This window comes from Lonchura striata, chromosome 17 (genome assembly GCF_046129695.1).
Source record: "Lonchura striata isolate bLonStr1 chromosome 17, bLonStr1.mat, whole genome shotgun sequence".
In the NCBI taxonomy this organism is placed as follows: domain Eukaryota; kingdom Metazoa; phylum Chordata; class Aves; order Passeriformes; family Estrildidae; genus Lonchura; species Lonchura striata.
In genome coordinates, this window is record NC_134619.1 from 2,490,404 (window position 1) to 2,551,351 (window position 60,948).

The following is a 60,948-nucleotide window of genomic DNA, read 5'->3' on the forward strand; positions in this document are numbered from 1 at the left end:
ACAGATCTTCCCAGTCACACTCCAGAAATGTGCACAGAATTCAAAACCAGCATCTCAGCTTTGCTGAGAGAAAAAATTCATCTTTTAAGCCCTTTTTCTATAAAGAACAAGGCAGAGAAAAGGTTTTCAAGAGTTTTTGACTCACTGGTTTGGCTACTTGAAACTTCAGGACAACAATAATTCCCTGCTGCATGGGAGAAAATATCTGCTTATTATCCTCTAATTTCCTTTAAAATTTCCACTTTTGTCTGGCAGAAACTATTGTCAAAAAGAGTGAAAATAAGGGAAAGTGATACACATTTATCAGCTATTATCAACCTAGTCTCATGTCAAACATTAAACAAGATTTTTCATTCAACGACATCACAGGGGAATTTTCTTAGAAAATTCCATGATCCCCATTTAGTAGTAAATGCTACTTTCTCTTTACCTTTCTGTGAAGATTAAATAGTTTCACTAGTGAAGAAACAATAACAGCATTTTTAAAAAATCAGCCTTGTTTTTAACTGCTTTGTAAAGCATGGCAGATGTTTTTACCCAGGAAAATTGTTCATTTCTGCTGGTAGATAGAACAGCCAAACCTTTGCTTTGCCTTCATCACAGCCAATATTTCATTAACTGTGCTGACATCCTCTTATTTACAGCTTATTTTTCTTAGAAAGTGAGTTATTTTAGGAAAGAAGATGAATGAGAGTAATGTAAGAGGCACCACAATAAATCTGATTTCCACTTTTAACCCACTTCATCTCTGTGGGCTCGGGGTGGGTTGTCCTGACCTCTTTTTAAGGGCTGCTGGTGATTCTTTAAAGGATATATCTGTGATGGTTGAAGCACACAAAACTTGCATCAGAGATTCTTGGGCTAGACAAGAATTTCAGGTTTGGAAGCCTCAGGCAGTGAAGGGCAGCCCTGGCGTGGTCAATGAGCAGGGATGATGGCAGGGCTGGATCAGAGGCTGCTGCTGAAGGAAAGTCTGGCAGTGCAAAACTCTGACAAATCTGATAGTAAAAGGGGTTTAAAATCATGGGGATTTAGGGCTAAAAGGAAAATTAAGCTTAGTAGGCCCTGGAAAAATAACCACCCTAAGCACATGGAGAACTTGTACTTGCTAGAACTGCACCTGTGTAGCTAGTAGATGATAAATGATATAATTGTTAGATGTGATGATTGTTTAGTAATTAAATAAAATTACTGTTTAATCATAAAACTAATCATGAGAAACTGTGGTCAAGGGCCTAAGAAAGATCACGAGAAACTCATGTCAATGTATACGAGAGAACAATATAAGTTTAATAATTTATATGTACGTTATATAACGATAGAATATAAAATACATTCAGCTCGAAAGCCACGTTAGAGTCAGACTTGGGTTTGTACCCCTGATTCCCAGAGCTCTCAATTAAAGCACCTGCAGATAATGATATCCTGTGATTCTGTGTGCTCCTGAACGCTGACAAATCCAGCTCTGAGCTCAGGAACTCTCATCTTTTCTGGCCAAGAAAGGAACAGGAAAAATCCCTGGCAGGGGCACAGGTCAGTAGCCCCGAATCCAGAACAGCACAGAGGCATTTTCCTCTGAACACGCTCCAAAAGGATGGGGCTGCTGATAAATATTGTCAAATCTGGACCTGTTTTAACATCATTTTTATGGGGTTTAAAGCAATCATTATGGAAGCACAGGGGGGTGTTTTCCTCAGTGAAAACTGTCCTAGTTAGAGACCAGGTTTTAACTGCAGCAGCCCACCCAGGTGCTGGGGTTTGCACACAGAACCAGCACAGGTCTGATGAGCTCGAGGTGCATCCCAAAAGTTCCTGTTTCTCAGCTGAGTCAGAGCCTGACGCTCATCCCCAGAACCCACCTCCAGTAAATCACTCTGGAGGCTGAAAATCTCCTCTGCAGTCAGAATCAGTCTGGGGGTTGAGTAAAACAAGCATAAAAATCAGCCCTTGTCTCTATAAACTTCTGGGCGTGTGAAAACTTCTAAGAAATACTCAAAGAGGGTGATTCTGGCAGCCAAACCCACAGAGATTTCTTTCCCACCTATTTGATCACCAGAGCTATGAGAGACTGAGTCATGCCAGGTTTTTGAAATACACATTTCTTCTCCATCTGCAGGGAACAAAACAGGTCAGGGATTCCAGCCTGGAGGCTGAAAGAATGAAATGTGGGAAGGAGATTCAATATTCTCAATGGGGGAAACAGAGAGGGGATGGCAAACCAGCAGGTTTGGGTGCAGGGAGTGAGCAAGAACACAGCTGAAGGAGGACTCTGCTCCCTGGGTGTCAAACAAAGGTGCTGTCGGTGCCTGGAGAGTGTTTTTTTAAGCTAACAAACCTGCAACAGAAGCCCCAAACATTAATAGAGGTGACATTGCACTTGATTTCTGCAAAAACACAAGGTGGGAAGAGTTTAGATGCCAAGCAAGTGCTTTCGAAAAATCAAACTAGAGACAATTGCACCACAGAAATATAGAAGGAATGAAACACAGGGAAAATCTACTTTATGCTCGCCTGCTCATATGTGATAAATGAAAATCTCCTCAGTCCTGCAGAGCTTTAAATGGGTACAATCCCAGCTAAGACCAGTCCTGGTGCCCACTCAAAGATGCACGGAGGGTGCATGAGCATCCTGCCTGCCCCAAACCCTCCCAGGGCAGGAGCCGGCTGCCGGGAGCAGGCAGAAAGTTTTCCCGGATGAAAAGGCCGTTTTGCAGAGGATTTTGACGGGAAATCCGCGCTGCAGAGGGCGCCCGGCGGTTTGGGATGCGCCGGGATGCCGCTCCAGGTGCTGCGGCTGTCACTCACACAGCCGCTCGCTCTCCAGTGGCCAGCGCTCGGCTCGCGGGGCGAAGTAGGAGTTGGTTTTTCTTTCTTGCATCTATAAATCCCTTAGTCCTCGTCTCCTTTCTTCCCGCTGAAATAGCAACAGATGCTCGGCGGAGCTGCAGCATGCTGGCAGCCCAGCTGCCCCGGCAGACGGGGAAATTCCCGGCTTTTAATCGCCAGGAGAGCTGAGCCCAGCAATGTCCTGCTGCCGATTCTTCCCTGCAGAGAAAGCTGCTTGCTGCCTGCAGGCTTTGGAGCTCACTTTCTTCTGAAGGAAAGAGCAGCCTGACATAAAATTCACTATAGATGCAGATTGTTTGATGCTTGCACTTGTAAAAGTGACTAAAAGTCCTGCTTGACTGCACCCCATATGCACAGCAGCAGCTTGGAAGGACTTGTTTTCCCTTTTCTTGTTTTTTTTTTTTTTTTTCTCTTTTTAACCTGTGCTGTCTTAGGTCCACAGTCACTGGTGAGCTCAGCTGCTTTGCTGACAATGAACACCACACGCTTTGCATTCTCCTTGCAGCCCCTGCTGCTTAACGCCACCGAAGACTTCAACGACTCCGTCCCGACCAACCGCAGCGGCGACGGATTCTGCGAGCAGGTCTTCATCAAAGCCGAGGTCTTCCTGACTTTGGGGATCATCAGCCTGCTGGAGAACATCCTTGTCATCCTGGCAGTGCTGAAGAATGGGAACCTGCACTCTCCCATGTATTTCTTCCTCTGCAGCCTGGCTGTGGCAGATATGTTGGTGAGCATGTCGAACGCCCTGGAGACCGTCATGATCGCGATCCTCAGCAACGGCTACCTGATCATCGACGACCACTTCATCCAGCACATGGACAATGTTTTTGACTCAATGATCTGTATTTCTCTGGTAGCCTCCATTTGCAACCTCTTGGTCATAGCCATCGACAGGTACATCACTATTTTCTATGCCCTCCGTTACCACAGCATCATGACGGTGAAGAAAGCCCTGACCCTCATTGTGCTCATTTGGGTGGCTTGCATCATCTGCGGCATCATTTTCATCGCCTACTCGGAGAGCAAAACTGTCATTGTGTGTCTCATCACCATGTTCTTCACCATGCTGCTGCTGATGGCCTCGCTGTACGTGCACATGTTCCTCTTCGCCCGCCTGCACGTCAAGCGCATCGCGGCGCTGCCCGTCGAGGGCGCGCCCCCCCAGCGCACCTGCATGAAGGGCGCCGTCACCATCACCATCCTCCTGGGGGTCTTCATCGTCTGCTGGGCGCCTTTCTTCCTCCACCTCATCCTCATCATCTCCTGCCCCATGAACCCCCACTGCATCTGCTACACCGCGCACTTCAACGCCTACCTGGTGCTGATCATGTGCAACTCGGTCATTGACCCGCTCATCTACGCCTTCAGGAGCCTGGAGATGAGGAAGACTTTCAAAGAAATCGTGTGTTGCTGCTATGGCATGAGTGTGGGACAGTGCATGCTGTAAGCACCTGGTTTTGGGTGGAAAAAACACGCCATATGTGTATAAATATAAATATATTTATGTATACATTGAGATACATTTAAATGCAGTGCCTGAAGGAAGGGTGCAGGACAGACAAAAGCCTCCTACATGATGCCTTGTTTCCTACTTTTTAGAGTGAAAACCAGTTTCAACTGAATTATTTGAAGTTTTTTAAATAGTTATAATGGAAGGAAATCCAGAGTGGCTTACAAAACAGCTTCAAAACCTTGCTGGGGAAAATAAATCCTGAAAGGGAATGCCACCTTCCAGAGACTGAGATAAAATTCCCTCTAGCATTCGTTTGTGCCTGTTGCTTTATCTCCATGCCACTGCCAACAAGTCAGTGTTTTCCAAAAGATTTCATTAGTAACCTCTGTGGAAAGCTGTTTTTCCAAACACCAACAGGTAACAGCATTGTTCTACACCCACCTTTTAATGAAAGAATAGATTGACAGTTTTGCTGCTTGCCATAAAGCAGCCCAAGGAAAATTTTCAAAGGATGAAAGCAAACATTTCTCTTGCTCTGAAATCAGTTATCACCACAGTGTCAGTGACAGTGTGGCTGCAACAGCTGCCTGATAGAATAGACTCATGTGAAGGCTTTTGCATTATTTATTGTGATATAAGAGTATTATACCCTTGAATTTTTAATTATTTTTTTAAAGCTGGAATGCCCTGATCAATGTAGTAATTGCTATGTTTGTAAAAAATCACAGAAGCCTCCTTTTGATAAATCCTCACTAATGAGATCCATGGATCTGAACATCAGAAAAGAGCTAAAATGCAAAATACTTTGAATGCAGCTTTGTGTAAAAGCTGCAGGGAGTCCTTAGAAATATCCACCTCTAAGTTCAGCAGCTGGAAGAAATCAGATGTGTGTGGCAGATAGGAATTTATCCATTGAGAAATAAATCTCTTGGGGCAGGACAATAATAAATGTCCTTCCTTCAGCTCTGCCATCCTCTCCCAACCCCCTGGGTGCCAGTGGCATGCAAAGCAAGCACCTGCAGCTGCAGCAGTTCAGTCTTTGCCTCTGCTTTCTGCAGGAACAAACCCTGCAGGTGGCCCTCAGACAGTTATTGTTATGAAAACTCTCTCTTTTATTTCCCCACCTTCTTATTTTGGGTGCAGTTGCTGGGTTAAGGATATTATAATATAACTACTCTCTCTTTTATTCCCCCACCTTCTTATTTTGGATGCAGTTACTGGGTTTTTATTATTTATTTTTTTTTTCTGGGTCTCCCCTCTGCCAGGTGAGAATCTGTTCATGCCCCAGAGCTTCCCCAGCTCCTGTGTCCCCAGTTCTGCCCCACGCTGGTGCTGCTGTTTCAGTGCCAGTGGCTCCAGACCCAGCCCTGCTGCCTGTGGGGAGTCACATTTCACACCCTGCACCTCCTGGCCCGTGGTTGATCCTCAGCATCCCCCAGGGAACAGCCCCATTTCCCAATCTTACAGGCTGGAAAATCCTCCTGGGGCCAGGAACCACCTGTCCCCATACTCCAGCCACACTCTGGCCCACCACAAACCAACCTCACTTTCCTTATTTCTCTTATTTCCCTATTTCTCCTCTGATCACACCCTAAATTCCCTAATTGAGTTCTCACTTCCTCTCATAATCACATCCTCCAGACTTCCCCCTTTCCAACACTTCCTCTGTTCCAACACTTACCTAATCCTATAACCCTTCATTTTAGAATGAAGGGTTCTAAATTAAAAAAAAAAAAAAAAAAAAAAAATCAAAACCTCACTGGAGCAGAACAGGCACAAATTAAAATTCTCCCCTTTTCAAGAAGAGACCAAAGAAAATCCCAGTGACTGGCCAAGCCAGATGCTTTCAGCTTTGTGTGAGTGCCACAAAGCCCAGCTCAGCAGCACCAAGCTGGGCTCTGCCAGCCCAGCCTGTCCCACCTTGCAGCACACGGAGATGAAACCAGCATGGGGAGCCACAGAACTTCCGTGGTGTGCAAAGACTGTGCCTACCTGTTGTAAAAAATCTCTGCTTTTTCCCAGTGTTCTGTATCCCCACACTCTGGAGCATGGTTTGCCACCATATTCTGCCTCAGGTTGTTGTGTATTTGTTGCACCTGGTGTCCTACTTAATTCTCTGCTGTCCTACTCCTTTCTCTTTTCAAAGCAATTTTAGCAGGACTGATTCATACAATGCTTTGCCTTTTAGCAAAACATAGTCTGCTGAATAAAATCTGGAGAGATCACTGAGAATCGTGTTTGCTTCTGTCAGAGCACCACATCACATCAAACCAGTCTGGGGGCTCACAGAACTGAAAATAGAGTCTAACACTGGGCAAAAGCCTCTTAATTCAGAGAATCATGGAATGGTTTGGGTTGGAAGGGACTTTTGTCAGCCAGCTCCACCTCCCACTGTCCCAGGCTGCTCCTGGTCTGGAATTGTTCACTCTGCCCACAGAGCTCCACAAAAAGGAGGGGGAAAACCCAAATTTTCAGTGCCATGTGCAAATACAACAGAAAGAGAATCCATACAATCCCCCAGAGATCCCTCAGCCCTTCTGGCAGCTGGTTATCCAGGAGGTGGGGTGGGTTTGTCCAGCCCCAGGTCCACACCCTCGGCTCTGAGCCCTGATTTTGGAATTCTGAATTGGATCTGGGGCACGGATCCAGGGTCACAACAAGGCTGCTCCTCCCTTGAGGGAAGGGAAAGAGGGAATGTCCATGGGACTGACCCCAGGAACAGCAGCTAGAGAGGGAATGCTGACAGCTACAGAGCCAGGGGAAAGGGAAAGGGAAAGGGGAAAGGGAAAGGGAAAGGGAAAGGGAAAGGGAAAGGGAAAGGGAAAGGGAAAGGGAAAGGGAAAGGGAAAGGGAAAGGGAAAGGGAAAGGGAAAGGGAAAGGGAAAGGGAAAGGGAAAGGGAAAGAAAGGAAAAGGAAAAGGAAAAGGAAAAGGAAAAGGAAAAGGAAAAGGAAAAGGAAAAGGAAAAGGAAAAGGAAAAGGAAAAGGAAAAGGAAAAGGAAAAGGAAAAGGAAAAGGAAAAGGAAAAGGAAAAGGAAAAGGAAAAGGAAAAGGAAAAGGAAGAAAAGGGCTGCACTGCAGCCAGTGGGACAAATGCAAACATTCTGGTGAGAGGGCAGCCCTGGCAGTGGTGCTCAGCCACCCCAGGGACAGAAGTGCAGCAGGAGCCATCCAAGAGACACAAACCCACGGGCAGTGCCCACCCCATCCCACCCCAGCCCTGCACCCTGGGCTGGGCACACAGCAGCCAAACCCACCCAACAGGGCAGGGCAGGGCAGGGCAGGGCCCTGCTGGCAACCAGAGCAACATTTCCAGCTGGGACTCTGCCCCTGAGCAGGACTGCAGTGAAATGCCACCACTTGCAGAATTGTCACTTGGAAATCAATTTATAATCTGCTCATAATAAGAAATGCTTGTTCCTTGAGGAGAGTGCTGGGCTGGAGAAGGTATGGGCAGTTTTCCCCAGATGGCCTAAGAAATGGCAAGCTAAATGATATCTTTGGCATCTAAAGGTGTCATTATTATGGATTATTGAGTCAGTTTTTCTGCAGGAAAATCAAGACATCCACAGACACTGTGAATTACCACAAACACTGTAGGATTACCATTTGCTCAAAGACATGTTAGGAAATCCTCATATATTTAAGACAAATATTTGAATTGACAGGAGCATGAGTTATCCTGGTAAGTCAACTCAACACAGCATACTCTGCAAATTACAGACGGATGTGTTTCTTGCACATTAAATTCAGCACTGTGCAGGCAATTTCCTCATCAATGAGTGTCTAAATATTTTATAATTGACAGGATTTGTATTAATGAGCAAATAACCAAGTCAGGCACAGAACCCTGCAGTCAGACAAGGTCATTATTCAGGCCATTGGTACAAACATTACATTGCCACTGAAATAAGAAGTTTCTATTTGTTGAGGGCTAGGTGGGGACCAGGGTTTGCTGTTTGGTGGCTTCACCTAAACCACTGAGGTGATCTGGGAGGAACCCACAAATGGGGTGTCACAAGAGCCACTGGAAACCCCTTTGCTGTTTGCAGCCCAGGCTCAGCTCCAGACCCTGGGACAGCAGGAGGGACACCAGGGGAGCTGGGCACTGAGACCCAGCAGGGCGCAGCAGCACTTCCACAGCTCCTGGCCCCACATCCAAGTGCAAAATCCACTCCGAGGGGATGATTCAAGTCTTCAGACTGAAACAGAGGGGGTCAGATGGGACATTGGGAAGGAATTGTTCCCTGGGAGGGTGGGCAGGGGCTGGGATGGAATTCCCAGGGCAGCTGGGGCTGCTCCTGGATCCCTGGCAGTGCCCAAGGCCAGGGCTGGGAGCACCTGGGACAGGGGGAGGTGTCCCTGCCATGGCAGGGGTGGCACTGGGTGGGATTTGAGGTCCCTCCCAACCCAAACCATTCCATGATCCCATGGCCAGGGATGTTAACACACAACAAACTCATTCTGGCAGAGCAATTCAGCTTTTCCTCACTCCAGGTGAACATTTCTAAGGAAAGATCAGGTAAAAAAACAGAGGCAAGAGAAGGGTGGGTGGGGACAGAGTCTGACCAGGGGTGTAAAACAGCTCTGGGTGCACATGGTGATGTTTGAGGTGTGGGAGAGGGCCAGGCTTAAGGGTGAAAATATCTTTGGTGCCAATCAGGACACAAGTGTGAAATCAAGAGTCTGCAGCTAATTAGGACAGGCTCCATCCTCATTCCTGTCTGATCTCACAAAGCCTGCATGTTACTCCTGTCTTCAGCCTTCAGGACCAAAGTGCCTCTTCACAAAACTCTTGTCTCTCAAAGTGAGTCTGAGCTTATTCTTCACTTGGGCAAAACACCACACCTTGCACTGGCAGCCTTTTGCTGCCTCTACTTACAGTCAATTATGTGCTACTTATAAAGAAATTTGCCTTTAGTAATCTTAAAACTGTACAGCATGTACTTGGAAAGGTCTAAATCTAAACCAAGGACTCATAATTTCAGGTTTTGAAACGGTACAGGGACAGTAAATAAATGTCATCTTTCATTTCCAAATTTCTCTTCATGAAAGCAACTGAGGTGGGCTTGGGGAATCCAAAACTTTTGGCAAAACAAAACAGAAAGGAGGCAGGAGCAAATATGAGGCATGCAGCAAATTTAAGCAAGTGATGAATGTGTTTGCACAGCCAGCTTGGTGCACAACACTTAAACCAAACGCTTCACTGCTGTCATCACAAGGGAGCTGCATTGTCTTGGGTGTTCATGTAAGACACCATCCATTTCCTCTGAAGGACAGCTGTGTGTCTCAGGGAAGCAGGAGCTATTTAAAGGGAGAACACAAACCCCTGCATTATGCTCTGACCTGAACATTCAGCTCCAGGGGAAGGGAACAGCAAAAAGGGACAGAATGCCCATCAGTGAACACCACAGCAGGGTAAAACGGATCTTTTTTTTTAAGCAGAATCAGCTACAAGTGCCTAAAATCAATTTTCCTCTCAGGTTTGTTTAAGCTTACAGGGACACCAACAAAACAGGGCTGGAAGAGGCTGCTTTGGGTCTCTGGGTGCCACTCTGTGCCCCCTTGCCAGCCTAGAGCTCTGGGCATTCTCTCTGCTCTCACCCTTCTCCTCTGCACCCCTCTGTTGGCACTCAAATGAAACTCAACAGATAAATAATTCCCCCCATTCCCTATGTGAAAAACGCCCATCACTTGGTTTTTAAAATTTTAAAAGTTTAATAATAATAAAATGGTTATAAAAATAATAATACAATTAGAGTAATAAAGTTCAGAGTTAGGACAATTACAAGAGAATAAAAAGCAAAGAATTACAGAGTCTGGATGCTCTCAGACACTAAGTCATGGAAAGCATGACTTGTGAACAAAGGAATCACCCTTAAAACAATAAACTTGTTGCATATTCATTTATCCTTCATGGTTATGCACACATTCTATTTAAAACAAGAAACTCTGTCTGTTGTGTGTCAACTTTTTCCTTTAATCCCCTGGGGTCTTTGAGTCTGAGCAAGGCCTGAAGAAATCAGCTTCTTCTGGAAAGAACCCATAAATTCCTCTCCTTTGGAAGATTTAGTTGTTCTTTAAAGTGAGTATCTCATTCCTAAAAAAAAACTTCCCCCATATACACAATCTCTATTTTAACATTATGTTGGAACCTAAAACTACATTTAACACAATATATAAGATAATTAATACAGCACAACTTTCTAACACTGCACATATAATATTCATTGTAGCATTTGCGAAAAGCCAATCATAAAATATGCATTTTTCACACCTAGGTATTATTTGACAGTGCTTCCCTGTTTAATGTTGGGAAAAAAAAACACACAATAATCCATGTGTACACGTGACACAAACCTGCCATGCCATAAGTAAACCTAAAACTGTGTGGCTCCAGCTGCTGGGATGTCATTCCTGTTCCCAAAAAAAAAGCAGATGTGCGCCCAGGATGAGCTCTGAGCAACTTCTTCTTGGTAAATCCACTTTGGAGAGGCCAGAAGTAAGCATTTCAAATCAACTCAGGTAAATTCAATCAGCCAATATGACCCCACAGGGGATTCTTCATGAAATCAAAGAAGCTCCCTTCGATTAAAGTGAGAAGCAGCAGAAAAATGTGCACAGAGAATGTTAAATCAGGAATTGTGTGTATTTGTAGACAAAGGGACAGTTGCATCTTTTAGTGGTAAAAAGCTTTTACTAATGAGAAATCGTTCTCTTCTGCTATTTGCATTTAGATCAAAAAACACAGGGGTTTTGCTTTTAACTAAGCAAGAGGAGCTGAAACTGAAATTATTTCCAACTGAGAACGTGTACAAATGGACTTGTGGGTGTAATAACAGTGCAAGCATTGTTTCCATCACTGATTCGTGGAATTCAGCCTTACTGGGGATGATCTGAGATGGCATTTGGTAAGTCCTATTGTTATTGCCCAAAATCCATATATTCTTTTGTTCAGAACACAAGTCTCTTTAAAATAGGAACCAGACAATTCATAAATTCTGTTACAAAGGTAATAACTACTAAATACTAAGTTTTAAATGCTGGAAAATGGGAATGACATTGTAAAGAAGCAAATTATCATACAACAGTACATTTTTATCAAGAGATAAAGGAGTGTTCTTTCTTTTTCATAATTTCTATGAGTGGGTAATAAACAGGTACAAAATCTATTGAAATTAAAATCAGGCATACATGGAATCAAACAGGGTGCACATAAGTGACGAAATATTCTTCTTAAAAACCAATTCAGCAAGCAGAAAAAATGTGATGTTCTCCAAGTTTCAATTCATTGCTTTCTTTCCTCATATCATATTACTCTAACTTGGTCTGGGTTTGATTTCTGCCGTCTCTGGTTGTTTATTTAGCAGCTTCACCAGAAGCTGACATATCACTGTGAGTTCTCCTTGTAAAGGGTTTTTCTCTTGTATTAAAATACCTCCTTTGCTGGCTGACAGAAAAAGCTACAGCAGCTCAGCTCAGCTATTTCCAGAGGCAAACACAGAAATGGGGCAAGGGAACCTTTGCCTCCACCCTGTTCCCTTAGCAAGAAGATTTTATATTATTTTCTCTAGCCTCCAGCTGGTTTGGTGGGAATTAGTCCCAACCACTTCTCATTCCCAAAAGGAAAACCTCCAAAAGATTCCAGGAAATTTTGCCCTGTGGCATTGACCTTTCTAATTTAGTATTGTTAATTTGTACTAGCTAAAAACATATTGTACTTGTAAGGGTTAAATGACAAATAAGCCAAGAATCCTTTAAAACATAAAATACAGACATTTAAAGCACGCAAGACCAAATTACAAATTTCAATAACAAATTTTTTTTTTTCAAATACAAAAAAAAATATTCTAACAGATGTCTCAATTCTGTGTGATAGCACGAGCACAGTGAAAATCAATGTTCTCCTTCAAAATGGAACTCATTATCTCTCAGGCAGGGTGGATTTTAAATATCATCTTTTGACCTACGTGCAGCTCCTTACCAGAATCTACGAGCTGATAAATTACTGGCAGGCTGAAGGCAGGAGAAATATTCAAGCCCAGCTCAATTATCATGTGCAAAGCAATATGTGAAGAGGTGTTGGATTTCCCACTGGGCACCTCAGGTTTGCTTTTCTTTGGGAAAACTGCAGAAAGGGCTTTGCTTTCCTCTGGTTGATGCTTTGCTGACCAAAATGGGATTTAATGGTACCATGGACAGAAGCTTCTCTTGCATCCCTCCCTGCTGGTGCCCCCTGCTAAAGGAACAGGATTTCTTATTTAGCCACCAAAACCTGCTGCTCAGGAGCTCTCATCCTGGGAGGGGAGAGATCAGAGAATATGCAGGGGACCCCACGCCTTTATCAAAGTCAAATAATGAAACTAGAAAAGTTGGCAGGGAGGATATTTAGCCCAGGGAACAGAATTTTCAACAGACAGCTCAGGGAACAGGATTCCCTGGGAGAGCTGGAGCTATGTGACAGCTTTGTGCTTTGTTTTCTTAAATGCTGTCCCTTTGGAAGTTCTCCTTAATGAAAAATTATTCAGCTGCCCTGAAGTAATGCTTTCCTTTTAATGTGATAATTACTACCAATTTGTTGTCTAACTGCTGAGTAGAAAAGGCAAATAACTTCTGAGACATATGCACAAATATTGCTATTTGGAAAATTAAATCACTGCTGGACTGACTCCTTGCTTGCTTTGTTGGGAGCTGGAATGAGCAGGACATGCAACACAAGGTTGTTATTGAATACAAAATGAGTACACAGAATCTTGGTGAGTTCAAAAGAGAAAAAAACTCAGTTTTTTTCAAACATCTGGTATTTATAGAATTCTAAAGGTGACCGTGGATTGGAGGATGGAATTATCACCTCTCCAACCACACTGGTCCAAAGATCCATCAATCATTTCTCCCTCCTCACAGAGAAATACATAAACTATTTTATTTATACACAAAATTGTGTGGGAACTCTGACTCTCAAATATGTAAACGTTATCAGAAGACTAAAGAAGTTTTATGAGAACTTTAAAACTTTCAAAATAACTATAAAAGAAAACACTTTCAAAAATCAGGACAACACAAGGTTTAATATTACTTTTTCTGAAGAGATAAGCACATTGAGACAGCTCTGTAAATGGTGAGCAAGAGCCCTCCATGATCAAAACCACCACATCAAAGAACTTGGAGCAATCTGATATTCTAAATAAAAGGAAAGCTGGAATTAACTAAGAATACAGCTCCCACATTGAAGCAGCAATGAATACAAGGTCATTAAGCCATCTGCATAATCAGTGAGCATGTGTTAAAAGCAAGAAGTAATTTCTGTAAGGGAGAAAATTCTGGAAAAAGGCTTTTTCTGATTGAAAAGTTGCAATTGTTCCCAGAAAAAAAAAAAAAATTGCTTGGCACACTCACGTTAATGCTGTAATGAATAGATTTCAAACATCATTTTGTTTCCTTTGTGAATCCAACAGAGCCTTGTCCAGTGTGCTGGAAGCTGAGTAATCACACCCACTTTGGCTGGGTATTTATGGGGTCTAAGTAGCCAAAATGGGCATTTTCACATCCTGCAATTGGTAGCTCACAGTAAAAAAATAGCAGCTTGTTAAGAACCTTCCAGTCACCATGAGTTATAGATGCATTTACACACATTTATATTTATATATATATATCTATGCATTTATACCTGTGTATATTCAAGCCATGTTTCATTTTCCTTTTGAAGCCACACTTGGAATCAGTGGCTGACAATTCATAGAAGTTATCTTGGCTTTGCAATCACATTTGTTCCTTGCACATATGAAAGTTGGTTTTGCACATTTTGTTTTAATGAGAATTTAAGAACCTTCGGTTCTGCTTTCTTGCACCCAGCTAGTTTCAATTAAAATGTGGAAAACAAACGAGATCCACGCATTTACAAGAGTCATTTGAAGATAGACTGGCACAAAGCAATTTATAATTTACTTAGAAAGATGAACAAATGGTTCTCTTCTAGACATTCTATGAACTTAATCCAACCTTATGATTTTTATCTTATTTTGTGGAACTACTAAACACAGCTGGAGAACCTGGATGGAGAAATTCTAAAATGAAGGCGACTTTTTAAAAAATTTATTTTCTCCCTTTTAATTTCTCTCTGTGTATTTAAAGACATACTGGGGCCAAAATTCAAGCTAAGAAAACTGGGATAAGGCTAAAAGAATTGGAATTTTTCAGCCTGGGGAAGAAAAGCTTTGGGTGAGCTCAGTGTGGCCTCCCAGAGCCTGAAGGAGCTGCAGGGAAGATGGGGAGAGAGGATTTCCAAGGGATGCAGGGACAGGACACAGGGAATGGCTTCAAACTGCCAGAGAGGAGGTTTGGGTTGGATATTGAGGAGGAATTGTTCCCTGTGAGGGTGGGCAGCCCCTGGCACAGGTGCCCAGAGCAGCTGGGCTGCCCCTGGATCCCTGGCAGTGCCCAGGCCAGGCTGGAGCAGCCTGGGACAGTGGGAGGTGTCCCTGGCCATGGAATGGAATGAGAGGAGCTTTAAATTCCTCCCAACCCAAAGAATTCTGTGATTTTATTAAGTTTATTCAGAGAATGCGAACATTGAGTTCTGGAAGAGAGCAGGATCTTGACCACAAGCACCACCAACTGTGAAGTGCTGAGCACACCTCATGAAAATCCATCCAAAGCTGGACTCCAAATCTATCTCAGCAGGGCAGCACTCCCAAAATTTCCCAGCCAGATCCTCTTCTGGAGTAACAAATAAGTGAGAATCCCTTTGAGGAGCTCAGCACAGCTCCCCAGCAGAGCCCCAAACCTGCAGCTCAAATGAAACAAAGCACATTTTGGTGGCCAGAAGATGCTGGGGCTTGGAGACCTCACTCCAGCACAGGGTTTGCACATCTTGGCCAAAAATCACCACAGTGAGGCTGTTTGTGGCTGGAGGACAGTGTGGGCAGGAGGACAGTGTGGGCACTGCTCTGCCACCCCAGGAGCAGGAGAAGGAGCAGGAGCAGGAACAGAACCAAGAACAGGAAAAGAACCAGGAGAAGAACCACAACTAGAATCAGGACCAGGACCAGGACCCAGACCAGGAAAACAACCAGGACCAGAACCAGAACCAGGACTGAAACCAGGACTAGAACCAGAACCAGGACCAGGACCACAACCAGAACCAGAACTGAAACCAGGACCAGGACCAGAACCAGAACCAGGACCAGGACCAGAACCAGAACCAGGACCAGGACCAGAACCAGAACCAGAACCAGGACCAGGACCAGAACCAGAATCAAGACTGCAACAGGACCAGGACCAGAATCAGAACCAGGACCCTGACCAGGACCACAACCAGGACCAGGACCACAACCACACCCAGAACCAGGACCAGCACCAGCACCAGAACCAGAACCAGAATCAAGACTGCAAAGGCCAGCCAGAACCAGACCCAGAACCAGACCCAGAACCAGAACCAGAACCAGGACCAGGACCACAACCAGACCCAGAACCAGGACCATGACCAGGACCAGCACCAGAACCAGGACCAGGCACGCCACAAAAGCCCTGTCCTGCAGGAGGGCCTGGATTCAAGCAGCTCCACGCAGCAGGTCTGCCTTCTCCACCTGGCCACCAGTGTTCATGTTCTCAAGCAATGTGCCAGTGTTTCCCTGAGACTCATGCTGATCAATTCTGCAAGGAAATCAGCATTAAGAAGCAGAACAACAAATAATTGCCACAGACCAGTACTGCAAAACAGCCAATTTGGCTGTGATTCAAATGAAAAATTACTATTACTCGGCCTTCGTTTGCTATCTGTTGTATCAGAAGCTGTTATTAATCATATTCCAAGTTCAGACTCCAGAAATAATGCAGTTTAATACCCAGCAGGAAGTGACACATCGACATAATACCAGAGTGTACATATTTTGGCTGAATAATTGCTTTCTTTCGAGGGAGGAAGATTATGGCCCATCACAAATCTTGCTTTGACAAAAAACTTCCTTTTAAACAGACACCACGATGGGAAGAGTCACTCAAGTGGAAAAATATAAGTATTGGAAGGAACAGTGCACATTAAATGGCAATTAGAGCAATTCCTTATTAAAAGGCAAACCCAAACCAAACCACAAACCCAAGACAAATTACAAATCAATTACCTCTTACTGTCAAGCACATGATAATTAAAGCTCTCTTGATGCCACACTGTGAGAGACTGGCAGGGGTTTTCTAGGCTGAAAAATGCTGCAAGCTCTGACTTGTTACACTGGCCCACTTCAGTAACAAAAATTGTTGAGAATGTCCAAAAACTGCTCCCAAAATCTGTCAGAGGGCTCAGGGTGCTCAGGGAGAAAAACCACTGAGCAGTGGGACAGGGAGCAGCCACAATAAAAAAATAACAGCAATACAAGCAGCCCATTGGTCACTGTGTGGTGTGGCTGCTGAAATGCAAATATTTACAACTCCAAATTCTCCATTTGCATTCTCCAAATAAAATTAAACTCCCAGCAGCTGCTGACCATGGACATTGGAGTGTCCGTGGAAAATGAATGAGAGGAAAGACATTTCCAATGCATCATCACTTTATATATCAGTGATTCTTTTTATCAGTGATTTTATAGCAGTGATAATCACATCAGTGATGCTTTTCATGCTGCTGTTATTGCCTCGGATGGTGCCAGTGGCACCTTCCCTGTGCTCCCTCAGGAGGCAGATTTGTGCATTGGTTGTCCCCTGGCTGCTCTGGCTTGTGACACGCTGCCACAATTCCAGATCCGTGCCTCTCATCCTCCTGTTCCTGTTAGAAAATAGAGGACTTTTGGACAATAGATGTTTGTTCTCTCTCTGGGGGGCTCCTGCAAAGACAAAAGATCCAGCTGTGAGGTTGCAGTGGTGTTTCTGAACAGTGGGAAGAGATCATCCCAAAATCTCACTCTGATTTGTTCTGGCTGTGCCAACCTGATCACATTTTCACCTCAGCCATGCTGACACTTAAAAGTTTGCCATAATGCAGATTCCTTTTTTCTTCCTCCACATAACAAAAGGAAGGAAGACTGGAAAGATCCTGCTACATCTGCAATCAAAAGCAGACTTCGTGCACTTTCTAGCAAACTTCATTACACGTTTCAAATTGAACAACACAGGATTTTGTGATTACTGCTGCAAGAACTATGAGAACAGTGCTAAATAGTTAAAGGAGGCAGGCTTGTGCCACACATGGTAAATATTTTATGCTGAATTTATCTAAGAGACCTCTTTTCCTCAATGCCTTGCTCCAGCTGCCAGTTTTCCATACAGGTTTGAGGTAACTCACCTCAAGAGGGGCTGCAGAATTCCTGTTGGCAGAGCAAGTGGGGAGGCCCAAAGCAAGAGGCTTCTCCAGCCTCTTCAGAAACTGAAGAATCAAATATTTCCCTGCCCCTTCCCAAGGCTTTTGATTGTCTTTGATGTTTAGAGGTGGGCTTTGATTGTCTTTGATGTTTAGAGGCATCATTGGGTTCACAAGTAGACCCGATGAGCTTAAAGCACCCTGACCATTATTGGTCCAACCTCAGTGATTCCGTGGCTCTGCAAACTCCACCCTGGCAGCTTTTCCCATGGGCTCCATCCTCTTTGGAAAACACAGCTGTTCCCCATCCACCCCCATGGTGCAGCTCAAGCCAAAGACCAGCAGCTCCATGGCAGGACTGGGAAGAGCTGTAATACAGTTCCTGATTTAATGTATAGACTTAATTCTTCCCTCTCTTCTCACTCAGTTCCCTTCTCCTCCATAAAATTCATGTTTTATGAAGGTATTTTTGTGGTGCAGGAATAAGGGTGTAACTGCAGAGTAAAACAGGACACACCAAAACTTCAAAGAACCACAGACACTCAGTTCTATTCTTTCCTAGGACCTATTGACACAAAATTATGTTGTGGGTTTTTTTTTTTTTTTTTTCATCTTCTCACCTCTACTATCAATAGCAAAGATCTTCCTCACAGCAGTTTCAGCAGGAGGAGGTAACTGGAGGCCATAACACAGCACTGTTTTCAAGGGGAATTGTTTTCAGGTAGCTGCCAAGCACCACCAGTACATTAATCATGGTTGTGCAGACACAGCCAGGCAGGCACAGCCCTCCAGCAGAGTTCTGCTCACTGGCAGGAGCTGGGGCTGCTTTTATCATCCCTGAATATCTAAATCACGAGCTAATATTTCTGGTTTATCACAGAAAAACTTCTCAGTGTCCACCTGGTGTTGGTTACACAGTCTAAGACCAGCGTGCAGGAAACAGAACAAAGATAAATAATTCCTGTGGATTGTTTTTCATTATGGTGAAAATGGAAGCTTCAAACCAAGCACTGCTTGGATAATCACGGAAAAATTAAAGCTGGGGAAATCTTTGCAGCCGTTCATTCCTGCAGCCCAACACAAGAAATTCACCTCCCAAACAAGAAAACCAGGTGGTTCCTTGCAGTGCCAAGCGTGGGTAAAATGAGTTGCAGCCTGAGCAGTTGGGCAGGAGCTCAGTTCTGGTGGATTTTGGATATCTCTGGGGTATATCCAGGCCTTTGTGCAGGCTGGGTGATGGCAGCCCGTGAGTCAGCCCTCCCCAGGGAAAGCAGGGCTGGATCCGTGCCTCTGCCTGCCTGAAAATCCTCCAGCTCCTCTCAAGACAGGAACAGCTTGGTGGCCTTGCCACTGTTCCTGGAGAGGGAACAGAGAGTCCTTGTCCTTGTGTGCTACGGTGACAGGCACCCCAGCATGCAGGGACAGTGTGCTGGGACAATGGGCTGGGACAATGGCAGTGACAATGGCTGTGACAATGTGTAGTGACAATTGCAGTGACACTGTGCAGGGACAGTGTGCTGGGACAATGGCAGTGACAATGGCAGTGACACTGTGTAGTGACAATTGCAGTGACAATGTCAGTGACAATGTCAGTGACAATGTCAGTGACACTGTGTAGTGACAATTGCAGTGACAATGGCAGTGACAATGTCAGTGACAATGTCAGTGACACTGTGTAGTGACAATTGCAGTGACAATTGCAGTGACAATGGCAGTGATAATGGCAGTGACAATGTGTAGTGACAATTGCAGTGACAATGTCAGTGACAATGTCAGTGACACTGTGTAGTGACAATTGCAGTGACAATGGCAGTGACAATGTCAGTGACACTGTGTAGTGACAATTGCAGTGATAATTGCAGTGACAATGGCAGTGACAATGTGCTGTATCCCTTTTCTCTATGCAGACACGGTGCTTCAATATTAACCACCAAAACTGAGGAATTTCTGTTATCTTGCTCAGGCTTTTTCCTGTCGAATCTACAATCCTTAATTGTAAATTTACAGCTTTCAGAAACCTTCCAGAATCACAAATACGTGCTAGGAAAACTTTTGTTGTTGTTGTTTGATGCTATCTAAAGAAAAAAGAATTCTTCATGTAGAAGTCAAGTGTTAATCCTTCCCCATGGTTTGTAGGTGAACCTTATTCTATTTTGCAGTACCTAAAGGGGCTTCAAGAGAGCTGGAGAAGGACTTTTACAAGGACGAGGAGTGACAGGGGAATGGCTTTGAGCTGACAGAGGGCAGACTGTGATTAATTACAAGGAAAAAATTCTTTATTTACTCAGAGGGTGGGCAGGCCCTGGCACAGGGTCCCCTGGGTCCCTGGCAGTGCCCAGGGCCAGGCTGGACAGGGCTGGGAGCAGCCTGGGACAGTGGGAGGTGTCCCTGCCATGGCAGGGGGTGGAGATTTCTTTAAGCTCCCTCTCAAAACAAATCATCCTGTGAATGGAAATGTTCCAGACAAGAACATTTTCTGTTTCCTGTGCTGGTGACGTGGATGCTGTGGCACACTGCACTCCAAGCACTTGCAGCAACCATTTAATGCTTTCATTTTTTTCATTATATGTAATTTGGGACTTCTGGACAAGGAAGTGAGGAGTGCATGGACAACTAAAACAGCTAAAAGCTTTCAATTAGTTCAGTGCAATTAACATCAAAATGAGTTTGAATTTATAGTTTTTTTAAGCCAGCTTCTGAAACAGCTGCAGTGCGTAACTTTTAAAATAATTTCAGCAACACAACAATCTCAAAACTCCTGCTGCATTGAGGGAACTGAAGTAGGCACCTTTCCACTAAAATTAGTGCAATTATAGCTACCTTAATGATGCCCCAAGCAGAGTGGAGAGCATGTGGGCATTTTATTTTCTGCCCAAGAACAAGTTAGAGGCCATTTCTCCCTCTAAAAGCCTCAGGTAATCAGGAAGTTTTATGAGAGAAGTAAAGTAACAAAATGGAGACTTGTTCAATCTCTGACCCACCATCCTGTGCCACACACAGAGATAAAAGTCTCAAAAAGAAAATAAGTTAATCCATGCCAAGGGGGAAGAGATGCCCACATGTCTGGGCGCTCCCAGCCGAGCTGTCCTCAAGGCTGGCCCCACACTCAGGGTGCTGGACCCTGCTGGCAGGGCAGCAGAGCTTTTTGTAGAGCCTGGGGAAATTGGGTCCTCAAAAGAGACCTGGAGATTCTCCTGCAGGAGCCCTGCAGCTTCTAGACTGCATGACATGACCAGACCAAGCTTTTTCTCTCACTGAGAGCAACCAGTCCTGCTTCGAGCAACACAAGTTATCAGCAAAGCCTCTCAAAGCACTGCTACACGCTGTTTAAATATTTTATATTATTAATGAGGAAAAAAAAAGCACAGTTTCATTAAATGCCACTGCCCAGTTAGCAGGATGAAGCAGAACAAAGGCACAACACTTGTACTGCTTTTTTATAATGGGCTGGGTCCTAAATCTGAGCATAATGTGGGATCCCTGAGTTTATCCATAGTGCCTTTTTTCCAGCTGGATCTGTTATTCCTTTTGCAATATAACTGATCATTTAGCTGCTGAGGATGCTCTGCTTCTTTTGTGCTCTCATCTGGCTGCTGCAGACTCTGCTTTTCCCCCCAGAGTATCCTTAATTAAGTTACTCTGCATTGTAGCCAGCCTGCCAAGGGACACAGGAATAGTGCACAGCTTGCATTCGAGCTTGGAGAGAGGCAGAAACAAAGACAGGAATGGGAATGGGAATGGGAATGGGAATGGGAATGGGAATGGGAATGGGAATGGGAAGGGAACAGGGACGGGTGTTCCTGTGGGAGGAGACAGCCTGCAAACACAGAATGCCTGGCTACAGCTACTCAGGCAGCAGGACTGGGCTCAAGATATCCAAAACCCAAAAAACGCTTTGGTAATCTGAAGCTTCTTTTTTTTTTTTTCATCTAAAGAAGTGCAGTGTTTAATCCATTTATTGGTTTAATTAACAAGTTATTGTGGCTTGGTTCTTTGTGCTTATGGTTCACTGAGAATGGAGAAGTCAATGGCACAAATGGCAGGGTGTGGGGGGACAGTGTGGTCACCTTTCTGTGGCACTCTGGCCACTCTGGATGTCACAGCCAGGAAGAAGAGAGCTTGGCAAAGCTCAGCAATCTCAAGGTTGTTTATTTTTCCTTATCTAGAACATTCCTTTTCTGACCTGCTGAGCTTTGCCTAGCAAGTCCTCCATGGCAATCTGCCTGCCCTCTCAGGGAGTGTTTACATTTTATACTCAAAATTACCTGTGCTATGTTTACAATAACGTGCCAATATCTGTCATTTATGTTGGACAGTGTGTCTCTACCTTAAACCAACAGAAAAGTGTCACCAGCACAGCAAGACATGGAGGGCAAGAAGAAGAAGGTCAGGACAGCCCAAATCCCTCCATCTTGACCCCCTGAACCCCACTCTAAAAACCCCAAAATTCTACTTTTCCACCACCTTGTGTTAATTCAAATATCACACTACTCAAACCCTTGTGGTTTGTAATTCCTCATACAGAGTTGGCAGTTTTTCAAACAGGCTAAAATCAAAGCCAGAGATGTTTTAGACTTTGTGCCAGGGTCTCTGAGCCCCCTGCCAGGGTCTGAGCCAGCCAGGGCAGCCAGAGGGGTGTGCTGGGCTCCCACACAGCAATAGCTGAAGAATGTTGTTGTTGTTACAGAATCACAGAATCACTGAGGATGGAAAAAGACCTCCAAGAATCCAAACTGTGCCTGATCCCACCTTGTCACCCAGCCCAGAGCACGGAGTGCCATGTCCAGGTGTTCCTTGGACACCTGCAGGGGTGGGAAAAGCAGAGTGGCACCAACCCCACACACGTAAATCCACGGCCCTCAAGTGACCAAATGAGCTCCAGTGCTCTGACACAATCCTCTAATTCCCAATTTGTTCCTTAATTGCTCTGCTTCCATTTTATTTTATTTTTACATGGTAAAGCAAGCTAATGAGCCTTGTGAATGGATGAGGAAAGGAAAAGCTGTGTCACTTCTTTAGTGTGTGTTGGACTGGAGACTCTCCTGGCACTCAGCATCGTTCTTTGCTCCCTCCTGATTCCCTGGAGCTCCACTGACACAGCATGGAGAGAATAAGAGCAGGCAGGAGTGGTGTCAGCCTCACCACTGAGAGCTCTTGTTGATCATCAAAGGACTTGTACAATCTTTGCCATTATTTAGGAAATGGCCCCGTGAATGTGGCAGGTGCCTCCTTCAGGAGAGACAGCATTTTACAGACTGGCAGAGCAGCAGGCTCGGGAAATGGCACAGCAGTGGAAAACAAAGATCTTTGGGAAAGGATTTTTCACATGGAATGGAAAACAAAGATCCTTGGAAAAGGATTTTTCCAGACCTAGTAAGGGCATCCTGGAAAAAAAAGGAGCTGATCAGGGTGACTGTTAGCACAAGCAAGTTCAAATCTGCTGCTTCAATCAATTTATTGGGCTGTTTGGATGCAAAGCTGAGCTAATTTGCACTGATTTGTAATAACTTGCCCAAACTCACTCAGAAAATCCATATGATGACCTAATATATCCTTATGGATGGAGAATGTCCCATTGTCTTCCCCCTCCCAGTTTTCAATAACTCTGTCCTGGGAAGAACAAAACTGTCTTTCTTGAATTTCAGTGGGAGGCTTCTCAGACTGCAGCATCTGTGCAGATTTCAAAGGTTTCTGAATGAAAAGAATCAGGAGATAAATGAGAATGAACTAACTCATCAGCATAATCAAAATAATAGTTTAGTCACATTACAACTGAGATAGAAGCATCACCCCAAATGGGAAGCAGGATATCATTAGCCCTACTTTCAAGCAGTATTAATGAACCTAACAATCTGGTTAACATAACTGCTTAGTAATTGGTGCATGCAAATTTAATGTTGCTATTGCCATCAATGGCAAAGAGAAGTTTGAGAGGAGATGACAGAATATGTTTGCATTAATGCTCTGCAAGGGGAAAGGCAGAGCACCGAGTGCTGTTTTGGCAGCCTGGATCCCAGATTCATCCACTCCCACATCTCGGGGCAGCTGCAGGACCCTGCCTGACCTGGGCTTTGGATGAGGTTTGGCCCTCATTTCCACTGAGTGGAGTCTGAGCCACCTGGTAAAGGTTAAAGATTCTGCTGAATCCTCCACAGGGTCAGGATTTCACTTCCAACACCCCTTGCTGGTTCTTGGGAGAGATGGAATTAGATGTACAGAGTCTGATGTTTACAAAGAGTGCTCTGAAAAAGCAATAAAAGCAATCCTGTGTATTTTTTAAGAGCAGGGTTGAATAGGGAAGAAATTAATTCATCAGACCACAAATGAATTTGCCACACAGATAAAATAAACTTCACTATCTGATCATCACATAACATTCATCACAATGAAAAAAAAACAGCCAAAACCCAAGAATAATTAAACCAATGTGCATATCAGATTCTGAATTGAGCAAATTTGCTGCACTGAGCCTAGAATTTAAATGATCTTGTCTGTGGATGACTAAAGGTTACTCCTCTCACAGCTCAAATGGAAAAATGTGTTCATCAAAAACATATCTATTAACCTCACAATAGTAAGCACTCTGAATACAAAGAAGTTTCTTAGGAATAGGTAATGCTGGAGGCTTACCCAGAAACGAGGGAGCTGCCAATTTTCAGAAACAATTACTCAATTTGCCAGCAAACATATTTTCCTTCTGAGCTCTGGAAGGAGAGGCCTGGTTGTACTCACACACTAATGTCCATGTTTGATGTTTGCAGCTCTATATACTTCGGTATTTTTAATTTTCTGGTAACTTGTCTTGATATAATTTTAGAGATTCTATTAAATATTTTATAGAGCAGCCCATTGTAAATCAATCCCTGACATAATGTACCATTATTTCCCATAGATCTTTTTCTGCAGCTCAAAAGCATTTCAATAAAGCTCTAAAAGCCCTGGCAATGACAACACTCTGTGTTGTGCATCACCATGGCAATGCTTCAGAAAATAGCTTTGATTTGGGGTCGGAAAGATCAAATATTAGATTAGATTGAAAGTACAGAGTTCATCTCGATACAACCTGAAACTATCATGGCCTAACTGTCTGTTCTCAGCTGCTGAGAGTGGAGGCAAGACTGAGGCAAGAGGAATCCTGCTGGATGCTGAGGGCATTCCGAGCTCCAGCAGGACACACTCAGGGAGTCTCAGAGCAGGGCTGAGGTCCAGTTTCCCAGAGCCAGGGATTCAAAGTTTGAGCCAACTTATGTCAAAAGGCAAGATTTCAGAAGAATTATTAAGAATTCAAAAGAAGGAATCGTTCTGGATCATCTGTGGCTTTGTGTATCACTTAACCTTTCACTTAATCCTTTAATTATGACTGCTCTAAGGTGTGAAATGGTGATTTTGCCTTTGAAATGTTGTTGCTCAGTTGTCACCCCCCAGAGCCCTCTCTGGATAACCCCTGGCTGTGACAAGCAGCCCAGCTGTGGCCTGGGCACAGCTGGATGTGCTTTGGGTCCCTGAGTGCAGATTCCAGTCCCAGCTCTTCTGCAATTCATCCCTCCACACTCCCAAACCCACAGGGAGCAGCTCCATGGTAAATCAGCCCTAGAATGGCATAACAGCCAAGAAAGGAACTTTTTTTTTATTACAGGGGGGTGGTTGAGAGCTTTTTCATGCTGTTTTGTTGTGGGCTGTTTGTTTGGTTGTTGTTTGGGTTTTTTTAACCCCATTTTTTTCCACATGCTTTGAAAAAGTGTCTGTGGTGGGGTCAAGGTGGGTGGAAGAAACCCACAGATTGTTTCTTCCTTCTTTCCTCCTCCTCCTGTCTTAGGGTAACTTCACAACTTGATTCAAAGAAACAGCCACTCTTTCAAGTCGAGTGAAATTCCTTCCTGCCCTCTGGCATGGAATATTCTCTCTCCATGGGAAGGATCCCTCTTCAAAACCTCCTCTCACTCTCTCCTGCACATCCAGGGCACTCAGCCTCAGGTCCCAGCACTCAGAGGCTGCTGCTCTGTGCAGACAAAAAAATAATCAAGGACTCAGTGGCAGGAAATTCTCTTTAGTCACATAAAGGATTTTTAAGGACTCTTCCAGAAGTGGCAACTTGCAGAGGTCAGTTCTGTCAGCCCAGGGTACAAAACCACAGGAGCACAGAAAATGGAAGAAGAGAACAAAGAATGGATGTGGAGGAGGCAGGGAGTTATCACAGGGCAGTTCAATCCCAGCTCTGTGTGTGACACTGCTTAAATTAAAAAAATGTGGCAAAAATATGTGAAGGGAGAAAAATCTTGTGTTAGTTTGGAAGCTAACAGGGTTAGCCACCCTGGAGAGCTCGTGCAAGGTTTCATCACTGTGAGATGAAAATCAAACACAACAGACAAAGAAGCAAATGACCTATGAGTGATACAGGAGAGAATTAATCAGTAACAAACTTCAGACTGAGGGTGACTCAGAGCCAGGATATATAAAAGAGAGATATCAAGTCATGGAAAAACAAAACAAAATTTAAAATATTCACTGGTTGTTCCAAAAGCTTGTGCCATCCATGTACTCTTTTGTAAATACAAAAGGAACTAAAATTTAAGTATTCTACTGGACAGTAAAGCCATTTTTAAGGGCACTTTCCAGGCTCCATTCTCATCCAGGTACATAAAATAAGACATGGAACTGCTCAGCTTTGTAAAACCAAGAGATGACTTATTTACTGGTTAATACTCTCCAATTCTATGACTTCTCTATGGAAAAGCCAGGATTTAATATGAGCTTTGCTGTCAGCAATGTTGCAGGATGGGGCACTCAGCCAGTTCCCTCGCTCGGGATATTTCAGATGCACAGAATATCCATGTGTGGGCCTCTTCTTTGCCTTACCCAGAACCCCAGAATCCCAGAAAGCCACAGGAAATCACTTTTCCTTCAGCTTTGCTTCCACTGAGCAGGCCAAAGCAGCCAGACTTTTTCAATTTTGAAAGCATTCTGCTAGCTTCAAATTCTTCACTCATTTCTATGGGCAGTTCTGTGTTAAAGGAGATGAGATTTTTGTCTTCAGCTAAATTCAGATTACCTGATAATGGATGAATCACCTCTAGGTCATTAGCAACTGCACCTCCTGAAGCTGGCACTGAGCTCCAAGGGCAATTTTAAGGAATTGGATGTTTTTCTGCTTCACCTTCTGGGGTGGTGGTACCAGAGTGGGACTGAGCAGGAGCTCAGGAGATAAACCCAGTGTGACAGTGGCAGCCTGAAGGTGCAGCCAGGCTGCCGAGGCTCTGCCACATTCGTTAATTAGTCCTTCATTAAGGTTCAGGATCTGCATATTGGATGAATGCTCGGAAGCAGCTGGCCAGCAAGGAGCTGTCCCACACCCCCTGAGCAGCCAGCAGGTGACAAAGTCAGCAGCACACCAGCCCACAGTGCTCATTATAAAGCACATTATAAAAGGATTTATAACATTTCATGTCAATGAGGAAGCAGCTATGTTCAAACTTTTCTGCAACAGAGGACAAGCATTGTTTGGGTTTTTACGGCTTTAAAGTACTTGCTCAGCATCACAATTCTTTTTATCTTATGTGCTTCAAGAAATGTTCAAAACAGACACCAAATTCTCCTGAGGTACAATTAAACCTGAGCCCGAGAGCTCACAGTAGTCTTACACTGTGGTTTAAGAAAGAAAGTGAAGAAGAAATCAGAATTGTTTGCAAACCAGAGACAAATCTGTTAATCAGACTTTTTCCTGTGCTTATACACCCCAAGAAACCCTAAAAAAACCCAAGTAGAGGCAGTATTTATTACAGGTGATTCATCTGGGTTTGTTTTCTAGTTGCCAACCTTTGAGCATTCAAACGTGCAACCTTCAGGTCCTTTCCTATCAACAAAGATATGAGAATGGGAATGTCACAAACTCTGTAACCTTTATTAAATGTACAACTGCATGTTTAGAAGAAAACTGTATATTTAGGAGAGAAAATGTTGAGAGAGAGTTGGTAATGTTCCATGATCTTCAAAAAATGTCCAGAAAGTTGAATATTGAACATTCTTGACCTTTCTAATACACAAAAGCTCCGGCTACAGAAGAAAAATGTAAAGTTGGCCCCTGGTATTCTACAGCAGGAAATAAAAAGCTGGGTGAGGTGAGGTTTTTAAGTTAACATTAGGAATTTTTGTTTTTCTAAACATAAAGATCCCTCCATTCATTTGGAGCATTTGTAACAACTAAAATAAAAGCATGTAATATAGACCCTAATTTGTGAGCACCTATGGCTGCTGCCTCAGAAATTCAATTCAGATGTTGATTCCAACATGTTAAATATAATGTAGGTCCCCATGGAAATTATTCCAGATTTTATCTTCAGTCCACTCCATTTAAAGTTTGCAGGAAATTATTTTTAAGCATTTTTTGAAAGCTCCAGTGGCTTATTCAAGAACCCCTATTGTTAACCTAGATGGAAAACACTTTTCTAGCTGGCATTTTACATCATTTAAAAAAAAAAATAAATCTACTGCTGAGCATGAATATACAGCTTAAAATTTCAATTGGATTGGCATTGTCCACTGAAGTATTTCCAGTGAATTAATTATCTCTTCATTCCTTCAAGTAAAACTCTGAAAATTCCCCAGGTTTTTTAAGCATTTCTTGCTTACACCGTGGTCAGGCTGTGTTTGGTGCTGTGGGCAGAGGCAGATGTTGCCATGTGCTTCCAGGGTCACATTTTCTATCTGTTCCAGCCTAAAAGGGAAACTTCCTGCAAGGAGGGAAAAAGTCCAGTTCCAGGCTGCTGGTGCTGCAGAACAGCTCAGAGGAGCAGCACAGGGGAGCCAGGGCTGCCCCTCTGCATCTGGGGACAACATCTGGTTCCAGGAGAAAGAGCTGTGGAGACACCTGGGGAGAAATCCAGCTCCAAGAGAAACTGTGGAAAACACCTGGGGAGAAATCCTGTTCCAGGAGAAACTGTGGGAAACACGTGGGGAGAACATCTGGTTCCAGGAGAAACTCTGGGAGACACCTGGGGAGAACATCTGGTTCCAGGAGAAACTGTGGGAGACACCTGGGGAGAACATCTGGTTCCAGGAGAAACAGCTGTGAAGACATCTGAGGAGAAATCCTGTTCCAAGAGAAACTGTGAGAGGCACCTGGTGAGAAAATCCTGTTCCAGGAGAAACTGTGGGAAACACCTGGGGACAACATCTGGTTCTAAGAAAAACAGCTGTGGAGACACCTGGGTAAAAATCCTGCTCCAAGAGAAGCTGTGGGAGGCACATGGGAAGAAAATCCTGTTCCAGGAGAAACAGCTGTGGAGACATCTGGGGAGAAGTCCTGCTCCAAGAGAAACTGTGGGAAACACCTGGGGAGAAATCCTGTTCCAGGAGAAACTCTGGGAAACACGTGGGGAGAACATCTGGTTCCAGGAGAAACTGTGAGAGAACGGAGAAAAGAAGTGCACCAGAGGAGCCCCTGTGGGCCCTCTGAACCTCCCCCACTCTGTGACAGCAGAGCAGCACAAGCTCCAGACTATTTCTTCCCAATGTCACATGTGAACACGTGCTGGAGGTGACTCAGGAGCTGCTTTATGTAAGTCATTGATCTGGGGTCTATCAGCTGCTAAAAATTCCTGTCTGCCACTGGTGGGTGAGAAAATCTACTCAGCTGTCACAGCTGGATGACACTGCCACTCAGAGTTGAGGACAGCTGACCTGGCTTTAATTGACATTCCCAGTTTCTATTAATTTTATCATCTCCAGCCCTGGTGGTGATGTCACACTGGAGCAACAGTGACCCAGCTCCATTAATAATGGACATTTTCTGTAGTCACTATTCCCTGGCAGCTGCTTCTCAAATCACTTCTGCCCCCATTCCCACCCTGTTCTTTCCCTTCCCTGTCCTTGCAGGTAGCAGGAAAAGCAGAGGTGCTCAGCAGAGGTTTTTTCCAGGCTGCTTTCCTCCTTTTTTTTCATTGCCTAATGAAAGCATAATACCAGGTTATTATTCTGTGGGTGCTGAATGCTCTGGTTTGTCACTTCATGCTCTGGTTTGTCACTTCAGTGCCATCTCCTCAACTTCAAAATGGACCAGAGAGTTCATAATTTCCCCCTAAATTCTTGAGTTTATGCTGAAGACAAAAAAGAAAAAAAACCTGAACTAAGCCCAAGCCCTTTCTGCTCGCTGAGAATTAAATACTGATATTAAATACTGGCTTACAAAAGACTGCCATGTTCATCAGGAGCATTACTCTGCAAGTAAAGTGAAGATAAAACAGAATTATAAATGCTCATGTAACTTCTGTCTGCACAGTATTTTCCTGTCACAAGCATTTAGAAACACTTCAACCCTCACAAAACCAGAATTAAACAGCTCTGGGCCTCATTGCATCATAGTGTGAACCGCTTCACAGCAGCTTTTAGAATCAATTATTTTGGTGTAAAAAAATCTATAAAAGATGTGTAAATTTTTATTCCATTCTTTAAATAGCTTTTAATGTCATTTCCATGGAAACCACTTACAAGCACATGCCTGATATTTGTGGGTTCAAGCATCATCCAGGAACTCCAAAGCCCAAAGGCTGCATCAATAAGCTGAATTCCCAAGGTCTATTCCCACCAATTGATACACACTGATGTTTATTTACTTCACAAACCAGCAGAAAACAGAGCTGCTTAGCCCAGAGATGTTTAAAGCAGACAATGTTTATTTTAGGCCTTTTTCTCCAGCACAATTACTTTTCCTGCAGTACTGTCAGAAGCAGGTGAAAACCTTTAAATAACAGGCAAAATTGGGTTTTGTTACACCGAAAATGAGGAATTCTTTCTTTTTAGGCCAGCAGAATTCATCCCCACATTGGCAGCAGCAGAACTTGTCCCAAACCAAAGCCTCTAGCTGTGGTGAATGTCACATCCATTAAAACCTGATTATTCCACATACAACTCAGAGCAACGCAGGCAGCACCAGAGAAAGCTGAGGGTTTCTGGTTATTAGCAAACCCTTCGGTTTTTCAAGGGTTTAATACATCTGACACCCTATTAGAAGTAAAATATTCTCCCAATTTATTATTTTTCTTAATTATCTTGAGAGCATTTCTAGAAAGCAAGTGACCAATTAGCCTGTGGGGTGAGACACCACAGAAGGCACTTGACTGGATCTGCTGTTCTGTCAGACTGGTAATTAAAGCACAGATCACTCTGATTTACATCCATTTTATAATTGCAACACTGCTCACGTCACTGAGCTGCACCCAGCAAAACTAAGGGTGTTTTCAGCTTGAGTTTCTTTAGGAGCTTTTGGAATTGGGTTATTTGTAGGACTTATACAGGCTTCTGGAAAAAGATGTATTCACAGAGAACTTTTCTTCTTTCCCCTTCCACTTCTTCTGTTTCTTCTTTGCTTTGAATGCTTAATAACATTTGTACAACATTCAAGGTCCTTATAGCTTTCCATTTTTCAGCTCTCCTTTCTGATTCTCCTTTTAAATTCACATTACTCTTTCTCCTTGCTCTTCTTTCCCATTTTACCAACTCTGGGATCACAACAATGTAATTAAGAATTTGCCTCAGCAAGCTCAAGCGAGCAGTCAGAGACAAACCAATAAATTTGCTAAATCCATGAATAAAAAGTGAATTCTCATGCACTATCCCATAGGATAACAATAAGGAAGAATGTGTTACTCATTATTAATGAGAAATAATGAATAATGGGATATTGGGAAGAGATTCCTGGCTGTGAGGGAGGTGAGGCCCTGGCACAGGGTGCCCAGAGAAGCTGGGGCTGTTCTGGATCCCTGGTGGTGCCCAAGGCCAGGCTGGGCAGGGCTTGGAGCAGCCTGGGACAGTGGGAGGTGTCCCTGCCATGGCAGGGGTGGGATGGGATGGTTTTTAAGATCCCTTCCAACCCAAACCATTCCACGATTCTCGGCTGTGACTCCATGATACTCCTGGCAGATCTGCTCATACTTGGCAGTGGCTCCAGGCTGAGCTGCCATCAGCAAAATGTGCTTTAGACCTTCTCAGCAAGAAAATCCCCCTCTTGCCTGTGCACACCCAGCTGAGGCACAGTAATCCCTGCTCCCCACAGGACAGGGAGTGAGGGGTGAGGGCTGCCTGGGGCCACTTTCACCCCAGCAGCCCCCCAAGGCCTGTGCCCCATCCCTGCTCCAGGAGCTGGCTGCTCCACGGCTGCTGAAGTGTCAGAATCGGAGCTATTGATGATTCTGAGATTGTAGAAAGTCTCTGTCTGTCAGCCCCGCTGCCAAAGCAGAAGCCATAATTGGTCTGTGCTGGTTTCCAGGTTGTTTATTCTGTTTATCTCTCACATGTTCTGCTGCCCTGCCCAGCTCTGTCCTGCAGGGCAGCGTGTGGGGCTCTGCCCTCAGTGGGATGTGACAAACATTCAATACCAGAAACTCCCTGGGCTGCATTTACAAGAACGTGCCAATATCTGTCACCTACGTTGGACAGTGTGTCCCCAGCCTGAACCAACAGAAAAATGCCAACACCACAGTGAGACATGGAGGGCATGAAGAAGGAGAAAAAGGACAAGGCACAACCAATTTCCTCCATCTTGTCCCCTTTGGACCCCTCATCTAGAATCCTAAAATTTTACTTTTGCACCCGTGCCACACTTAATTATTACTGATATCAAACACTCAGAGCTGGTAATTGATCCTGTGAGATTGAAAACTCTTTTCTATGGACAGAGATCACAGCCAGTGTCTCTGGGGCTCTGTCCAGGGGGTTCCTGACCCCTGCCAGGGTGCCAGACCTGCCAGGGCAGCCAGAGGGAAGCTCTGGGCTCCCACACTGAAGGAGCCCCTTTCCACCAGAGGTTTGAAGGCGAGCAGTGAGTCATAAATGCACTTCAGAAGGCAGCTCCCCAAACGAGCTGTGAAAAGCCAGCAGTGCCATCCATTGACTGAAGGATGTAAGGCATGTGCCTGGCAGGGCAGAAATACCATCAGCAGGCTGGCAACATCCCCCCACTCATCCTCCCTGCTGCTGCAAGGAATTTGGTAAAGCCTCCCTGACTGGAGTCTGGTCTCCAAGCAGTTCCTGCAGTGCCTGCTCTCAAGCTGTCAGATATGTTAAAGGATTTCACTGAAGCACACAGAACATCTCTGTTCACACCCATCGTGAGGGTGTGCCTGTGCCAGTGTCACAGAGAACACAGCAAGTCACAGGGTGGCACACTCCCAGAGCCACAGACCAGGCTCTCTCCTCCCCCTGAGATCATACAATAAGCACCACCATAAAGCAAGATCAGAAGCAGGCACTCCTGGCACCGTAACACAGCTGGGAACAGGGCACCACGTGCCCAGAGCCCCAGAAAAGGTTCCTTATTTTGTAAGATCTCAAAGTTGACAACTTCACACACAATGACTCTATTTATAGTGGTTCTACTTCACCCATTCACACTTGAAAATATGGCACAAATATTTTATAAATTATAGGTTAGATGCTTTAACTGAATATTCCCCATTGTCAAATGAGAAAGATCAGCAGACCAAAAAGCTGCTTCTAGCTGTGGCTGTAATTGACATTGTTCCCTAGCTAAGGGCTCATTATAAGCTACTCACATCTGTGAAATACCTGTATAGATGCAATATTGTCACTATTTAAAGTTTGGTCATTCAAGTAGCTACAATTTTTGATGTATCTCAAATTCTGTCTGAAAAGAAGAGCAGAAGAAGACACCGAAAGAAAGCACCTGTCCTGCTGATGTCAGGACACTTAGAGAAACATGGAATAATTTGAGTTGGAACTTAAAGACCACCCCCTGCCAAGGCAGGGACACCTCCCACTGTCCCAGGCTGCTCCCAGCCCAATGTCCAGCCTGGCCTGGGGCACTGCCAGGGATCCAGGGCAGCCAGAGCTGCTCTGGGCACCTGTGCCAGGGTCTCACCTCCCTCACAGGCAAGAAACCTTTTCTATCTATAGATATCTATATATCCCATCTAACCCTCTGTCAGATGCAAGAACAGAGATAAGGTGCAAGCATGGAGCTCTCCCCTTGTGCAGAACACTCTCAGTGTTCTCCTGCTGAGCGTAGGGCTGGTAGGACTTGAGGACCCCTTGGTCCCTTTCTCCTGCTTTAGGGCAGTTCACAGGTGGGTTTTTCCTTAAGGCCAGTCCCACCAGGACCTGCTGTGCAAAGCAAAGGTGTCTGTTCCAGAGCTCCAGGCACTGTTCCTTGGAGCACAGAGCATGTCACTCCTCCCCAAGGCACAGCCACCTGCAAGATGTGACAACGATTTCCAGTCACCTCGGACAAACAGGGGCTAATCACTGTGCCCAGCAATCACAGCAGCCTTTTCTGAGTACAGATTGAATATTGCATTGCACTGAACCGTTTGACCAGAATCTCATTATGGCATTTTGCAGTGAGAGGTGGAAAAGAGGGAATGTGGCCTTGGCTGTTACTTGTTCCATGTAAATGGACTGACAATTGGCTTTACAGCAAAATTGGTGAGGAGCAAAGGGCAGCAAAATCTGCCCTTGGGAATGTAAGTTATGGGCTGCTACAAGAGGATGTTATCAAGTATTTACACAGCTTTCCAGACTGAAGGGAAAGAGGACAACTGGCTCTTATACTGTGAAAACAATTTTAAATTGCTGAACATTTAGAAAAACAAATGCAAGCCACATAGAATGGTTTGGGTTGGGGGGGACTTTCAAGATCATCCAGTCCCACCATGGGCAGGGACACCTCCCACTATCCCAGGTTGCCCCAAGCCCCATCCAACCTGGCCTTGGACAATCTCTTCCCTAATTGCCTGGAACATTTCTTGCCTAATTTTTCTTCAGTTCTCATTAAGCTAAATTATCATCAGTAGTGAGAGGAATCAAAACTTAAATCTAAATAATAAGCTTTTAAATTTAAAGAAGAATCTCAGTGCAAATTTGAAAGTCCGTGGGAATCAGATGAGATGTGAAACACCTTGAGGAGGCAAAGCAGTTTAAACACTCAGCTTCCAAATTTGGCCCCATCATTTTTCACTTCACAAAATGCCACTTTGCCCCTGTTAGTGGCAGCAGATGTTAACAGCAAACAGCATCATTTGTAGCCTCTCTGTGTTTAGTAATGAGCACAAGACTCTGCACTTTTGCTGGGCTACTCAAAGTTTTAAAGCTCTTTTCTAGAGGTGCAGGTCTGGAGCAAAAACCTCAGAGTGGGCTGCACTGAATGACAAATAGAGTGGGCTGCACTGAATGACAAATAAATAACCATCCAAAATCTTCCCCAAATGCCAAAGCCCAGGTACAGGAGTGACTGTTTGCACTGCAGTGCAACATAAATATCAATCTAAGGGTAGAAGATGATAAATTCTTCACAGACATGAGTTATGTAAACTTTGCTGGGTACCAAGAGAGATGAGCTTATGTTAAAACCCGTGTTCCAATGGGGAATGGCTCCATGACAAACACATCTCAAGGAACCAGCAATGGGTACAGCAATTGTTGCTCCTCCAGCAGTTATTGCTCCTCCAAGGTAGCCCAGGTGAATGGTTTCAGCAAGGTGAGAGCTGCCAGTGCTTCTGTGAAGGGAGTTTTGTGCACCCTCAGAGCCAGGGCAGAGGGAGTTGGGTGGGCACAGAGCTGAGCCACCCCGTTAGGGTGGCACACAGTGGGTGCCAAGGAAGGGGTTTCTGCTGTCTCTCCTGTAGTTCAGCTGCTCAGTGAGGAAATAACCTCCCTGCTCTGCCAGGCCATCAATCCCACACCCAGCAGGATGTGATTTGCACTCACACAGATCCAAAAGGCTGCACATCACACCAGCCAAATGGAAAAATATCTCATCAGAGGATCACTGGGGAGGATCTTGTGGAGAGGAGAATTAATGCTGCTGCCGTGTGTCAGCCAAGGTTGGGAAATATACCAACTTTACTTTTATTTTATTTTATAATTTTAGTCATTTTTTCACAGAATCACAGAATGAACCAGGTTGGAAAAGACTTTCGATATCATCAAATCCAACTTCTGTTCGCTTTTGCCCCGGTGGAAGGGAATTAGAGTTTCTTTCCATGGGCATTGTGTCAACAGACTGAGAGTTGCACAGAAGATACTCAAAGGATTAACATCCATCAATGGCTATTAATGAACCATCAGTTCCAAACAACAGCCCCGGGGTGGTCTGAGACTCCTGGTCTGGGGAAGAAGAGATAAGAATGAGGACCAAATTAGCATCAGAAACCATCTGTAACCAACAGGAAACCAAACACTACGAACTACAGGACTTGCAACCAATGAACATCGAACCAATGAATTTCTGTAGGTTTTGCTGCATAAAATTGGTGAAAAATCCAGTAAAATCCGTGTGTCATGGACTGATTTTCTCAGCATACCCGGGCTGTGTGTAGATGAAATTATTTCTGTGATACATCCTCGCCAGAACAACATCTTGGCCAGAAATTAAGTAATGCCTTGAATCTTTAACACTAAAAATATTGTTGAAGGGTTTCACTTTTTCCCGCAGCTTTGGTGACAGAGGGACAAAGATGCTGAAAGAATTCTGCTCCCTCCCCAGAGAGGGAGTGAGCCTCAGTGCTCAGCAGCACCCGTCTGCTCCCTCACCAGGGAATCAGCAACAAAACCCATCCACACGAGCAATATGGATATTCTCACTTCTGTTCTCTTCTGCTCTGACTTCACACCTCTTTTTGCCCAGCCAGACTAAGGGGTTAAAGAGCAAGACCTGCTGGGTAGGGGAAATCCCCCCTCGTGCAGAGATCCCACAAGTCATCTCATAAATTGCCCGATTAAGGAGGATTTGAGTTGAACCCACAGTTCCCCTTGCTTGGGCCCACACAGCCCCATTCTTCAAGGATTTCCAGGTAAATTAAACAAGTAAGTCCTACTTTGCTGTCCTGTTGAGAATTTTTTCTTGCCCTGAAGTCCTCTTGAAGATGAAAATAAATACCTGGGCTGGCTTTTGTTGGATTTAGCAATCCTAGCACTGGAGTCTTCCCCCATTTGAACAGGAGATACCAAGAATTAATGACTTTCTACTGGTTTTGCATGAGAAGAAAGATGTCCCTGAAAGCTGATTGTACTTGAGGATCCATGATCCAGAACTTCACTAATAAATATGTTTATCAACTGCATATGGATATTCCTTTCCTGGGATCATTTTTATTCTTATTCAACTTATCAACTAGACCCATTATCTCATCTTCATGATTCAAACACTCTTGGAACATGATGTGAAAGAGCCAATGTACTAAAGAACAGGGCCACTTAAAACTAGTTCACATGCCATGCCCTTAATTTACTATAATATGAAAAAAATTTACCTTACCTTCTGTTCTAAATGAGGTTCATGATCAGTTTGCAGCTCATCTCATTACATTTATATGCATGACATTACTACATTTGTAATAATGCTAAATGACACAGCTTCCAGCACGAAGAAGAAATTGCCTCCCACTCTCACACAGGAACCACTTCCTACTTGTCCATTAGAAGGCATTAAATTTTGGTACCAGCACATTCACAATCCCTAAATTATTTGTAGATTAAATAATTCTAAAAACATGTAATGAATCTGCTCTCATGCAATTTAGAAAACTTAGTGGACTTCTAAGATTTCTTCATCATCAAAACATCCTTGTAGGTTGGCTAAGACATTCTCCCAAGCTGTTACTGAATTACTGATCACATTTATCCCTGCAAATGGATTTAACTCCTAAAGCAGCTCACTGCAGAGTCCCACAGGCAGCAGTGGTTTTATTTAGCTTGGACTCTCAGCAAAACACAGACTGAACAACTCTGCATCCTGGATTTCTGGTTACAGAAATTGCACATTAGAGCACACTTCAGTTCTGTCACTGTTCCTACAGCACTGTCAAACCAAGAGAGATTTTCACATCAGAAAGTCAAATTATGGAAAGGGAATTGTTATCTAAGAGGTTTATAACAGACACCTTGATAAAGAGTACCCCCTATGTTACTACATTATACACATTCTGATAAAAACATGACAAACCTTTCTGACAAATTACAGAGAATGGTCATTGTGGTCTTTGCCTCACAGGAATTCAAATGCATCTCCTGGTGACATTATACCTACTGCCTCTTCAATAGCTCTCAGCTCAGTTCCCAGCTTTCCTTTTACTGATGATAAACAGTGGCTGCAATAACACAAATAACACAAAACCAGAGCAGCACTCTCTGGCTGTTGGAAAATTGCAACTGGAAAATAAGAGTTTATCTATGTAGAGACAGGCTGAGAGCTAGAACAAGGGTTCAGACAGAGCACGAATGTAGTAGATAAAGTGTGTCAGTAATTTAGGTTTATTTTTAAATAACACATCCTTGAGCCATCTGCAATTTGGGTTCACATCTCCACACCCCACACTCCTGTTTTGAGACTTCAGAAACACACTGTTGAGATCTGTGCATTTTTTAGCATTTTGCAGCACCCCTTTTTTTTGATATATCTTATATTTAGTGTAGACACCAAAACATTTTGAGATGTATTTGTAAATATGTGTGTCAGTGAAGAAGCCTTTCCTTGAGCTGTTTCTGAAAGCTGTACTTCTCCCTTTTGTTTTAGTTACAATGAGCAGCACAGAGCTAATGTCTTTTTCTTATAAACAATCTTCACATTAAGGTGTCTCCAGCCTGGCTGTTCGCTCCTTTTTCACTGAGCATGTATCACTGGGTGTTTATCATATTGCTCCTTCCTGCTTCCAAACAAAACCTCCCACTGAGTTTTGGAGGCAGCAGACAGCCAGGCTGTGCATATACAACTGCCAGCCCTAATGCTTTCATGCCTCATTAAGTGACCTCCTGCTCTTTTCTGTACTTGCCCAGGATTTTTGGATGTCCAGCGGCAGCAACACATCTGTCACAGGAGAGCAGCTCCGTGGTCTCTGTCCCACAGTGGCTCTGATGGATCTGCCAGACAGACACAGTGTCCCTGTGCAGAGCCCAGAGCTGCCACTGACATCTCCTTTGCTGAGACCAGAATTAACTCCTGGGATTTTTATATTATTCAAAAAGAAAACGGACAAAGTTGTAGTGTGCTCTGCTCAGAGCCTGGCCATGCCAATATCACCTGTCTTCTCTGGTGGTGTTGGTGTGTGAACAGTCACAGAAAACACATAGCAAACTGCTTTGGAGCAATAATAAACATTGAAATTGTGTTCTGAGAAACTACTCGTCTCCAAAGCATTCAGAGGGAGGCTGGATTTCTGAAGCAAGAACTACAGGCAGTGTAACGCCCTGGAACGGGCAGTGCTGTTGAGACAGAACAGATCGTTTCACTACAAGCAAAGCTCTCAGCTTCTCTTCCCCTGAGATGCTCCCTGAAACCCATCTGTTCTGTGGTGCCTTGCACTCGACAGCAGCCGCCCACCAGCACTGCCCCACGCCGTGCTGGCCTGTGCAGCTCCACTCCGGGCTCCTGAACAGAAAGTTCTTCCAGAGGGAACCCGTCCTATTCATCCAGAACAGCTCTCCATTGTCCCCAGGCCTGTGTGCTCACATGGATCATAAGGACTGAAAAACTGCGTGCCTGAAGAGGAAAGGCTTTGCAGTTGTGACAGAGCAGGATTTTATTGCTGGGATCAGCCTCGGGAAGCAGTTGCGTGGATATTCACCCTGCCATGAGCAGCTGTGTCTGCAGTGGCACAGAGCCATTTTAGGAAAATGCAGGGATGAAACCAAACCCTTATGATCACAGTTATGAGGGCACCCTCATAACTGTGCGAGCTTGCTGACAGCTCTGGAGTCATGCACTGGAGGAATGGGATGGCATCCAGAGGGACCTGGACAAGCTTCAGAGGTGGGACTGTGCGAACCTGGTGAAGTTCAGCAAGGCCACATGCAAGGGAACAGCTGGAGCTGTACCAGGCAAGTGTAGGCTGGGTTTAGGGAAAGGTTTAGGGAAAGGTTCTTCCCCAGAGGGTGCTGGCACTGCCCAGGCTGCCCAGGGCATGGGCACAGCCCGAGGCTGAGCGCTCCAGGAGCTCCCAGGGATGCCAAGGTGGGATTGTTGGGCTGTGAATTTCCCCTCTCCGCATTTGCAGCCATTTCCCCTCACCCTGTCGCTGGGAGCAATCCCTCTCGTTTGTTGAGGACTGCTGGGGTGCCCCGAGCAGAGCACAGAGCTGGGCTGGACCATCCTGGCGGGTCCAGTCCAACTCGGGATACTCTGTAGCTCTGTGACTCTTTATAAGCGCCTGGAGTGACATGATGAGGGGAAACTATTCAAAATGAAAGAGGGAGGGACTAGGGAGGCTATTAGAGGGATATTAGGAGGAAATGCTTGGCGGGGAGGCTGTGGCAGAGGGTGCAGAGAGAATCCCCGAGGCGCCACCCGCGCCTCACGAACGCGACCGCTGCGGCTTTAAGGAGGCGGTCGGGGCGTGTGCCCGGCCCGTCATGCCGCTCGGGGGGCCGGGCCGCTGCCGTGTGCCGGCGGTGCCGCCATGTACCGCCTGTGCCGGCTGTCCCGGCTGTCCCCGGTGCCGCTGTGCCCATTGCCGCTGTCCCCGGTGCCGTCCCCCGAGCCGCCGTCCCCGCTCCGCGCCCAGGCCGCGCTCCCGCCGGGGCCGCGCCGCGCCCGCGCCAAGGTACGTGAGGGCAGCGGGGCCGCCCCGACCGCAGCCCCTCCGCTTCTTGCGCTGCCTTTCGGTTCTTTTTCCATCCCCCCTCTCCCATCCCCCGTGGGAGCAATCAGTCGTGTTTATGGCGGGGTTCCGTGGGAGCCCTTTGCACCTGCTGGTGGGGACATCGGCGGTGTGAGCTTTCTGCGGTTTAATGCCCACAGCGTCATTCGCAGCGTGGTTTCTGCTGCCGCGGTGCGAATGTGCCTCGTTTGAGATGTGTTTTCGTGCTTTAAAGCCCGTGAGTTATGCGAATAAATTCGGCTTTTTAGCTGAAATGTTGTGGCAGAGTGACATGGAAATAGGCAGCAGCTTTACTTGCTAAGCTGGACATTATTCTGTACATGACTGCCCTGTTTTAGTGGTTCTTTTTTAACATTTTGCTTCGATACAATTCCTAGGGTGTGAGCCTGTGAATACAAGGGAATTGGAATGGACTTGGAAGATCAGAACAAGCAGTTTTTCAGTCCTTATGATCCATCCCTAAGACCCAGAGCTCATGAGCCACAAAACAAAAATCTAAAGTTTTAAACCTACAAGAATCAGGATGAGCTGCGCTACACAATTTCCTGTTTCTGTATTTGACTTCCTGTCAAAATGAAATACAAAGCAACAGAAATAATTATAAAAGAGAAAAACAGCCAATAAATGTGGTGTTTTGGGGGGTGGCGTGCCTACCTTGAGGATTGTAGGACTGTCTTGTATGCTAATTTACAATCTTAGCAAGTCCATTAGTCAAGAATATTTTTCTACTAATTTGTATGCCTTGAAACCAGAGTGGGACGGTGGTGGCAGGCACTTGGTGGCTCTACCTGTCCTGTGGTGGCTGTCACATTGTCACAACTGCTGCTGAGCTCAGCTGGAAGGAGAGGACGCCTCTAATCTTTCCTTGCAATTGCTGACTAATTAGAGACAAATCCTGAGGTTTTTGTGGAAATGTTTTCTTCCTGTCAGTATTTCTTCTCTGGCAAGCATGGGGAGTTTCCAAGGGCTGCCAACGCAGCTGCCCTCCTTTGATTTCTTTTCAGATTGCTTTGGGATATGGTTTGGTATGAACTTCTTCACTTGAAATGTACCCAAATAAAAATATATCTATGACTTCTGCTGTGACAAAGATTTTCACTGCAGTTGGGCTCTTGACACCAGCCCTGGCATGTCCCTGCAGTTGTTGTCTACACCGGAGCAACAGAGTTGCTTGTTGCTGTCAGCACTTGAAATTCTTCCTTGATCAGCTCATCCATTTAGGGTGATTGATAGGAGCTTAAACTTTGGATTTCTTCCATCAGGGAGCTGTTGTTAAGTGGTACCAGGGACTTCCAGTGCCACTGGCTGCTTAGCCCTGGAATAAAAAGCCCTGCTCCGAGGAGTGACTGGGTAAAGCTGAGCAGGGGGTGGAAGGAAATAGCTCCCACACCTCAGTCTCATGGCTCCAGCAGCTGTGTGGGTGTGCCTTGGCACACATTTGGATCAAATAACCTGGTTTTATTTATGAAACCTGAATTGTGTAAGAATTTACACCAAGATCGGTGCATTCCTTTGACAGGAATAGCTGGGAGAAGGGAGCTTGACTGGGCTCTGCCACAGCATCTGCTGTGCTGATGTAGAGAAGCAGAAGTGAGTTTCTGTCTTCCTAAATCACTCTGTGTGCAAGACACTTCTTTCATAATTTCAGCTAACTGAAATATGATCTTGTGCTTAATGCTAACAAATACTTTTAATTGTTTTCTTTTTAGGATGCAGCTGAACCCCTCAAAAAGGCAGCCACTGATCCCAGTGCTGAAAACATTAAACTCAACAAATCCCAGCAGCTGAAACAAGTTTTTAAAGAATATGGTGCTGTAGGGGTTTCCTTCCATGTTGGAATTTCCTTAGTATCTCTGGGAATCTTCTACCTGGCTGTGTCAAGGTGAGGTTTGTACAGCTGTCTGTCACCTGTAGGTAGTAGTAAAAGTAAAATACATTTACCATTGTGTTTATCTCTGACAGGAGACAGGCACTTTATGCCTATTGAACCTATAGCTACCTCCTGAATTTCGAGTATGGATGGGTCCATAAATGGACCTGATCTCCCATCAGGCATGACACAGGAGAGTTGTACATGGTCATTTTGCAGAGGCTCATCAGCAGGGAAAACAGCACACACAGCACCAACATAACTGACCAGGCAGAAAATGTATTTGTTTTGCAGATATCTTTTGTTCTTGCTTGGTCTGGAGAGATAGAGTCATGCAGAAGTGCTCTGGGGCTTAGAGATAAAGGCATTTTTCTGGGTGTCGAACACAGTTTGTGCAGTTGAACTGCAGAAAATAACAGCCACTAGAACAGGATTAGAGTGAAAATGTGAGAGAACTGTACAGGAGTCAGGTGGGGAATTGTGTGTGTGGCTTTGTGGGAATGCATCAATTACATGAGGTATTCCAGCTGAGGACACAGGGGAACGTGTTACTCCAAACATTCCCTACTGCTTATTCCTGACTCCAGTGGGAATATGTGAAAGCCTGATTTCTTCTGTTTACTACATTGTGGCACAGGGTGACAACATTTTTTTTCCTTCAGGTGTGGTTGAATCCCTGCTGTCTGTATTAATGAATTTGGTGGATAATGCCCATTTGATATTCTCAATACTTCCTTCACTTGCTGGATTTTAGATAGTTTGTCATTTTGTACGCCTGTATCAGAGCACTAAGCCTAGCAGCAGGTACCTCATTTGGTCTCCATTGGTTTGTGCTTAGGTGACAAATTTCCCCAAGACACAGAACAGAGTTTAATGTCAAATTTGGGAAGCTGAAACTCCAACACAAATTCACAGTAACTCTTTAAGAATCACTTTGCAGAGAAACTTCATCTCTAAAGTCTGAGTAGGAACCGTGACACTTTGTGAACAAAATCCATATTTTGCGCTTTATACTTTGAACCTAAAGCAGCGTCTCCTCTTTGCGCAGCGGCGTGGACATGAGCGCGGTCCTGCCGAAGCTGGGTTTCAGCGAGGCCTCTCTGCAGTCCAGGATGGCAGCTGGCACCAGCACCTTCGTGCTGGCCTATGCTGTGCACAAGCTCTTCGCCCCCGTGCGCATCAGCATCACCGTGGTGTCCGTGCCCTTCGTGGTGCGCTACTGCCGCAAGGCCGGCTTCTTCAAACCGCCCGCGCCCGGCCCCTGAGCCCTGCCCGCCTCGCTGCCACGCAGCTCCTCAGGTGAAAAGCTGCTCTCAAAGACTTGGCTGGGTTCAGGTCGATCTCATCCCACGTTTCTTACTTGTTCTTTCAGGTCAATGGCGCTGTGAAAAGTGCTGTCCTTGTCTCCTTTCACTTTTGCCGCTTGTTGTAGGAGAAACCTGTTCAAATGGGATCTGGTTAGCGCTTCGAGTGGGAATATAAATGCTTGACAATGAGCACAGTTCTGGGTCTTTATAAGCCAGCTTTTGAGCCTTTTTTTTTTTCTATTCAAAACAGAGTCATAGCTTTCATTTATTACTGTGGAGCTGAGAAACTGTGAGATTCTCTTTCCAGCAGAATAAACAATATCTCACTACACGGACAGTTCTCTTGATAAGAGTATGTATTGGAATCTCAAGTGGCAGGTGGGTGTTTCTGTTGTTAGAAGAGGCTTTTATTATAGCCTTTCTTACAGTACAACACAAGCACTGAACTCACTTCAGTAGAAGTACCCCAGGATGAATTATTGCTGTTATAATTGGTTTAGTCACACTAGGTGAAGCACTGTTCTGAAACTATGTGTATTGCTAACATAGTCCAAGATTCTGTTGTTTGATAATGTGCTGGCTGGGAGCCAGCCTTACTAAAGTCCTTTTGTTTTTAAATGTCTATAGACTCAGAAGAAATCCTGAGCCTTCTGAAATCAGTGAAACCAGAATTACCTATGTGAACATACTCCAAACAGCATCAAGGCAGAGAGAAGCTGGGGGATTTTAATATTTTGAGATTTGGCTTTGTGCTGGAAACATGGTTTTTCGTATCTTAAAACTAACCCCCAGCACCTTTCTGCTCTTGTGGGTGAAACTCAAATCTTCCGAGTTTTTGCACCTGAAGTGGAAACATTCCAATATTCCCAGCTTCCCAGGAAGAATTCCTGTGCTTTAGGCTGAGACTGCTGAATGTAGCAATGAGGGGGTTTTGCCTTTGCTTATAGGGAGTGTGGTGTTAAAATGTAGTTACAGATGTGGATATCCACATTCCACCAAACCTGAAGATTAATCCTAAAACAGATAAATGGGTGTCACACTGGGGTTAGCCTGGGTTTTGGGCTCAGGCCTGAATGAGAGCTGGGGCTGTTTAGGATTGCTGGCTGCTCTTTTCTGAATTCTCTTTGTGCTTGCACTTACCCCAAGGTGGCTCTGACAGATCTGATTATACAGATCTCTGCTTTAAGTAACATAGTAGGAAAATACCCTGAAATAGCTTTTTACTTTTGCTAAAATTTAGTGAATGGAGAGGAGGAAACGGTGGAGTTTTGATGAGAGTTGGCTGAGGGAGGAAAGGAGGAGCAAATAACTTATGAGCAGCCTCTTGCCTCCCTTCAGCCAGAACATTAAATTGCACCTTAATTCCTTTCCCCCACAGGAAGTCCCAAGTTTCACATGGACCAAGGATAAGAATTCTAAAATTACTCTGAGGCAGTCTTGTTTACTTTAGTTAGAATAATTTCTGAGAAAAATGTTTTGTCTTAAATATGGTAAAGAAGGAATAGTCAAAGTTTCTTTTTCAAAATCATGAAATCATTCAAATTCAGTAGAAGGCACCAGCACTAGTTTTATTGCTGTAAAGAAACCGCTTCATAGAAGGTGTAGCCAGAATTCTGATTACTTATGTGGTTGTATAAACTACTAGCAATTTGTTTAGATGAAGATTTTTGCAAAGTGTATTTTAAATTGAGAATATATTTTGAATTCTTGAATCCTTGCTTGTAGAAGGTTCATTTTTAAAAACTGTTTGTAAAATAGCAAAGTCTTGTTCTGAAAAGACAATAAATTGCTTTCTCTTAGCTTGCTTTAAGTGTTTTCCTGGAAAAGGGTTGGCCTTGATTTTGGTGGCAAGGGGCCTGACCCTTGGACCATTTTAAGGAATGTCTTGTAAACATCTGAAAGTAATTGAGAAAAAGGGCTGGAAGATATTATCAGATGGGAGATCTCTGAATAAATTGATTGTAAACAGAGCAGGCCAAACTGTTAATAAACCAAGCATCTTAAATACACATTTGGTACTTACCTTGTAATCCTAAACTGAGCTTATGGGACAGTGAATGACTGTGTGGTACCAGCACTTGGAGCTGCCTTTTTGACAGAGGTGGGCATTACACTTTGGGAATTCCCCTCTGGGACTGGAATCCAGCTGTGCTGGTGCTGAGCCAAGCAGTGCCACAAGGAACCTCACCCTGCTGGGTGCAGTGTAACAATTCTTTATTTTACAAATTGAGTGCTCACATTTAAAACTAGAGACAAAACCAACTGCCACATCATTTTTAGAACATTTGAAAAAGGCATTCATTCCCCTCGCTCAGTTTCAGGTTACACCACAGGTAAGGCACCCTGAGCAGCCCAGGGAGGGAGGAGCAGGCATCTCCAGGATATTGCACTGTTCCATAAACCAGAACAACTTCCTTGTGGTGGAACAACAAACCATTTTCGGCACAAGAGGCTCCAACAGCTTCATACTTGCACCAGCAAACTTGGCCCACATGGAACTGATTTCAAGTACATTAAATATTCCACAAACTGCAGCTAGAAGTCAAATAATTTTATGCTGCAATTCAAGTTTAAGACACCAGCCAACCCAAGGATTTGCATCCCAATTGCCACTAGATTCCAAGACCTGCTTTTCCTTTTGTAAGCATTACAGTAGTCACAGTACAAGGCTCCTCTTGTCCATCCCACAAGTCACCCTCCTAAAACTATGTTTTGGATGGGGCAGCAGCATCACTCTTCCTGCTGGTGGGAATCTTGGTAGAGTTTGCTGTGATCCAGGGATGGAGAAGCACATCTTTCAGGGGCAGGCGATGGAAGGGGTTGTGCTTCAGGAGCCTGGAAATTAAATCCCTTGCACCTTCTGTTACAAATGGAGGAAACTTGAATTCCACCTAAGGAAAAAAAGACATTTAAAATTACGCAAAAGTTCTTTAGCAATAACCAAGTGATAGAAGCACTCAACCTCCAAGTTACCTTCTGAAAGCTGTGCCAGCCTTGCAGGCTCTGCACCTTCTGCCTATGGAGGTAAAATAATTTAATTGTAACCCTGAACAGGCTTCTCGTTGCTTGTGAAAGTATTTGTATATTCTTGTTTTTGTTTTCATTACGTTTCAAACTTAAGTTTGCTGAAACCTTTCTAGAACTAAAAGCACGACCCAGCTAATCCAGATAAGCACTGGCACTTACCCTGGAAATAGCTCTGTAGGTTTCTTGATAGGTTTCTGTTTCAAAAGGTGGTTTTCCTACAAGGAACTCATAGCACAGAACTCCCAGACTCCAAATATCCACCTTTTCATCATGTGTTCTTCCCTCAATCATTTCAGGAGGCAGGTAGTCAAGTGTCCCACAGAGAGTTGTTCTCCTGAAGAAAAGTCCAAGTTAATCATTGATTAAGATAATTAGAGGATCTATTTCAAGAGTCAGATAAGAACTAATGCTGGCAATCATCTGTACCTCAGTGCAGTCCACCTGAATGGACTCGGCACCATCAGAACAGCTGGGAAAGAAAAGCCAGCAGGACATTTTCTACTTCTACTGAAAGTATTTCATTCCCTGCAATCAGTCAGTCTTAGCTCCTTTCTTCACCCCACATGCTAGAACAAACCTGTTCCTCCCTTCTCAGGTGCCATTTCCCACTCTCTCAGAAATAACCAAATTGCCAGTGTAATGTCCGAGTCCAAGTGCAGGTTTGTCATCTCAGGGAGCACAGTAACCCTACACCAGCCTTCCTCTGAGGGCCAGCAAGGTTTGAACTAAAAACCAGGCTAACAACCCTCCTCTGTCACACCAGTTGCCTGTTAGGCCCTTTGTTATAGCAGCATTTTTCCCCAGTATTTCAGGAAGTTCCCACGTACCTCCCTTCCACAACTGTGTGATAAAAACTGACACTACAGAAGGATTCCAGTGCACAAGAGATTGAATTCTCACCTAGAAGATGGAGCATGCACAGACCACCCAAAGTCAGCAATTTTTAACTCTCCATTGGATCCTAGCAGCAAATTCTCTGGCTTGATGTCTCTGTGGATCACACGCTTGGAGTGACAGTACGAGAGGGCATCTGCAAGTTCTGTGATGTACTGGGTGCAGAAAGAATAATCTTTAAGATATTGTCACCTGAGTTTATCTGGCTGCAGCACAGCCTTTTGGAGCCATAATTATAATTTTAAATTAAAGCAATTATTCCTTTACACTCGAAGCCTGGCAATACAGGCTGTGACTTGCAATATTAAGCAATTCTGAACATAAATTCCTGCACAGCCCTAACCCTTCCCAATTATTCCCTGCCCAGATGCCAACTAGCAGCTAAGGAATCTCAGTGTCCCCCAGCAGAATACAGAACTTGATCTGAAGGGTTGGCTCTGTCCTGCAGATATCCCAGATACAGGAATGGAGAGGAAGCTGGAACAACCTACAGTAGCAGTTCTTTGCTCATCGAACTTGCTGAGCCTCTGAAGCTCCCTGTAGACCTCCCCACGAGGTGCGTGCTCCAGGATCAGGTAGACTCTTGTCACATCATGGAAGTAGCCATATAATCTGAGAATGTTGGGGTGCCTGCAAAGAGATTTCAATGTTCTTCTGAATCAGGTGTTTGCCAAAACCTTCAATTTCCCACCTTTTCCTGTTCCCTTCCGCTTTCAAGGGAAGCACAGGAATTTCAGCTCATCCGTGTTCCTTCAGCTCACAACACACAAACCCCTTATCATAAAGAAGCCTCATCATAACCAAGGTCACCTTGTTTATTTGGGTGCAAACAAAGCAGAGTAAATAGTCACTGAACTTTACCTAAGATGAGACTGTATTTCCACTTCTCTTCGTAGTTGATGTTCTACACCAGCTTCCTCAAGCTGTGTTTTAAAGAGCACTTTCAGTGCGAGAATAAATTTGCTCTGTTTTTCACGTGCCAGGTACACATTCCCAAATTTTCCTTTCCCCAGAGGACGACCAATTTCAAAATCGTCGAGGGACCATTGCCTTCTGCAAGAGGAAAGTTAAAAGCTGGATAGTTGTGTTGGATTTGACTCAAATTTACAGTTTATAACATTGCTGTTCAAGAGATGCTTAGTGCTCTAAACTAGATTTTAGTCTTTAAGAAAATACCTAGAGAATAAAAGCATTGAGATTTTTCAAAAGGAAGTTGTGAAAACTATTTTCTTTCCTCCTGAAGCTTCTGCAGACACTACACCAACCACACTACTACAAAATGAAGTCTGTTTACCAAGCTGGGCTCCTTCAGATACTCCTAACCCAGACACATCACCAGGGCATGGCAAAACAATTTAAAGTTGCCATAAACAAATCCAGTTTCATATCAAAATAGACTCCAGCCTCCTGCCCAGATGAAGGAGGCTTTGTTTTCAGGAGTACATCTAGTGACTGAGGCAGCAGCTATCAGTGCTCTCCCATGGGAAGAGCCACTCTGCATTTAGCCCGAAGTTTTCTTTAGATTCCAACAAGTCCTTGTTCCTGACAATTATCAGGTCAAAGGCTGCTTTTCCTTGTGAGGTGTCTGCAAAGCAAGGGGGTCACCAGGCTCCACAGCCAAAGGAGCTCCAGCAGGGCTCAGTTATCCAGAATTCAGGCATAAACTTACTTTTTAGTCTCTTCACTTTTCTTCTTGGTCTCTTCAGTTTTCTGTTTAGAGGTGCTTTCTGCTTCAGGGTTTTGTGCTGTGTACAGAGAAGGAAATCAGTTAATGAACCAGACTCATGGGCACACACACACATGAACAAATCTAACCCCTGTGCATCATCTGAAGCAGTTTTTAGAACCCATTCAGTGACATTTTAATTAAACTAGCATGGCTGACTGCTAGGGAAGAAACAGTGCTGGCAAAATGCAATTTTAAAAGCTTATGGAGCATAAAACTCCATGAATTCTTTCCCCCTCCCCAGACAAAAGTATCCCTGGACACTTGGAAAACCTGTGAAGTCTGAATGCAAATGACATTAACTCCGAGCTGTCTGCTGAGCACCTACAAGTTTTTAACACCATAATGTCCCTAATTTATCTAATTTATCTCTGTTAATTTAGAGGTAAATTCATAAGGATGGTGCAGTAACACCCGAGGTGAACCACGTACTGCTCTTCTGTTTGGGGGCACAACCAAGAACTTCCCTGCAGGACTGTCCCTGGATCAGCAGCAGCTTTAGGAGCATCCCGAGTGTCACAGCTGCAATCACACAAAATCATCCTCAGAATTACCAGGTGCTGCAGCCTGGGGAGGTTTCTCACTGCCCTTGCTTGCAGCCTGAGGTCTCACAGCAGCCTGCTGGGGCACTTTGGGTTGGAGCTGCTGAGCTGGTTGGTTGCTGGGTTGTTTTTGGGTGGACAGAACAGGTTTTTGGGGTTGCGCGGGGACTCGCTGGGCAAAGTTTGCGGGACACAGAACTCGGGCTGGAGCTCCAGTGGTCAGTGAGCGGCTCGGGGCTGAGTGCTGCGACACGGGGACACGTCTGGGGGCATCCCCGATGGGATTGGAGACCTTCAAAGAGAAAGGAGAAGGCGTTAATTGTGCAACAGCACAGCACAGCCCTCACGGCCCCATTCAGGATGGCACGGCCACACAAAAGCACTTTAACAGAATCACGTATTTAGTTGATTAAAAGAAAATTTTGCTTATGCTGTTCCAAAAACTTATCAGGTCTATTTGGCTTTATATAAAATACTGACAAAGTGCCTGTATTTCTAAATAGAAGAAACACAATAATAAGGGTGATCTTGAGCACTGCTGCACATGTACACAGCACTTGCTTTTAAAAACTGTATCTAAAATAATTTGATAATACACACTCACTTTCTCTTTAAGAGCTCTTAAATACTTGCAATAGAAGGAAGATTTCCCCATTTAATAAGATAGGCTAATATTAACAATAATTTTTAAAAACTGCTCGGGGCTCTGTTTTCTCTAGGAGAAAGGCACTGAAAGACAAATTTCTAGTTAATATGCGATGGGGAGAAACAAACCCACCAAGCAAAAACTAAAAACCACCACTCCAGAACCTAGCAGAACTTTAATGGCAAACTCCCAGGCATCGAGTCCAAGGATGCAGCAGAAGAAATTGCTCAGGAAGAGGAACATAAGGGTGTGAAATACGCGGTCTACCTTGGCGGCGCGGCCGGGGCAGGCAGCGTGGTTCTCCTTCATGTTCCTGTCCATAGCGCCAGAGCGGGAGCGGCCCGAGCGGCTCTGGCTGAGGGCGAGAGGGAGCCAGCGGGGCTCAGCGAGCGGAGCACAGGAAATGGCGGGTCCCTTATCGATCCCCACTGTTTATCGGCAGAGATCCATCACCAATCCCCCCCGCCCGCCCTCAGGCCCGGCGCTCAGCGCGGAGCCGCCGCCTCAGGGCCGCCGGAGCTGTTTGAATTCAAACCGCCGCGCCTTAAATACCCCTTTAAACCCCCGCCGCCCGCCATTGGCCGCCCTCCCGCGGCCCGCGCACGCTGATTGGCTCCTCCCGCGGGCGGCCCGCTCGCCTATTGGTTACCAGGCGCGCTCCGCCGGGCCGCGAGGGGCGCACGCGCCTCGCCGCGCCGCGCCCCTCCACCGGCGTTGTCGCCGTGCGGCGCGTTACGCACTTTGCGTAGCGCCGCGCCGCCCCCCCCACCCCGGCGCGCGCCGCCCGCGCACTTCCCGCCGGGCCGAGCCGCCGCTTCCGCTACGCAAATCGCGTAACGCGCCGCGCTCCCACCTGTGGCCGCCGCCGCCTCCGCTCCGCTCCGCGCCCCGGGAGCGCCGCCAGGTCAGTCCCGCTCCCGCCGGACTCCCCCCCAACACACCCCCGCCCACCCCCGGGCGAGGCCGGGCAGCGGCGCCGCTGCCAGCGCGCGTGGGGCCGAGCGCCAGCGGGGCCATTGTGTGCGTGCCCCCCCCGGACGGGCCGAGCAGGGCCGGAGCCTCCCCGGTGCGGCCCCGGGCAGCGCCACGTGCCGGCAGCGCTTCAGGGCGAGCGCCGAGCGCCAAGGCCCCGCCCGGCCCGGCCCGAGCGACCGCGCACCCCTCGCAGGCGCCGGGACAGCGGCAGCGCGGCCGCTCAGCGAGCGCGGCCCGCGAGCAGCGCAGCGAGCGCGGCGTCAGGCGCTGCTGCCCCGCGGGTCCCCGCCAGGGAAACTCCGCTCGGCGCTCGGAGCTGGTGAAGAACTGCGAGGCAAGGCACTGAAAAGTTCACTGTCTCCGCGGTGCTGAAAACAAGAGCGAAGGAGAGCCTGGTTGTGTGTGTCGGTGTTTACAAGTGGTTCAGGATAGGTAAAAAGAAGATGTCGGGTCGCCGTGTCGCTGCAGCGTGTGACAGACGACAGCTGCCCCGGGGCATGGGGGGCATGGCAGCCCCGCTGCTCGACCCGCGCCCGCTCCGCCTGCCCTTCCTCGAGGCTGACGTGAGTAGCGCTCGGGGCGGGGACGGTTTGCGCCGGGGCCGGGGCCGGGCCCGCCCGCAGCGCTGCTGGGCAGCCGCGCCAGCCGCTTCATTCCCAGCCCGTTCACGTCGCCGTGTTTGGGATCCGGGCGCTGGCGGAAGCGGCGCTCCGGAGCTTTGCGGCTGCGACACAAAAGAAGCCCCGGGCTCCCCCCCGCGCCCGCCGGGGGCCGGGCCCGCGCCGCTCCCCCGCCCCGAGAGCGGCTCCGCGGCCTTCCCAGCGCCCCGCTGGCCCCGAAGGGGAACGGGGGGATGGACCCTCGGCGTCCCCGGGAGGGAGGGATGGGGAGGGGGAATGGGCAGCGGGACCCCCGGGATCCCTGAAAGGGAGAATGGGCAGCGGGACCCCCGGAAGGGGCGGGGTGGAGAGAAGGGACCCCTGGAAGGGGAGAAATGGGGAGGGGGGTCGCCCAGGACCCCCGGGAGGGGGAACGGGGAGAAGGACCCCGGGATTCCCCGGGGGGGAGTGGGGATTTGGGATCGGGACCCCCGGAGCGCGATCCGGGATGGGGACCCCCGAAGCGGGATCGGGGCTCCGGGGACCCCCGAAGCGGGATCGGGGCTCCCAAGCAGGAGCGGGATCGGGACCCCCGAAGCGGGATCGGAGCTCCCAAGCAGGATCGGGGACCGGGACCCTCGGAGCGGGATCGAGGATGGGAACCCCAAAGCGGGATCGGGACCCCCGTAGCAGGATCGGGACTCCCGGAGCGGGATCGGGGGTGGGAAGCCCAAAGCGGGACCGGGACCCCCAGAACGGTACCGGGGGTCTGTCCCCCCTACCCGGGGGTCCCTCCCCGTGACGCGGGGGGCGTGGCGCTGCCGTGACGCCGCCCCGTTGTGTCGTGTCCCCCCCCCAAGAGCCGCCTCCCATCGATGTGCGGGCGCTCGATGCAGCAGCCTTCGCGGAGGAGCGTCCTGCGGGCCCGGCCGCCCCCGCCGCTGCCGCCGCCGCCGCTCGATGCGCTCCGCGCGCCCGCCGCCATCTTAGGGGCAGAGCGCGGGCGGCAGAAGGAAGGCTCGGTACGTACCGGCACCGCCCGCACCGCGGCTCGGCCCGCCCCGCGCGGGCCCGGGCCGCCGGCGGGGCGGGGAGGGCGCGGGGCTCCCCGCGGGGCGGGCGGCGGGGCTGTCGTGCGCGCCCCGCGCACCCATCCACCCACCCATCCATCCATCCATCCCCGGGCCCGCCGGCAGCACCGGCCGGCGCGCTCGGCTCCTGCCGCCGGCTCCGCTGCCGCGTAGCGAGTGCGGGCCGCTCTGCGGCCGAGGTTTGCAGTCACACAGAAAGGCAGCGCAACAGGTTTTTCCTCCCCTTTTCCTTCCCTTTCCCCCTTTTTCCTCCCTGTTACCTCCCCCTTTTCCTCCCGTTTGCCTCCCCTTTCTCCCCTGTCTTCCTTCCTTTCCTCAAGTCTTTTCCTTCCCTTTCCCTCCCCTTCTCTCGTCTTTTCCTTCCCTTTTCCCTCCCCTTCTCTCGTCTTTTCCATCCCTTTTCCCCATCTTTCCATCCCTTTTTCCCAAGTCTTTTCCTCCCCTTTCCCGAGTCTTTTCCTTCCCTTTTCTTTCCTTTTCTCCCGTCATTTCCTTCCTTTCCATCCCTTCTTTTCTGTTCTTTTCTCCTGTCTTTTCCATCCCTTTCTCCCATCTTTTCCTTCCCTTTCTACCACCTTTTCTTCCCCCTTTCCTCTTCTTTCTCTCCCTTTTTACTCCTCTTCCTCCCCCACCTTCCTCTCCCCATCTCTGCTTTTCACCAAAACCAAAGCAATATTTGGTGCCTGCCCTGAGATTTGTTCCAAGGTTCTGGTGGTTTCGTGCAACTGTCTCGTATGTGATTTCTGTTCTTCATTCCAGGCCCCCCCAAGGCAGTCCCTGCTCACAATGTATAGGACAAAAGTCAGTTTGAAAGATCGTCAGCAACTTTACAAACTGATAATTAGCCAGCTGCTCTATGATGGATACATCAACATTGCCAATGGCTTGATAAATGAGATCAAACCACAGTCTGTGTGTGCACCCTCTGAACAACTGCTGCACTTAATTAAGTTAGGTAAGCTGGAATCTGGAATCAAAAGCTGACATAAAAGTCTAGTTTCTAATTCCCCACTGAAGTAAGAGGTTGGTGTCACTGGAAAGACACCTCTGATGCAAAGGTGGTGTCTGGTAATAGCACAGCACTTGTACATCTGGGTACAGCCTTTGCCTCTGTGGGGTTATGAAGGGCATCCCTGTGTGATTAACAGCAAACCAGATCCCTGAGTGTGGCCCAAATCTGTTTGAACTCCTCTAAAGACACTCAGGGTTCTGGGTGGGTGGCAGCCTTCTCAAAACACCCCAGTGAATGGGGTCACTGAACCCCCAGATCTGAGGGAAAATCTCAGCCTTATAGTTCTGCTGACTTGAGAAAGAAATAATTCCTGTCTGGCTGTTCCTGGCAGTGTTGGAGAGGGAGCAGGTCCTTCCCTTGGCAATCTTTGCTGGCTTTTATAGATCAGTCCCCAGGAAACAGCTGCACACTCTGGGGTCTCAGCAGGGCTGTCACCTGTTCCCTCCCTGTACTTCCCTCTGGAAGTGCCACATTGTGGGGAAAACGGGGAAAACCCCTGACCTGCTCTTGGAACAAGCTGACCAAGTCCTGGAGGAGCTCTGGCCATGACACCATGTGTAACCCAACTGGTTCTGCTGCCTGAACTAGCTGAGTTCTGAGGGTATAAGTCTGTGAAGCTTTGTGTCTGTTTGAAATGCAAATTCTAGACTTGAAATGAGCAGATGAAAGCAGCAAAAAGATCACCACTGGGCTGAAAACTCTTGTGTCTGCTCTGTTGCCACCTCCAGGCTGAACCCTAGTCTGTAACTGGATCTTGAAAATAAAGATAAAAGTCTGGGAAGTGGGCTTGAAGACCAGCGAGTTTTTTCTCTTGCAGTGCTGGGACAGTTTGGCGTCAGAGCAAACAAATAGGAAAAGAATCAGTAAATACTTTGGGTTTTTACTTTAAAACTCACGTAATAGTGTTGGAGCTTATTGCTCTTCTGTGAAAAGCTGACCGGAGGCCTGTGCATGGTCAGTGACTGATTTCCCAATCTTCACTGGGGGTATTCCCAGAGCTCCTGAGGAGCTGAGCCTGCTCCAGTGCAGCCCATCTCTCCCTCACTCCTCCCCAGTGCTGTGTGACCCAACCTGCTCTGCCAGCTCAGCTCTCCCCCAGGACTGCCTTTCCCAAACCTTCCCTGGAGCCGTGGCAGGCTGAGGGGAAGGCTGCCAGCCCTGAGTGCCACCCTGCTGTCCCCAGGCATGGAGAACGACGACAGCGCTGTCCAGTACGCCATCGGCCGCTCGGACACGGTGGCGCCGGGCACCGGCATCGACCTGGAGTTCGACGCCGACGTGCAGACCATGTCCCCCGAGGCCTCCGAGTACGAGACCTGCTACGTCACCTCCCACAAGGGGCCCTGCCGCGTGGCCACCTACAGCAGGGACGGGCAGCTGATCGCCACGGGCTCGGCCGATGCCTCCATCAAAATCCTGGACACCGAGAGGATGCTGGCCAAGAGCGCCATGCCCATCGAGGTAAGGGATTGTGAGCACTGGGAATCCTGTCCATGCCATGCCCGTTGGGATAATGAATTGTAAATACTCTGGGAATTGTGTTCATGCCATGCCTATATCACTCTGGGAATCCTGTCCATGCCATTCCCATTGGGATAATGAATTGTAAATACTCTGGGAATTGTGTTCATGCCCATCAAGGTAAGGGATTGTAACCATGCTGGGAATCCTGTCCTTGCCATGCCCATTGGGATAATGGATTGTAATCACTCTGGGAATATCCTGTCCATTCCATGCCCATTAGGATAATGAATTGTAATCACTCTGGGAGTATCCTGTCCATGCCATTCCCATTGGGATAGTGGATTATAACCACTCTGGGCGTTCTCTCCATGTCATATCTGTACCTTGTGGCTGCCTCAGTGGGTTGGACTAAGTACCTGTCTCAACATATTGCCTACTCCAGCAGCTGCTCATAACGTCCCTTAGAAGGAAGAAGAGCCAGGGCAAGGACACTGTGTCACCCTTGGCAGCAGGGAGAGAGCTGAGCCAGAAGTGGCTTCTTCTGGGTGCTGATCGTGGCTGTAATGTCTGAGCACAGTACATGTTAAACCCATGGGGCCTCTGCAGCCCCCATGGCCACCAGTGTTTTCACTGGTTATTTCAAAACTGTTTTACACATTGATGTGCTTTGTCTTTCTCCAAGGCAGTTATCAGGTGGCAATGAAAAGTGGGATATTTTTGCACAGAGCGCACACCAAGTTCTCAGCAGAGAGCTGCAGTTTTGGTGCAGCTTCTCATGATTATTCCAGCAGTCAGTGTTTTGCTTTGGGCTGTTTATGAAGGTGGTGTTTTCTTGCTACTGAAGTAGTTTGTCCTTGAGCCAAGTTATTTTGACCTTCATAAAGACACAGGGATCTTATTTGTTGACCTGCAGAGGGCCTTCAGATAACCAAGGGAACAGATTGTGTGCCTGGTTGTGTTAGAGAGGAGCTGCAGTTCAGCCACTCTGGCAAGCCTAAAACCTACTTTTCCTGTCAAAAACCTGCTTTATTTTCCAAGAGCAGCAACATGTTGAATGTTCTTTGTAGGTCATGATGAATGAGACAGCGCAGCAGAACATGGAGAACCACCCTGTGATCCGGACTCTGTACGATCACGTGGATGAAGTGACGTGTTTAGCTTTCCACCCAACAGAACAGATCCTGGCATCTGGCTCAAGGGACTACACACTTAAATTGTTTGATTATTCAAAACCTTCTGCCAAAAGAGCCTTCAAATACATCCAGGTGAGATACTGCTCAGGGCAGCCAAAGCTCAGATGTCTGAGTGCTGAGGTGGTGTGAGCTGAGCTGTGCCTCAGGGGGGTGCAGGAGCACGCAGCTACAGCATTTGCAGACATTACAGAGATTGTGTCTTAATTCTGTGCATCATGGACACTTGTAGTTAAGTCTAGAACCTTTTATTCAGCTTTTTATTCATTAGACCAACTCTTACCTGAATTAACTTGGAAGTAAATTCTGTTATCTTTGATTTGGAGGAGCATTTGGGATTATCTGGTAGGCTTGGGGGGGTGTGATATCCTAAAATAAGGGGGCACTGCAGGCTGCTCTAGGACAAAAACTACAGTGCAGCCACAGGCAGCCTATCATTTCAATCCCATAGGAAACATTTTCCATTTGCAGATAGTAATAATATGGAAACATCTTCCATATGCTGATAGTAATAATATGGAAACATCTTCCATATGCTGATAATAACAATATGGAAACATCTTCCATATGCTGATAATTCCAGTAGGTTTTTAGCACTTTACCACCACCAGCACCGACCCTTGCAGTTCAGCTTTCTTCCTTCCTCACCCGCCGTGTGTTTTGACTCCCAACAGGAAGCAGAGATGTTACGCTCCATTTCTTTCCACCCTTCTGGGGATTTCATCCTGGTGGGGACCCAGCACCCAACCCTTCGTTTGTACGACATCAACACCTTCCAGTGCTTCGTGTCCTGCAACCCCCAGGACCAGCACACCGACGCCATCTGCTCCGTCAACTACAACGCCAGCGCCAACATGTACGTGACGGGCAGCAAGGATGGCTGCATCAAACTCTGGGACGGCGTCTCCAACCGCTGCATCACCACCTTTGAGAAGGCACACGATGGAGCTGAAGTCTGTTCTGCTATTTTCTCCAAAAATTCCAAGTATATTTTGTCCAGTGGGAAAGACTCTGTGGCTAAACTCTGGGAGATATCCACTGGTCGGACGCTGGTGAAATACACAGGTATGTGACACCTTCTTTTCCAGGTGCTGAGCTGTGGCAGGGCTGGAAATGCTGTCAGAAAATAAGAATTCCTAAAGGCAATGGAGAAACTGCTGCTGTGAGGATAAATTGCCCCAAATTTTTGAAAACATTTCCATTAGACCAATTCCAGAAGAGAAGCTATGATTCTGTGTGTCAGTGTAAGCATAGTTTAGTCTGAGTAGATTTTGAAGAATTTTCTGACATCATTACTCGCTTCATTGTTCTGGAGGGAAATTATCACTGAACTGAGGGAAACTAAGAAGAAACACTGGAGCTACTTTAGGGCAGTTGATTTAACCATTAACTCTGTGGCTCTATAGCCATGGCAATACTCTGAAATGTACCTGCAGCTGCTTTTTTACCTTTTTTGTGTATTTTTTTTTCCCAAGGATGCAGTTATGTGCAAGGTATCATCCTTGGAGCGTGCTGACAGTGCCATGCTTGGATCTCAGCAGGAATTAGGGAATAATGAAGGCTGTGGGAGCTTTGCATGTGACAACAGCTGTGTGTGAGATCAGCTGTGGGATCAGGCACTGATGTGCTTAAGCAGTAGGAGCACAAAAGATTCCGGAAATGGTGTGTGTCAGCTTTTGGGGTTTGTAGGTCCCTTTCTGCAGTCCAGCTCTCCTGCTGCCAGCCAGCAGGGAGCAGCAGCTTCCCGGGAAACGCGGCAGGATCCCGGGGAGGATCCGTGCAGTGCCCTGGTTCTGTGGGAAACACATCCTACCTGAAGGTATGGCCGAGGGAGCTCATACAGCATGTGCTGTGTGAGAAATACTCCGAAAAGTCCTCAGGGATCAGCAGACTCTGTGTCTCCTCTCTGTGTTCTTTCTCCTTGCTCGCAGCTGAAAGCCTCTTGCAAAAATATCAGGCAGAAATACTCTTAGGTGAAGGATTGGACATGGCACAGCTGGAGTAGGTATTCCTTCTGTTCCCTGAGGAATTTTAGAATATATATATGGACAGCAGAAGGAATTTCCCCATGGAAAGGGTGGACAGGCCGTGGCAGGGGCTGCCCAGGGAGGTTTGGAGGTGTCCAAGGAACACCTGGAGGTGGCGCTCAGTGCTCTGGGCTGGTGACAAGGTGGGGATGGGGCAGAGGCTGGACTCAAATCTTTCTGGTCCCGTGATTCAGCTACAAAGGAATATTTGTTACTGCACCACCTGTTGCTTGTGGAAAATTGATAGTTACGGAAAATGATTCTTAGGTATGAAAACTTGTAAAAGTCCCAATTCTGCCTGTGTTTAGGTGCAGGTTTGAGTGGGCGCCAGGTGCACAGGACTCAGGCTGTGTTCAACCACACAGAGGATTACGTGCTGCTGCCAGACGAAAGGACCATCAGCCTGTGCTGCTGGGACTCGCGGACTGCGGAGCGCAGGAACCTCCTGTCCCTGGGCCACAACAGCATCGTGCGCTGCATCGTGCACTCCCCCACCAACCCCGGCTTCATGACCTGCAGCGACGACTACAGGGCCAGGTTCTGGTACAGGAGGTCCACCACAGACTGAGGGGAGCTCTCCAAGCAGCAATTCCCAGCTCCTGCCCCCTGTGTGATGGTGCTGCCAGCAGCTGCCTCCGGGGAAGCCGTGCTGGGCCCGTTTGGATTCTGTCAGACGTGGCAGGAATGTAACAAATACAATGAGACTCTTCACCCCACACTAATTTTTTTTATTAGTGTGCGTGGTTTAATTTTTGTAAGTCATCTCTAATTGTACTGAAGGGAGGGGGTGGAGAATAAAATGGTCCTGGCAGAAAGGGCTAAGCTTGTTCCCCCTGCCTGTGAAACACAAGGTAATGGGACTGTGTCCTCTTAGAAGGAGCCAGTTCTGCTCTGTGTTGTGTCTGTGCAATCCCACTGAACTCTGGTAGAGAATAGATCACACAAAGAGCAGCAGAACTTGGTGTAGAAACTTGAACGAAGCCTTAAGCTGCCTTCAGCCACAATTCATTATTTGTAAAGCTCTGGTTTGTATCTTTCAGTCTGGGGTTTTGGTGAATTCTTTTTTGTGGTTTTTGTTTATTGGCCAAGTAGGCCTGCAGTTCTCAGTTGTGCCATAAGAATCCAAACAGGATTTTTAATTGTTTAGATGAATTTAAGAAATGGTCTTCTAGTTCTTGTGTTAAAGTCAGACTTCATCTCATCCTCTTTTGAATTTACCTTAACAAGTGGGACCTCAAAGCGAATTCCTAATAATTTTAAGGAATATCCACATTGCAATTAAAATGTGACAGTGCTGCTGCAGGTGAAAACAAGAATAATTTTGCCTTAGAGACTTTAATATCCTCTCAAAGAAAGAAACTTGTGCATCTGAATTTTTGTATGTGTACCTCAGAAATGTCACTGAGAAATCTTCATCTATGTCTGTTACACAGCACTTGAATTACATTCTTTTTCAACTAGTCACAAACCCAGTGCCCATCGTTGAGAAACTGTGCTTACAACTTCTCTAAGTTGGAAGATTCACTACTTACTCTCCCAGAGATCTGCCTGAGCAGAGCCTTAAACTTGTTTTTTGAGGCCTCCTCCTGCAGAGCTCTTGGGCATCACAGCTGGGAGGTTCCTCTGGTCAGAGCTCAGCACTTGCCTTTGTGAGGGTTTTTAAATGTGAGGTGGTTCTTGCTCCTGGATTAATTTCCATTACACTGAGGAATTGTCAAGGGCTGGTGAGGGTACAGGTTTTGTCTGTATTTAAATAAAGATTGCCTTTTAAAAAGCTCTTTGATACATAAAGAAGGAATTGTATTTATTTTCTGTATAACAAAGGAGAAATGGTCAAATATTGGAGGCTGGGGCTTGGGGACTTTGGAATGATGCAGTTGATGTGTTCCACCTGAATCAGGTACAATTACATACTCAAAATGTAGAATGTGGGAGATTTTTATTTAAATAATGAAATTCATTTTTCTCTTGAAAAGCTCCCTTTATGCAAAACATTTCTGAGGCTTAATCCTCATTGCTCCTCCTCTGCCTCTGAGTTTGTGACCCTTCAGAAGCAGTGGTGCTGAGGGATACTGGTGCTGGTGGCCTTTTTGGTGGAGAAACCAGGAGGAGCAGAGCTGGGGGCAGGGAAAAGGGAAGTCCTGACACAGTCACTGAGGCGTGATGTGCGATGGGTGACAGCCGTGGCTTTTTTATTTTTGGAGTGCCACCTTTTTTTTTTTAATTCTGCTGAAGCACCTGTCTGTAATTCATGCACTCGTTGGTGTTTGGAATCTGCTTTTAAACCCTCTGTTTGTGGTTGATGTGTTAAAGCACCGCTGTGGTTGTGAACAGTGGGAGCTCTCACCTCAAGCTTCTGCAGTTCTGGGGGCTTGAACTCAGAGTGC

The 60,948-nt window shown here is 46.3% G+C and overlaps 4 protein-coding genes across 4 annotated transcripts; 3 read left to right on the plus strand and 1 right to left on the minus strand.

Moving 5' to 3' along the window:
- The first annotated feature begins 3,262 nt into the window (after positions 1 to 3,262).
- MC3R (melanocortin 3 receptor) lies at positions 3,263 to 4,297 on the plus strand. Its single transcript, XM_021534048.3, has one exon. It carries the CDS (start codon positions 3,320 to 3,322, stop codon positions 4,295 to 4,297), a length of 978 nt encoding a protein of 325 aa, XP_021389723.2. The 5' UTR covers positions 3,263 to 3,319.
- Positions 4,298 to 39,967: 35,670 nt separating this feature from the next.
- FAM210B (family with sequence similarity 210 member B) lies at positions 39,968 to 45,165 on the plus strand. Its single transcript, XM_021534042.3, has 3 exons — positions 39,968 to 40,134; positions 41,901 to 42,073; positions 43,110 to 45,165. Exons 1-3 carry the CDS (start codon positions 39,991 to 39,993, stop codon positions 43,324 to 43,326), a joined length of 534 nt encoding a protein of 177 aa, XP_021389717.1. The 5' UTR covers positions 39,968 to 39,990; the 3' UTR covers positions 43,327 to 45,165.
- An 886-nt stretch (positions 45,166 to 46,051) lies between these two features.
- AURKA (aurora kinase A) lies at positions 46,052 to 50,524 on the minus strand. The gene is made up of 8 exons (XM_077786979.1): positions 50,471 to 50,524; positions 49,570 to 49,849; positions 48,959 to 49,034; positions 48,151 to 48,342; positions 47,781 to 47,919; positions 47,296 to 47,444; positions 46,555 to 46,729; positions 46,052 to 46,259 (listed from the first exon to the last, which is right to left on the minus strand). The coding sequence occupies exons 1-8, from the start codon at positions 50,522 to 50,524 to the stop codon at positions 46,074 to 46,076; spliced, it is 1,251 nt and encodes a 416-aa protein (XP_077643105.1). The 3' UTR covers positions 46,052 to 46,073.
- An 857-nt stretch (positions 50,525 to 51,381) lies between these two features.
- CSTF1 (cleavage stimulation factor subunit 1) lies at positions 51,382 to 60,337 on the plus strand. Its single transcript, XM_021534043.3, has 7 exons — positions 51,382 to 51,741; positions 52,638 to 52,799; positions 53,628 to 53,823; positions 55,064 to 55,341; positions 56,412 to 56,609; positions 57,209 to 57,599; positions 58,870 to 60,337. Exons 1-7 carry the CDS (start codon positions 51,622 to 51,624, stop codon positions 59,127 to 59,129), a joined length of 1,605 nt encoding a protein of 534 aa, XP_021389718.1. The 5' UTR covers positions 51,382 to 51,621; the 3' UTR covers positions 59,130 to 60,337.
- Positions 60,338 to 60,948: the final 611 nt, after the last annotated feature.

Excerpts from the sequence above, each read along its gene's own strand:
- MC3R (XM_021534048.3), top strand. The coding sequence starts at position 3,320 with ATGAACACCACACGCTTTGCATTCTCCTTGCAGCCCCTGCTGCTTAAC.
- FAM210B (XM_021534042.3), top strand. The coding sequence starts at position 39,991 with ATGTACCGCCTGTGCCGGCTGTCCCGGCTGTCCCCGGTGCCGCTGTGC. Across the intron at positions 40,135-41,900 it reads CGCGCCGCGCCCGCGCCAAG|GATGCAGCTGAACCCCTCAA; the intron begins GTACGTGAGGGC and ends TTTTCTTTTTAG. Across the intron at positions 42,074-43,109 it reads TTCTACCTGGCTGTGTCAAG|CGGCGTGGACATGAGCGCGG; the intron begins GTGAGGTTTGTA and ends CTCTTTGCGCAG.
- AURKA (XM_077786979.1), bottom strand. The coding sequence starts at position 50,524 with ATGGACAGGAACATGAAGGAGAACCACGCTGCCTGCCCCGGCCGCGCC. Across the intron at positions 48,343-48,958 it reads AAAAGTGAAGAGACTAAAAA|AAGGCAATGGTCCCTCGACG; the intron begins GTAAGTTTATGC and ends TTCCTCTTGCAG. Across the intron at positions 46,260-46,554 it reads CCTACAGAGCTATTTCCAGG|GTGGAATTCAAGTTTCCTCC; the intron begins GTAAGTGCCAGT and ends TTTTTTCCTTAG.
- CSTF1 (XM_021534043.3), top strand. The coding sequence starts at position 51,622 with ATGTCGGGTCGCCGTGTCGCTGCAGCGTGTGACAGACGACAGCTGCCC. Across the intron at positions 53,824-55,063 it reads GCTGCACTTAATTAAGTTAG|GCATGGAGAACGACGACAGC; the intron begins GTAAGCTGGAAT and ends TGCTGTCCCCAG. Across the intron at positions 55,342-56,411 it reads AGAGCGCCATGCCCATCGAG|GTCATGATGAATGAGACAGC; the intron begins GTAAGGGATTGT and ends TGTTCTTTGTAG.